Source organism: Helianthus annuus, chromosome 1 (genome assembly GCF_002127325.2).
Source record: "Helianthus annuus cultivar XRQ/B chromosome 1, HanXRQr2.0-SUNRISE, whole genome shotgun sequence".
Lineage (NCBI taxonomy): Eukaryota > Viridiplantae > Streptophyta > Magnoliopsida > Asterales > Asteraceae > Helianthus > Helianthus annuus.
In genome coordinates this window covers 49,770,712-49,842,800 of record NC_035433.2, presented here as the reverse complement: position 1 = coordinate 49,842,800, position 72,089 = coordinate 49,770,712, and the positions used below count along the sequence as shown (strand labels likewise).

The 72,089-nt window shown below is 39.2% G+C and overlaps 3 protein-coding genes and 2 non-coding genes across 12 annotated transcripts; 3 read left to right on the top strand and 2 right to left on the bottom strand.

Moving 5' to 3' along the window:
• Positions 1–23,488: 23,488 nt before the first annotated feature.
• On the bottom strand, positions 23,489–26,578 carry LOC110867566 (proteasome subunit alpha type-3). Its single transcript, XM_022116544.2, has 9 exons — positions 26,265–26,578; positions 26,109–26,192; positions 25,870–25,943; positions 25,009–25,095; positions 24,829–24,913; positions 24,638–24,684; positions 24,245–24,310; positions 23,916–24,006; positions 23,489–23,730 (listed from the first exon to the last, which is right to left on the bottom strand). Exons 1-9 carry the CDS (start codon positions 26,406–26,408, stop codon positions 23,659–23,661), a joined length of 750 nt encoding a protein of 249 aa, XP_021972236.1. The 5' UTR covers positions 26,409–26,578; the 3' UTR covers positions 23,489–23,658.
• Positions 26,579–31,631: 5,053 nt separating this feature from the next.
• Positions 31,632–31,738, bottom strand: LOC118482915. Its single transcript, XR_004869213.1, has one exon. It is a non-coding gene; the product is annotated as a small nucleolar RNA R71 (small nucleolar RNA).
• A 7,230-nt stretch (positions 31,739–38,968) lies between these two features.
• LOC110867576 (protein ROOT PRIMORDIUM DEFECTIVE 1) lies at positions 38,969–41,519 on the top strand. 2 transcript variants are annotated; one of them, XM_035977310.1, is made up of 2 exons: positions 38,969–39,315; positions 39,844–41,519. In XM_035977310.1, exons 1-2 carry the CDS (start codon positions 39,267–39,269, stop codon positions 41,295–41,297), a joined length of 1,503 nt encoding a protein of 500 aa, XP_035833203.1. In that variant the 5' UTR covers positions 38,969–39,266; the 3' UTR covers positions 41,298–41,519. The 2 variants fall into 2 exon arrangements, with proteins under 2 accessions (XP_035833203.1, XP_021972246.1); XM_022116554.2 differs by having other exon boundaries at positions 39,776–41,519.
• Positions 41,520–43,370: 1,851 nt separating this feature from the next.
• LOC118483137 lies at positions 43,371–43,582 on the top strand. Its single transcript, XR_004869660.1, has one exon. It is a non-coding gene; the product is annotated as a small nucleolar RNA U3 (small nucleolar RNA).
• A 17,205-nt stretch (positions 43,583–60,787) lies between these two features.
• LOC110936545 lies at positions 60,788–64,376 on the top strand. 7 transcript variants are annotated; one of them, XR_004866320.1, is made up of 8 exons: positions 60,788–61,067; positions 61,146–61,271; positions 61,369–61,411; positions 61,522–61,688; positions 62,338–62,416; positions 63,678–63,740; positions 63,826–63,899; positions 64,123–64,376. XR_004866320.1 is itself a non-coding variant. In XM_035977235.1 (7 exons), exons 2-6 carry the CDS (start codon positions 61,239–61,241, stop codon positions 63,689–63,691), a joined length of 336 nt encoding a protein of 111 aa, XP_035833128.1. In that variant the 5' UTR covers positions 60,788–61,067; positions 61,146–61,238; the 3' UTR covers positions 63,692–63,740; positions 63,826–64,376. The 7 variants fall into 7 exon arrangements, 2 of the variants coding, with proteins under 2 accessions (XP_035833128.1, XP_035833147.1); XR_004866373.1 differs by having other exon boundaries at positions 61,522–63,255; positions 63,320–63,740; XR_002590108.2 differs by having other exon boundaries at positions 61,522–63,418.
• Positions 64,377–72,089: the final 7,713 nt, after the last annotated feature.

Here is a 72,089-nt window from a genome sequence, read left to right as displayed (position 1 = left end):
AAGCTCTTTCAAGTCCATTGAAGAGTCCAAAACAACCCAGTGTTTGCAAATGCTGCACATGGATTTGTTTGGCCCAGTGCAAGTCATGAGTCTCAAAAAGAAGAGATATTGTTTGGTTATTGTTGATGGCTTCTCTAGGTTTACATGGACCTTCTTTTTACACTCAAAAGATGAGAGTGCAGGCTTTTTGCAAGACTTTGTGACAAAGGTTGAAAAGCAATTTGACCTTCCAGTAAAAGTCTTTAGGAGTGACAATGGCACAGAATTCAAAAATAAGGAGTTGGATGCCTTCTGTGTGAAGAAAGGGATTGTAAGGCAGTACAGCATCCCTAGAACACCAGAGCAAAATGGGGTTGTTGAAAGAAAGAACAGAACATTGATTGAGGCTGCCAGAACCATGCTTGCAGATTCAGGTTTGCCATTAACTTTTTGGGCAGAGGTAGTAAACACTGCCTGCTATGTCCAAAACAGAGTTTTGATCAACCCCAGGCACAAAAAGACTGCTTATGAAATTCTGTATAAAATAAATCCATTAATCTCATATTTCAAAGTTTTTGGTTGCCCATGATTCATTCTAAACTTAAAAGATTCTATCTCAAAGTTTGCAGCCAAAATTGATATGGGATGCCACATGGGATACTCAACCATTGCTAAGGCCTACAAAGTGTTTAATACACGGACCAAAGCAGTGGAAGAGACTTTGAATGTAAAGTTCAATGAACTTTCTTCAATGAAAATCCCTGCAAATCCTGCAGAATTGTTTGATCTTGAAAAATTCACTTTTGAAAATACTGCTGTCAAGACTAACAGTGCAAGTCCATCAGAAGATTCATCACCAGACTATGGATATGAGATCATCATTCCTCAAAAGTCTGCTTCAACAGGAAGAGCATCAGTTGTTCAAAACAGTTGTCAAAGCTCAACCACTGCTACCTCAACAGTTGTTGACCAAAGTAGCCCTTTAACCACTGCTTCCACCTCATCAAACTCTGCTGACAAAAGTCCTCAAATAGTGGATCAAAGTCAGCAGGTGTCCACACCTTTACCTCCTATGCCACCACCTTTTGAAGCCACTGCTGGGTCATCAAAGTCACCAGCAGTGGTTAGCTCAGATGATACACATCTGCAGCCCTCACCACTCAATGCCATTATTCCATACCAAGGAGAGCTAATCTTCTTGAAATCTCATCCACCAGATCAAATCATTGGCAACATCAATGAAGGGGTGCTCACAAGAAAGCAGTCCCAAAACATTTGTCTTTTTGCTGGCTTTCTATCACTCCATCAGCCAGTCAAGTACCAAGAGGCACTGAAAGACAACAGCTGGGTAGGAGCCATGCAAGAGGAGCTCCAACAGTTCAGAAGACAACAAGTATGGGAGCTTGTACCACTGCCAGAGAATTTAAGTCGTATTGGCACAAAGTGGGTCTTCAAAAACAAAACTGATGAAAGGGGTATTGTTGTCAAGAATAAAGCCAGGCTTGTGGTTCAAGGTTACAGACAAGAAGAGGGCATTGATTATGATGAAACATTTGCCCCTGTAGCAAGACTTGAAGCTATCAGACTCTTTCTGGCCTTTGCTGTCAACCACAACATCAAGGTGTATTAAATGGATATCAAATGTGCATTCCTCTATGGTAAGATTCAAGAGGAGGTTTATGTTTGTCAACCTCCAGGTTTTGAGGATCCATTTAATCCAGATCATGTCTACAAGCTAAACAAAGCTTTGTATGGCCTGAAACAAGCACCAAGAGCCTGGTATGAAACTCTGTCCACCTTTTTACTTTCCATTGGTTTCACCAGAGGCAGGATTGATAAAACACTGTTTTTAAAATGGAGAGGAAAGGATTTGATGATTGTCCAGATTTATGTAAATGACATCATTTTTGGAAGCACATGTAATAAAATGTGTGAAGAGTTCAGGCAACTCATGACAGCTGAGTTTGAAATGAGTGCAATGGGTGAACTCCAGTGCTTTCTTGGTCTCCAAGTAAGGCAGCTACAAAACGGTACCTTCATCCATCAAGGCAAATATGCCAAAGAACTTTTAAAGAAATTTGATATGGATGATTGTAAACCATGTAGTACACCCATTGCAACCAATAAATTGGTCATGTCTGAAGAAAAGGATGATTTGGTTGATCAGACCTTATATAGAAGCATGATTGGGTCTTTATTGTACCTAACTGCATCTAGACCAGATATCATGTTTGCAACATGTGTCTGTGCAAGATCCCAATCAGCCCCTAGAAAGTCAAACCTTATTGCTGTAAAAAGGATATTCAGATACATCAAAGGTGCTCCCACACTTGGTATCTGGTATCCAGCTGATGGTAAAATTGAGCTTTCAGGTTTTTCAGATAGTGACTTTGCTGGATGTGATAAAACAAGGAAGTCCACTTTAGGAGGGTGCCAATTCCTAGGCAACTGCTTAGTGTCTAGGCAAAGCAAAAAGCAAGCAGCTGTTTCCACATCCACTGCTGAGGCAGAATATATAGCTGCTGCAAGCTGTACAATCCAACTGCTATGGCTTCAAAATCAGTTACTAGATTTTGGTATCACTGCCATGAAGACACCACTTATGTTGGACAGCCAGGCAGCAGAAAATATCATCAAAAATCCAGTTTCCCATTCAACCACCAAACACATCGACATCAGACATCACTTTGTGAGGGATTGCTATGGAAAAAGGTTTGATTTCTCTGCATCATGTTCCAACTAAGGATCAGCTGGCAGATGTGCTAACCAAAGCATTAGACACATCCACCTTTGAAAGCTTGATCTCTAGGATTGGCATGCTGAACATGGAATAACAGGCAAAATCCTGTTTTTCTATGAATAAAAGCATTAAAATGTTTTCAGAAAATCAAAATTCCATCCTTAAAAATAGCTAAAAATGAATTTTTCATTAAAAATCCTAAAAGTCTGCCATAACCACTGATGGGTTCAAAAGTCTGTGCTACTTCAAAAGTCTGTCCACTGCTGGAAGTCATCCCCTGCTCTCATTTTCCTTTGATAACCACTGATGGTCAAAATCAATGTTGTATCCACTGCTGAGCTATCTACTGATAGTGAAAAGCATCCACTGTCCTCCATTACCATTACAACAACTGTCTTCACCAGTTGTTTTCACAAATTGTACTATTCAAAAGTATTGTCCTTCATTTCACCAGGGGATGGCATGCGGACAGTACATAGTGGTCAGACCTTTTGTAACCGCTGCCACGTCAGCATTCACTTTTCCTCTACAAAACCCCCTTTTCAAAACCCAAACAGGGTTTCACTGTCGAATTGAATTCTCAAAAGTTCTCTTCTCAAAGCAGTTTCCATCACATTCCATCAAATTTCTTCACAAACTCATCTTTGATTCTCATCTTCAAAATGACAAAATCAAAATCATCCGCAAAATCTTCCAAAGGGGCCTCTCAAAAGGCTACCTCCACAGAAATCCGATACAAACCGTCTCATAATCTACTGGGTCTTTTCACAAAACCCGGCCACATCGATACATTTGATTCCATTCTCGATATGATCAACGCATCAAAGTACAAAACTTTGTTAACCGTTGATGCACCCATTTACCTGCAAACTCAGAGAGAGTTTTGGAAAAATTGTACCCTTGAAAAACATGGTGAAAATGTCATAGCCATTAACTCTACTCTGCAGAAGAAAGCAGTCCGAATAACACCGCAATCCATATCTGAGGTCTTTCAGCTCGCTGATCAGGAAGGTACAGATTCTTTCCCTAAAAACGAGTTAAAAATTGACTTCATTGAGAGAGGGTATGCAGATACAATGATGAAGAGGGATACCTTAGAAAAAGGTTTCTTTCCTCCTGCAACAAGATTTTTATTCCATACCCTCCTCGTGTGTGTTTCAAATAAAACCACTACTTTTAATGAAATACCACTGAAGATTCAAAACTTGGGATATGCTATTTTACAAGGAGAAAATTTTAACTATTCCAAGGTAATCTTCAATGATTTGGTTAAAAATGTTGAAACGAAATCATTCTTACTGTTTCCAAGATTTTTAAGTTATTATTTTGAGAAAAAAATTCAGTAAGAATGATATTGCGGTAATAAATCAGGGTGATTCTTTTCAAATAAAAAGCTTAACTTCTGTAACATTTGCAAGAATGTCAACACCTTGCAAAACACAAGCAGAGGTGCCTGAGCAGACTTTAGCAGCAAACACTGCTCCTCAGGTATCTGCTGCTGAGCCCACTGCTCAAGGTGATCAAGGTAGCCAAACAACTGCCTTGAAACCCACACCTAAAATCACCAAAAAGCCACAGAAAAAGAAAAATCAAAAACCCCCCAAACCCATCAAAAAGGCAACTCTGGAGGATGAGATACCAGAGCAACTGCCTGTGACAGCACAAAAGTCACAACCAACCACTGCTGCTACTTCCTCACAGCAGTTGGTAAAAATATCTCAAACCTTAGCCGAAACTCCTCCTGTCTCTTCACAAAAAGAACAGGTTGTCCACATAGGGTCACCACATCATGATGCTCTGGAAGCACTCGTTTCCATCATCCACAGCCCAATACCCAGGGCAATTCCGTTTTCTAAACCTACCTTCACATCCCCAATTCCCCCAAACACCAAACTACTGTTGGATGCAATTGATTTGAACCTAGCACAAACCAGTCCTTCTCACTCACCTGTTCATGAGAAAATACCTCAACATGAGACTGGGCTTGATGTATCAATCTTTGCTAACCCACCAACACAACCTGAGGAGGTTACACCCCTTGAGTTACAAGTAACTCTTGGTGGTATTCCAAGTGAAGCAGCCACTACAAGTGTTGAATCTACAGGTTTACACTTGGACAGTGGTTACATCAATAAGACTTCCTTGGAAGCAATTCCTTCCATAACACCTCTGTTATCTGCTAGTGAGTTTGTATTAACCACTGGTTCCATCAAAAGATTATCAAGTGTTGAAGGAAGAAGACCTCAGTACCAAGAAAAAGGGGCATCAGTTGTTGATGTTAGGAGTACACTCCCTACCTCAACCTCTGATATAACCACTGCTAGTGGGAAATCAGATGATCCCATTAAATTGGGTGATGATTTAAAGTACCAGGAATTGACGGAACGAGTTGAAAAACTGGATACATCTGTTGTAGAAATCAAAGAAATGCTGCAATAATTGTTAACAGTTCAAATGGTACCATCCACTGCTGTTCCACCTCAAGCACCTGCTCCACCACCAGCAGATGTTACAAATGAGCTCTGGAATCTTTTTCAACCTTTTCTCCAACAACAACATCAACTGGCTGAGCAGCAACATGAAAAACATGTTCAAGATCTGAAAAATACAATGGAGACTAGGTTCAAAGATACAAAAGATGACATCAAGGCTATCAAGGCCCATCTGTTAGCAACCACTGGCACTACTCCTCCAACAGTTCTGTTTATTGATGAAATCCCCACAGATAATGCCAAAAAAGGGGGAGAAAATTAAGGAGGGGACAAGGAAAGGGATTGATAATGGGTTGTATATTGATCCAGAAAAGGATGCAATGCTCAGAAATATTCCCTTGCCAGATGGTAGCAAAAATGTTGATGTTACCCAGAATGCACTTGATGATGGAGTCATAAGTGTAAAAAGGGATAGAGCGGCAAAGGATTTATCAAGATGGAATGAGGAGAAGAGAGCTTTCATGGAGCTAAATGAGCAGGGTTGTTCTGGTGAAAAGGATGATCAAAATCTTGTTCCAAAAAGAAATCTTACTAGAAAAGTAAGGAAACCCAAATCCACACTATCCAGTTTTCCAAAGCATACTTCAAAACCACCATCCAAAAGCCACCAACATCAAACCTCCACCCAAACAGCTGTTGCAACCTCTGTTGTACCAACATCTGCTGGTACCTCAGTTGTTACAACAACTGCTCTCACTTCAACACACACCACTTCAACACACACCACTACCACTGCCTTATCACCACCAAAAACAACATCTCCACCATCACTTCCTGCCATAAAGCAGAAGACAGCAGGTGTTACAACATCTGCTGTAATGACAATAGTGGTTGAAACACCAGTTGTTTCAACAGTTGTTGGTCAGTCACAAACCACTGCCACTCAAACCACTTCCACTGTTCCACCCAAAACATCATCTGCCTCTCCTAAAATAAAAAGGAGAAGGGTTATCATATCAGATGATGATTCTCCATCACCACCACCAACAGCTTCAAAATCCCAAGCACTTGTTACAATTCCAAAACCCATTCCTCTCTCTTTAACTCAAATTCAAAAGCCATTACCTCCTGCAGGTGTTGTGTTTCCTTTAGAACTCATAGCAGTTAGAGATGAAATCAAATCTTTCTACTATGAGGATAACCCTGCCAAAAGGAGCCTGCCTTCAGTTAGAGGATATCCCAGGCCAAACAACATTGAAGAATATTTGGAAATCAAAGCCAAGCAAGCAGAGGATATTGCTAACAAAAACAAACAAGGGAAATCTGATAGGGAATTTCAGCAAAACTATCAGTTTCTTCTTACACATGTCAGATCAATGAAACAATTTGCCAAAAATGTTAGTCAACAAATTGCAGAAAGGGCAGATGAGTCCCTAAGAAAATACTACATTGAAAATATCATGACCTACAAGAAATACAAGGGGGAGAAACACATGCACAAAAACTGGACCATTCCTGAGCTTGAAAAAAATGATCAAAGATAATGTCCAGCAGACTCCCCCTGAAAAATTCAAACAGGTTGAAGCTGAGAAGGCACTAGAATTGAAGAGAATGAAAGAGGAGCTCATCATAGTTGATTATGGGCCAAGGAACTCTGTGTCAAAGTGGGGAGAAGCTAGGGTCAGGGCCACCTATAAAAGGTTGGAGGAGCTCAGAAAGAAAGATCCAACAGCTCCACAAAAACCTGATTATTCCAAAGTAGAGGTTTCAAAAAGACCACCAAAGCTGCAAGTCAAGAGAACCACTGCTCCTACTGGTGCTGCCATCTACAAAAGAAGGAGTCAAAACCAGTTGGGTGCTGAAACAGTTCAAGATCTAATTGCCGGAAATGACATTGTCAAAAAGGGCCTTATGTTAATGATGAAAGAAGAATCTGAACTGGAAAAATCTGCAAGTACTGCTCAGATAGTCATGAGTAGGCCAGCTTCACCAAACTCCTCAACAAATAAAAATCTCCCAAGAAACCCATCAGGCTCAAAAGTACAAAATTGGAAAACTGACAAACAGACCCACGTATTGACTATGATCAGGTCTGATGGCGAAGTGAAGAAATTAACAAGGGAACAAGCTCTTGGCCTGAGTCTTGAAGATTTGCAGGATCTCCTTAATCTCCCACTTAGCAAGGATGATGATGATACAGATGCCTTAACTTTTGAATTGCAATTCAAAGGGCAAATAAGGGAACTGTTGTTGAGGCAATAAAGATCTACAATAATGAAGAGTTTTGGCATTATCTGTTCCAGGGGGAGATTGTTGGGATTGAACCCTGCCAAAGGAACAGATAATGAAAGCCAAAACTGGATCAGAGCAATGGATCCAGAATAAGCAGATGTTTGGTTGCAAGTCTCTCCCCTTGAAAGTGGTTTCAACATCTGCTGGTCATGCAAACTGCTGACCTACAACTGCTGCTCAAGACAAAGACTGATTGAAGAACTAAAGCTCTGCTGCTCAATCTACTGCCTTGTTTCAAGCACTGCTAATCATGACAAGTACTTCTGGATTCACAGCAGTGGAAGGATGCAGCAGCAGTTTATATTTGTCTTATGTATTGAAATGTAATATCAGTAGTTAGCATAGCAGTGTTTGTATAGATCAGAGGTTAGAGTTTGTTAGGAGGTTAGATGTCACTTTCATGGTGACGTCAGCTTAGATGCTCAGTGGTTTGCAAGTGCCTATAAATAGAACAGTAGAGTACTGTTCTGTTTAGCTCTTTCACCATCTTCTTTCTGCACGAACAAACACTGAGCTCGGGCTGAGGGGGGTTTGCATATCATACACACATTGTAATCAGAGTTTGAAAATAAATTTAATCATTTGATTCAGTGTTGAAAATGTATGATTGAAAGCATTTCTTCTGTTTGATTGTGAAAAGTTTGCTTCCACTTAAATTCCGCTGCACTACTCTTTCATTTGTTCATCTAAATTCAAACACAAATCACAATCAATCCAAACTCAGATCCTAACATGTTCTTGAAGAACTTCATGTTTTGGCCTCAATCCACCAAGAATAACTTGAATCTAGCCGATTTCCACATAAACAAACAAAGATCTATTATAGATCAAAACATTACACGGTGAAAAGGATTGAAAGATGGTTTTTCCAACTTTCTTTCAACTCTTTTACACTCAATGCCTTCAAACCGATAGAAACAGAGCTTGTGCCGACTTGCTAATCATTCCGGTGGTTGCACGACTCAGGATCTGGATTCTATCCATGAGGTTCACCGATTTCGGGTTAAACATTAAACTCCGTTCTGAACAGTTCACCGGTCGGATTTGGGTGATTCCTGTCTGATCAGGAGGAACAAGTAAGAACGAGGGTCCTATGGTTCCACTCGTTGTCAAAACACCTCGATATAACAACAAAACAATCAGAACAGCCAAGTGTTAGACGAACAGGCCGACCAGGTTAGGATGCTGACTGATCGGACTGTTGTCCGAATGGACAGCCAGCCGATCGGACAGTCAGCCGATCGACCAGGCCAGACGATCGGCTAGCACATGGTCCCACAGTTGAACAATTCATTGAAGTCTAGTATTGAACGAACTGCTGTTCGATCGGACTACCGTCCGATTGGATTACTCTTCGGATCATGAGATACTATACTTCAACACTTAATCGATTTTCAACATGTTCAACGCGCTTGGAGTGCCACCCGATCGAACAGCCGCCCGATCAGGTGACACCCTGCTAAGGACTTGTCTGCTGAAGTACCTAACCGATCGGTTAGCCGGCCGATTGAACAGCCGTTCGATCGACCGACCTGAAAGGTAAAGATACTTCAATGTTTTCAAATGCTAAAACGAAAAGTTCAAAAGTCAAACCATCATACACAAACACATCCTTCTCAAAGGAAGAAATAATCCACTCAAACAGCCATCCGATTGGCCTACCGACCGACCGGACAGCTGTCCAAACGGACTGTCAGCCGAACGGTCAGCCGTCTGATCGGACTACCGTCCGATCGACCAGCTGTCCGACCCTCCAACACTTGTTTTTCTGTTTTACGCATTGCTTATCGTTATGCTATCGAACTATTCAGGCTAACTCTACTCTCACGTGTTCCCTTCAATCCATCAATCACTGTGAGTATACTCGAACCCCTTTTTGCTTTAGCACTTTTGGGTGTTACATACGTTACTTATTCTAAATCACAATCGAACACACTACTCAATTTCTTTAAACGCTAACCGTTACCGCATGTATTACGTGACTAAATGAATGCTTGTTGTTATGTTTACACGTGGAATGCTGTCTACCTGCCTTAACGACGATAGTACTATAGTTTAGACTCAGCACCCGTTCACACGGGGGTTGTTAAGGACACTTACTTGCATGGATTACGGTGGTAATCATGTATTGCGAACTACATCGGGCAGTCAACCCGCAGTCATTGGTATCGATAGATCCATGTCGATAATTAACATGCTTCGTTTTCCTCTGTGTACGTGCTGGTTATCCGTAAACTATTCGAACTCTATTATGCTATTATCAAACTTGTATGCTCACCTTTACATTCATGCATTGACTTTATTTTAACGTATGTGACAGGTGTTTAAGATGCTTATCTGCTAGGAAAGCGAGGCTAGAATAAAGCTCTAGAGCCCAACAAATAGTTGTCTGTAGTGGTCAAATTATGGGTCTCTAGAAGCAGATAAACAATTGTTGTATTTATATTTAAATCTGAGTTGTCGGAACAGAATATTTGACTAGATTTTATCTGTAATAATTTGCTTGCTATTTGAGGTACGGTATCGGACGTATTATATAAATTGAATAGTAATGATAGTTGTTATGGAAACTTCTGGACAATCTGTTTCGCTCAGTGCCATGCCCCGATGATTCTGCCATCGGTTGGGGTGTGACAGATTGGTATCAGAGCCATAACTATAGGGAATTAGTCTAGACTCGACCTAGTCCGGGTCGATGTCTTAGAGACCTAGACTATAGTTAGGAACCAACAGACCAAGCGAGAAATAGCAGAACTCGCCTACACTACACTATCACCGCACTTGAATTTTCAATAATGAGAAGGCAAATTAGTCAAGATAAGGTATGAAAACCGGAAACTCTCGACTAAATTGCTGGATCAAAGCTGTTTTATCAACTTATCAATGATTTCTTCATTCTTTTCAAATAACGAAAGCTTGTTCAACGGGAGATTATACCAAATCAGGAGTGAAATCCATATTTTGATGAATAATCTCCTCTATTTTACTAAAATCAAGGGAAAGTTGTCAAGCCAGGGGTGAAGCCCTAACCTTGCCAGCTTGCCCGTGATTTTACCAAAACTCTCACCAAAGCCTCTACGGACTCCAACGACCTGAACTCACGAGTATGACTTAGGGAATGCGTGCTGAATGCCTAAGAATCGAGGCAGAAACACGATCTCGAAAGTCGAAATGTGACGACAAGTCTATTGAGAATAGTCGAATCGCTTTGGGTACTCGATGTCTAATAGCCGCAGACAATCTATTTCTATCTCAATACGCTAACAAGTCGCTACAAATCTAGACGACATTATGCTATACGCTTATACTATACTAGACATGCCATACGATTATACTATACTACTCGATATACTATATGCGATCGATATATACAAACGACATGCGAGCTTTGAATGATAGGTTTCTGTATTCTGACTGCAACCGTAATTAAATGTGTATGTGCTTCTGTGTTTATGTGTCTCTGTGCTCTACGTGCTTACGTGCTTATGTGCTTCTGTGACTACGTGAATCTGTGTTTATATGATACGTGCTTCAACGTGTTCCTGAGCTTTAGTAAGTAGAAGACGTGTGAGGTGAGATTTGATTTTGATGTGTCTGAGACCCACGACGATGTCTGTTGCAGACAATGTCGTCATCTGGACACCGAACCCCACTTACTCGCTAAGAAAAGAGAGACCGACGTCTTGCTGCTATCATCGCCAAACAAGTAGCAAAAGCTGTGAGCGATGTCTATGAAAACGTCAGCAAATCATCCGAGGAATCGAGAACTAAAGCTCCCAAAGATGCTACCAAGACTGTTTTTAGCTTTAAACAGTTCAAGGCATGCGGACCAAAGGAATTCACCGGAGAAGATGGCCCAACAGCTATGTTTCAATGGTTTGATTCCATCGAAGTCACTCTGCGCCAAAGCGGCTGTCCAGAAAATCTCCGTACCCTAAACGCAACCGGCGTCTTCCAGTCCCGAGCTCTCGACTGGTGGACGGCCGAGCGAAACAAACGCGGGAATGATGCAGCTTATGAGCTGACATGGAAAGAGCTGAAAGCCATTATGATGGACGAATTCTGCCCTCCCCATGAACGCCAAAGCTGGAGGACGAGTTTTGGAACATTAAGCAGAAGGATGGAGATAACACTGCCTTAACTGCTCGCTTTAAACAGCTCAACATCATCTGTCCCGATCAAGTCAAGACGCCAGAGATAGCAATCAAGAAGTACATTCGAGCTCTACCCGATTGTGTTGCCGATTTTGTTCACGCCGCGAAGAACTCATCAATTGAAGAGACTTACTTGCTTGCCGCCGAGATCAACGACAAGCGAGTAAAAGCTGGTTTCTGGGATAAGCCCTCCAAGCCTCTGCATCAAGCCACCACTGCATCGACCGCCGAAACTGCCACTGCTCAACCATCCAAGTCATCATGACGCAAGAAGAAGCACAACAACAACAACAACAACTCCAGCAACAAGAACTGTATTGTCACTACCACTGCTGCCCCTCTGCAAGCCGTGCCGGCTCAGCAGCAGTCTCATCATCGACCAGCACCAGTTACTCAAGCGCCGCCAGCAAAGCGTGCTTACACAGGTCCCCACCCGCTCTACCCAACATGTTCATATCATCACCCGGTGGGTCTTGCCTGTCGCTTCTGCGCTCATTGCAACTTATACGGTCATTTCACTGCCAACTGTCACTATAGTCCCCGTAACACCGCAGCTCCTGCCAATGCTCATCAAGCTCTACTCCCAGCCCCGCAAGGCCAACAAGCGGCTCAGGCACCTGCGATCAATGCTCGAGTCTGTTTTGCATGTGGTGACCCTAACCACTTTGTAAACATGTGCCCGAACAGGGTTGTGAAGCAAGAGCCCCAGCAACAGCAACAGCAGCCTCAGCAGCAACAACAAGCAGCACGCGCCAGAACCTTGAACATCAATGCTCGTCAAGCCAAGGCTGACAACAACATGGTTAATGGTACCTTCCTTGTAAATGGTATTTATGCATCATGTTTGTTTAATACTGGAGCCGATAACTGCTTTGTGTCGTTTGAATTCGAGAAGCTCCTTAGTCGTAAACGCTCTTATCTCCCCTCGTCATTCGAAGTTGAAGTCGCTACTGGAAGAACTGTCGCCGTTAATTCTGTTCTTCGTGATTGTACCCTTGAGCTCAACAATCACATCTTTCCAATCGACCTCATTCCAATGCAACTCGGAAGTTTTGACGTCATAGTAGGCATGGATTTTCTTCGCGAAAACCATGCTGAAGTTGTGTGCTTCGACAAGATGATTCGATTCTCGCTCGCGAATGGTGATTTATTATGTGTGTACGGTGAAACTGCTTCGAAAGGTCTCAAGCTCATGTCGTGTGTCCAAGCTAACAAGTATCTCCACAAGGAATACAGAGCTTTCTTGGCCAACATTGTAGTAGCGGAGAAGGAAAAGAAAAGGAAGACAGAAGTCAAAGACGTTCCCGTGGTCCGTGAATTTCCTCAGGTGTTCCCTGATGATCTTCCCGGATTACCACCAAGTCGTGATATCGACTTCTGTATCGACCTCATTCCTGGAGCTAACCCCGTAGCCAAAGCCCCTTATCGACTCGCGCCATCCGAAATGCGGGAACTCTCGAACCAACTCCAGGAATTACTTGAAAAAGGTTTTGTTCGCCCGAGCACCTCTCCTTGGGGCGCACCAGTCCTCTTCGTTAAAAAGAAGGATGGGTCGTTCAGGATGTGTATCGATTATCGGGAACTGAAAAAGTTAACCATCAAGAACCGTTATCCCCTACCCCGCATCGATGATTTATTTGACCAACTGCATGGTGCTACGTGTTTCTCGAAGATCGATCTACGCTCAGGCTATCACCAGCTACGCATTCAGGAAGAAGATATACCTAAAACCGCTTTTCGCACTCGTTACGGCCACTATGAGTTCGTTGTTATGCCTTTTGGTTTAACCAATGCACCCGCGGTTTTCATGGATCTGATGAATCGTGTGTGTAAGCCCTATCTGGACCGTTTCGTCATCGTGTTCATCGACGATGTCTTGATCTATTCCGCCGAACACGCGCAACATCTACGTTTGGTTATCGAGTTACTCCAGGGGAACCGACTCTATGCCAAGTTCTCCAAGTGCGAATTCTGGTTAGAAGAAGTTCAGTTTCTGGGTAACATCGTGAATAGTCAAGGTATCCATGTCGACCTGCGAAGATTGAAGCAGTTAAGAGTTGGATTACGCCAAAGAACCCGTCTGAAGTCCGTTCTTTTCTCGGATTAGCGGGCTATTATCAACGATTTATCGAAGGATTCTCCAAGATTGCTGTGCCGCTTACCACTCTTACTCATAAAGACAGATCTTTTGTTTGGGGAACTGAACAAGAGTCTGCTTTCCAAACCCTCAAGCACAAGCTTTGCAATGCTCCTGTTCTCACGTTGCCCGATGGGAACGACGGTTTCATTGTCTATTGTGATGTTTCTAACCTCGGTCTTGGTTGTGGTCTCATGCAACGGGACAAGGTTATAGCTTACGCTTCTCGACAGCTCAAAATCCACGAGAAGAACTATACAACCCATGATCTCGAGCTAGGCGCGGTTGTTTTTGCATTAAAGATTTAGCGAGACTACCTGTATGGTACCAAGTGTACGATCTTCACCAATCACAGGAGTTTACAACACATCTTTAATCAGAGAGAACTTAACATGCGTCAACGCCGATGGGTAGAACTTCTTAACGATTACGACTGTGAGATTCGTTATCACCCGCCGATGCGCTCAGCAGACGGAGTTATTTGCTCAGCATTCGTAATACCCAAGCCCGACACGATCTCGAAACCCTCATGCGCGAAGCCCAACATGCTTGCTTTAATGAACGCACCTTGAAGAAGGAGAGAATCTATCATGCTGAAGCTCAGCTTGTAAGCAAATCGAATGGGATCTTCTATTTTCTAGACCGAATTTGGATCCCTAAACGGACCGAATTGCGAAAGATTTTAATGGACGAAGCCCACAAATCCCGGTATTCTATTCATCCCGGTGCCGACAAAATGTACCAGGATCTTTGCTACAAGTACTGGTGGCCGAGCATGAAAAGGGATATCGCTCTCTATATCGGAAGATGCGTGCTTGACGATTATTTTATCACTGTTTATGGCTTCGTATAATCCTTGGTGACGGTCTTTATCACATAATAGGGTTGTGCTAGGGTTCTTGATTTAGGTGACGGTCTTTATCACGTAATAGATCATTAATCCTTTAGTGTGAAAATCGAGTAAGTAACCTTAGAAGTAATATTCGGTAATTTAATAAAATCAAGTGTTCTGCTAAACTTGTCGTTGTGAGGCTCGAGGTTATTAATAGGTCTCGGTTTGGTATAAGTCCTTAACATTCCATTGTCTATTAAACCAAGATTAAAACCCGTAGTTGCTTTAGACGTTCGCGCTGTGAGGTAGAGCGTCTTATATAGGCACTTTCAAGAAACTAGAGGACTGTGAGGAAATCTAGAAAACCGGTAAGCGTAACAGCCTAGGTAGTGCCACAAGAATCGCCTTGAGAGTGTTTGAGGGGCTTAGTGGTGTCTTAATAGGTTTAGTATCTAAAGATCCCGGTTCCACACCACAAAATCATCAAATAGAAATCCATTCTGAGTTTAGCTTGCGTCTAGCCTAGGTAGTCTTCATCATCTCTGGTCAAAGTCTTCGTTCGAGTTCATGTTAGTTATTTAGCTAATCTAGTTATTCGTTATTTGCATTCTTAGGATTTTTTAGAAACCCCCCCCCCCCCAATCAATAAACAAATAGTTTGAGTCGTGTCAGTCTAAGTCTAGATATAGTCGTTAGCGTAATTAGTAGAGTCTCTTGGGTTCGATACTCGGACTTCCTTAGGCTATACTGCATCGATCGGTACACTTGCCGGTCGTGTGGTTTAGGGTTTAGAGAGTCTTAGTTTTATAAATTTAAAGCTTAGAGAGTATAGTTTAGGGTTTAATTTAGTTAATTTAATTGAACCACTTTTAGCACATCACTCCTCAGATGACTTGATGGCGTTTTCAAAGACACCGCTCACAGCTTTTGCCACACTCTTGGCGATGATAGTAGTGAGACGCCTGTCTCTCTTCTCTTGGCGAGTAAGTGGGGTTCGGTGTCCAGATGACGACATGGTATGCAACAGACATCGTCGTATGTCTCAGACACAACAATTCGAATCTCTCCTCACACGTCTACTACTTACTAAAGCTTAGAAATACGTCGAATCATGCATCACATAAACACGTAGGCACATAACCACAAATTCACGGAATCACAGAAGCACATAGGCACGTAGAGCACAGAGACACATAAGCACAGAAGCACATACACATTTAATTACAGAAGCAGTTAATGTCACGTAATTCCCCTATAAGCACATAGAGCATTCTGACTGCCTCAAGATCCTATCATTCAAAGCTCGCGTGTCATTTGTATAGCATAACGAGTAGCATAGTATAATCGTATCGTAGCATAATATTGTCTAGAATTGCAGCGACTTGCCAGCGATGTGTAGTGTGTTGTGTGATTTGCGGAAACAGAATGCGTTAGATCAAAACCCAAGGTACCTCAAAACGCTAACAATTTAAACACACAAACAGGTAATTACACATAAAGCACATAAAATCGACGAATTATCAGAGTTCAGCAGTTGCGGGCTCGGAATCGAAACACATAAAAATCGAGAAATAGATTGTCTGCGGCTACTAGACATTGACTACCCAAAGCGATTCGACTATTCGCAGTAGACTTGTCGTCACCTTTCGACTTTCGGGATCGCGTTTCTGCCTCGATTCTTGGGCATTTAACACGTATTCCCTAGGTCATACTTGTGAGTTCAGGTCGTTGGAGTCCGTCGAGGCTTTGGTGAGATGAGTAAAAGTTGGAATAAGTTACCAAGGTTTGGGTTTCACCCCGGGCTTGGCAATTTCTTCCTTGTTTTAATAAAACTTGAGGAGATTGAGCAGATAATTCTGTCGAGAGTTTGCGGTTTTCACACCTATTCTCGATGAATAATCTCCTCCCACTTGTGAACAAATTGCAGACCGAACAAATAATTTAGTCGAGAGTTTGAGGCTTTCACACCTAATCTCGACCAAATTACTTGTTTGGTGTCAGATGATTAGGCAATAGCAGTGTAGTGCAAAGCAAGAATAATGAGGCATATAAGCTTGGTCTGTTGGTTCCTAACTATAGTCTAGGTCTCTAAGACAGCGACCCGGACTAGGTCGTGTCTAGCCTAGTTCCCTATAGCTATGGCTCTGATACCAATCTGTCACACCCCAACCGATGGCGGAATCATTGGGGCATGGCACTGAGCGAAACAGATTGTCCAGAAGTTTTCATAACAATTAACATCACTACTCAGTTTAAATGACACGTCCCATACCGTGTCCCAAATAATATAATACATTATTACAGATAACATCCAGTCAAATATTTTGTTCCGACAACTCAGATTTAATTAAAGCAAATAAATATTGTTCAAATGCTCCTAAAGACCCAGCCTGACAAGATCTACAGACAACTATGCTCTAGTTGCTCCTTCTTGACAGACAACTATTTGTTGGGGGCCTATAGAGCTTTATTCTAGCCTCACTTTCCTAGCAAGCAAACATCTTAAACACCTGTCACATACGTTAAAATAAAGTCAATACATATAATGTAAAGGTGAGCATACAAGTTTGATAATAGCATATAGAGTTCGAATAGTTTACGCATAACCAGCACGTACACAGAGGAAAACGAAGCATGTTAATTATCGACATGGACCTATCGATACCAATAACTACGGGTTGACCGTCCGAGACAGTTCGCAATACATGATTACCACCGTAATCCATGCAAGTAATTGTCCTTAACAACCCCCGTGTGAACGGGTGCTGAGTCCAAACTATAGTACTACGTCGTTAAGGCAGGTAGACAGCATTCCACGTGTAAACACAATCAACAAGCATTCATTTAGTCACGTAATACATGCATATTGGTTAGCGTTCAAATATTTTGAGTAGTGTGATCGATTGTGTTTTGATATAAGTAACGTATGTAACACCCAAAAGTACTAAAAGCAAAAAGGGATCGAGTATACTCACAGCGATTGATTGATGGATTGAAGGGAGCGCTTGAGAGTATGGTTAGCCTGAATAGTTCAATAGCATAACGATGAATACACGTAGAATGGAAACAAGTGTAAGTGAGTCGAATAGCCTGGTCGATCGAATAGTAGGTTTGATCGAATGGGTTATTCGTTCGGCTAGACAATCCATTCGGACAGTCCGTTCGATCGGCCGGTAGGCTCGATCGGCTGGACTGTTCGAGTGGATTGTTTCTTCCTTTGAGTCAGATGTGTTTGTGTATGATGGTTTGACCTTTTGAAGTTTTCGTTGTAGCATTTGAGAACACTGAAGTGTTCTTACCTTTCAGGTCGATCGATCGAACGGTCTGTTCGATCGGCCGGCTTAACCGATCGGTTAGAAACTTCAGTTGTAGTCCTCAACACAGGATGTCACTCAATCGAACAGCATACTCGATCGAACAGCATGCTCGATCGGGTGACATTCCTATACGTCCAACGAAGTGAAAATCGATTAAGGGTTGAAGCATACTATCTCATGATCCGAGGAGTAATGTTGACAAACAGCTGTTCGATCGAACACCATCTCGTTCAATACTATACTTCATGAAATTGTCAAAGTGTGGGGCCACATGCTAACCGATCGGCTGGCCTGGTCGATCGGCTGGTATGTCCGATCGGTTGGGCTGTTCGTTCGAACAACCTAACCATTCGGCTAGCATCCTGACCTGGTCGGCCTGTTCGTCTATCACTTGGCTGTTCTGATTATTTGATGCTATATTGAGGTAGTTTGACAACGGGCTGAATCATGGAACCCTCGTTCTTATTTGTTTCCCCTGCTCGGACAGGAATCACCCAAGTCCGGCCGGTGAACGGTTCGGAACGGTAGTTTGAAGTTAATCCCGAAATCGGTGAACCTCGTAGATAGAATCCGAATCTTGAACCACACAACCATCAGAATAATTGGTGAGTTGGCTCAAGCTTCGTTTCTACCGGCTTGGAGACATTGAGTGTAAAAGAGTTGAAAGAAAGTTGGAATCTTCCTTTCAATCCTTTACATCACGAGGATATTTAGATCTTTGCTAGATCTTAGCTTGTTTATGTGGAAATCGGTTAGATCCGAGCTATTCATGGTGGATTAAGGCCAAAACATGGTGTTCTTGAAGAACACCATGATGACATCATCCTAGAATGCTTAGATCTTGATGATTTCACGGTTAGAAATCAAGATTTGAAAGATAGAAAGGTGTAGGAGCATGTTTTGATCAATAAAGTACAAGATTTAGGATGAAAACTTACCGAAATTGGAAGAAATCTGAGAAAAGGTGGAGAGCACGAGCTGGCCGGTCAGAGAGTTTCCAAAAGTGGAAAGAATGACAATGACAACCCTATTTATAGGCTCCAAAAGAGGAAAGGGCTGGCCGATCGGCCAGGCATCCCGATCGGACAGCCTGCTCGATCGGACAGTCCGTCCGATCGGCTGGGCTGTTCGATCGGCTGACAGCCTGATCGATCAACAGCCTGTTTCGAGTGTTCGGTGCAACGATTTTCGATATTTCGGTTTCGATTGAAGACGATACGAGTACGATAGAGTTTCCTATTCAAATTACTTTCAGTCCCAACTACTATATCTAACATACAATCACCTATATTTCACCCTATCCTTACATTACCATTCGTCGTAATTCGATTTCGATTGCATTGTCTTGAGTTTCGAGTTTCGATTGATTCGATTGATTACCACACCAAACATAAAGTAAACATGCACAGGTAACACATAAGGCACACGCACACGTATAATAACAACCAAAGTTCGCGTAATTCGAGATTCGAGTTCGATGATGGTTAGATCGGTTTGATTACTGATTAGTTAACTTTATCGCATTGTTACTTCCTACCATTCACAGTCGTAAGTCGGTTCGCGTCGATAAAACATTTGATTACTTCGATATATACATATATTGATTAACAACACTTACTCCACATAATACAAATAAAACATGAAATAGACTAATTATAGTCAAAGAAATCAAAGTTGACTTGGACTTTAACTTTCACTTTGACATTCGAAAACACGGGGTGTTACAGCCTCCCCTTGTTTAGGGAATTTCGTCCCGAAATTAGGCTGAAAGCTGCACAGCACCGTGAATTACCAATTTGACGCTTCAGATCTTTATTTGAAAAACTGCGGGTACTTGGCCTTCATGTCGCTTTCGAGTTCCCAAGTGAACTCCGCGCCTCGTTTGCCTTCCCATCGGACTTTCACGATAGGGATGCGCGAGTGCCTGAGCTGCTTGGTTTGGCGATCCATGATTTCGACAGGCTTTTCCACGAAGTGTAGCATTTCGTTGACCTGAAGATCGTCGAGGGGTACAATCAGATCATGATCAGCTAGGCATTTTCGGAGGTTCGACACATGGAAAGTTGGGTGGACGTTACTGAGTTCCTCCGGTAGTTCGAGTTTGTAGGCGACTTTTTCGATCCTTTCCAGAATCTTAAAAGGTCCAACATATCGAGGCGCTAGTTTCCCTTTCTTGCCGAATCTGACTACACCCTTCCAAGGTGATCCTTTAGGAGTACGTAGTCGCCAACGTCAAATTCAAGGGGCTTGCGTCTTCTATTGGCGTAACTTTTCCGTCTATCCCTGGCCTTTGCCAAGTTGTCACGAAACTGGAGGATTTTGTCAGTCGTTTCTTGTAGTAACTCAGGACCGGTTAGTTGCGAATGACCGATCTCGTGCCATACAATAGGCGAACGACATCTTCTTCCATACAAAGCCTCGAATGGTGCCATTTGTATGCTGGCATGATAGCTGTTGTTGTACGAGAATTCGACTAGTGGTAGGTATTTGTTCCAACTACCACCGAAGTCTATGACACACGCGCGGAGCATGCCTTCAAGAGTAAGGATCGTTCTTTCAGTCTGTCCGTCAGTTTGGGGATGGAATGCAGTACTTAGGTTAAGCGGCGTACCAAGGGCCGCTTGAAACGTTTCCCACAATCGTGAAGTAAACCGAGCGTCACGGTCTGAAATGATGTTACGAGGCGTACCATGATTACAAATGATCTCGTCGGTGTAGATTTGAGCTAGTCGTTCTACCTTGTAGTCTTCCCGTATTGGCAAAAAGTTGGCTGATTTGGTCAGACGATCTACTATAACCCAAATGCTGTCGTGACCTGATGGCGTGGGCGGAAGTTTGGTTATAAAATCCATAGCTATACTCTCCCACTTCCATATGGGGATTGGAGGTTGTTCGAGTAAGCCAGAAAGTCGTTGATGTTCAGCCTTAACTCTCGCACAAGTCAGGCAACTTCCAACATAAAGAGCGATATCCCGCTTCATACCCGGCCACCAGTACTTGTAACAAAGATCCTGGTACATTTTATCGGCACCGGGATGAATAGAGTATCGGGATTTGTGGGCTTCGTTCATTATAATCTTTCGTAAATCGGTCCGCTTAGGGATCCAAATTCGGTCCAGATAATAGAAAATCTCATCTGCTTTGCTTACAAGATGAGCTCCATCGTGATAGATTCTCTCCTTCTTCAAAGTGCGTTCATTAAAACAAGCATGCTGGGCTTCGCGGATGAGAGCTTCGAGATTGTGTTGGGCTTGGGTATTGCGAATACTGAGCAAATAACTCCGTCTGCTGAGTGCGTCGGCTACAACATTTGCCTTGCCCGGGTGATAACGAATCTCACAGTCGTAATCGTTAAGAAGTTCTACCCATCGGCGTTGACGCATATTAAGTTCTTTCTGGTTAAAGATGTGTTGTAAACTCCTGTGATCGGTGAAGATCGTACACTTGGTACCATACAGGTAGTGTCGCCAAATCTTTAATGCAAAAACAACTGCGCCTAGCTCGAGATCGTGGGTTGTATAGTTCTTCTCGTGGATTTTGAGCTGACGAGATGCGTAAGCTATAACCTTGTCTCGTTGCATAAGAACACATCCAAGACCAAGGTTGGAAGCATCACAGTAGACAATGAAATCGTCGTTTCCGTCCGGCAATGTGATTTTCTTTCGGTTATTTTTTAGTGTTTTTTTATATATTTTCTTTTTATTTTTGTCAGCGATTACGTGTGCAATGCGCTCGTAGTGATTTCAAACACATATAAACACAGACTATATAACAAAAAAGTTCGCCGCAACGCGGCGACGGTTGTTATAACTAGTAATAGTAATTAGATTGCATGTTTGATATACAAGGTTGATTCTAACTAGTGTTTTAAAAACCGGTAAATACCGGCCGGTTATACCGGTATTACCGTTTCCATATGTAAATCCGGTACGAAACACCCCGGTAAATAAGTGAAACGGCATAAGGTTTGTCTCGGTGGTAAAATCCGGTATACTAGTTTGAAACGTAATACCGGTACCGGCCTAGGGTTATTTTAGTTTGGATTGTTACTTATTTTTATTATATATGTTACTTATCTTACGTAATTTTTATATATTATGATTATTCGTAACTAAAAGTTCTTATTTAATATTGTATGAAACGAAAATAGTTTATGTATTCAACACTCAAATGACTTAAACATGTCGTACAATTTTATTTAAAAGAGCTTGTTGGAAAATTGAATGATTTTCGATTATCTTTTGGATTATTTTTTATTATGGATTTACTTTTGGATCATCTTTTAATATGTAATCATGTATTTTTGAATTAACTTTTGAGTTGATGTTTTAATTTATGAAATTATAGAGTTAGCTAGTCAACCCGGTTGAACCGCTCGGTACAACCTGGTTCAACCGATTAAACCATTTTTTTGCCTAGTCCGATTTGATTTAAAAACCGGTTTTTAAAACATTAATTCTAACCATAAACTGAACCTTAAAAGCGTAACACCATAAAACCCGTATATGTTTCAAACAGGCGGACATGGTTCTTTTTTAATCGTCATGAACTCATGATTTAACAATTTTTGAGTGCCATAAATAGAATAAGAGAAGTTGGGATAAAATGAAAACAGGTCATGTTACTAAAAAAATATTACCGTACAACCGTCTTTGAGGTCATATTGAACATATTATTCATTTATATTAGAAAAAAAAAAAAAAAAAAAAAAAAAAACATTTACTACATCAACGATTATACGCGGTTATACGACACCATAAAACTCTTTGTGGGCTGCAATCTAAGCCCATTAGTTCTATTTGTGGGAAACAGGTGCGATATTACCAAACTCGGGCTTACAGCAAAGGCAAAAGAAGAAGACCGAGCTGAGAACCGGAACCAGTTTTTAATCCATACCGAAACCGTTATAAAAACTGGTTTGAGAGAACGTGGTTTAGACCCAAATCAAACAGTAGGGTTGTAATCGGTTTGAGAACTCCTCTATTGAAGCCGGTTATAAACCCAAATCAAATCAGTTTTAACCTGGTTTTAAACCCAAACCGATTCAGAACTGCACTGATCCTTTCCCCTTATAAACCGGTTTCAACCCAAGTCGGTTTAGGCCAAATGCCAATATTGACTGCGTTTGACCAAACTCGAATCGGTTATGCACAGAACCAAATTTGCAGTTGTCGAAAAGCTAAGTTTCTGTTTCTAAACTTTTTTTCCTGTGACTATGGTTTTCATTTTGTCATTTCAGCATCTTACACCGTCTCCATTACATGATAAAAAAAAAAAAAAAAAAAAAAGTAACTTAAAACCCACCCCATCTCCCAGTTAGGTTATATATAATAGGTCGATAGAACACAATCGGAAGTTAAGCTCACCTTTGAACTCATAAGGGGTTTGTGCTGGTTAGTTTGATTCTTTGAGCGACTATCCAATATTTGGAGGCGGGTAACATAAGGAGACTGAAACCACTCAAGGCTATAAGCCGAAAAATAGTTTAGGGACTGAAACCAAGCTTTTCAAAGAACCAAATGGCTAAAACTGAAATCTTTCTCTTGATTAATACTTTAATAGAAAGAAACTCCATTTGTGATTTTGGTGGTTTATCATAACAAAACACACATGAACTTGGAACATTTTGATACCTAACGCTTACAGGTTTGATGCAACATACATTAAATTTTACGGAAAACGTTACAATCTTCGATGATTAACATGTTTAGTTCTGCGAACAAATTCGAAAACGAAAATTCAGACAAACACAAAGGGAGAAAAGATCTATTATCATTAATCAGCATCCATTTCTTCCAACGCTGCTTGAGCTGCAGCTTTCGCTTCCTCCAAAAGTGCTTCTGGAACCTAAATATAATGAAGAAAAACTATAATCAGTTACACATTATGTGATACCGAGTATTATTGAGAGGTAAAATAACCTTTTACCCAACAACCCCTCCTAGTTATCAATGTCTTCTGCTTTTGTCAATTTACGTGTTACAAACAAAACTGTAAAAATGATGGTAGTAAACTAGTAAATATTGGTTTACCTTCTGGTGCTGGCGGTTTGATTCATCACAAACCCAGCTCATCTCCAACTCAAAGGTTTTGTCCTTCGCCTCGTCATGTACTCCATAGATTCTGTTTTTACCAACACCGGATAGTAAAAGAAAATTAAAACTTTTAAATGATATATATATATGTTGAAACTTGAAAGCAGAAAAAAGATGTCTATGCATCTATAAGGATAGGTAGAGACCACTACAATGCTCGACTTCCTTTATTATTATTAATATGTAAAAAGTTAATAATATATGTTTTTATTAATATATATGTGTAAAAGTATTTTCAACATTTCAAAGCAAGGAAACAGACTCACATTTTCGCCACCTCAATAACACCTTCCCGGCAAGTCAACTCAGAAAGTTTCAACTTTTCAATCTCACTGCAGTTAAACGATTATACCCCATATCAGTAAAAAAAATCACCTTTTAGACACATAAATTAAGATAATCATGTACACGCTAATTATGGCCATAATGTAACATAAGTGGAGTCTATTTTTATAATTCAACAAGATAATAAAAATAACTTCTTGTCATCACAAAAAATAATATAGTAATCCATTAACGATCAAACTTGAGAGGAAACAACATTGGTCAACAAATCTAAAAGCAAGTACTCAAATAACATTTCACTTGAGTTTTATCTTGTTACAGAACATAGGAAATTCAACGTTTTTACTTGGAATAATAAAACTATATTTTCTTACGTTTTGGCAGCCTGCCTGCCCTTCCCAATTGCAGCACCAAAATATCTCTACAAGAAAATGAAACAAGCATTAAAATGAACACATTATCTGCTATTTAATTAAAGACATATTATTCTCAAAATAAAAACATATAATTAATCAAAATTGCATAAAAGATGGTATAGTTTTTGTCTTAAGGGACACTAACTCACATAGGAAACACCAGAAGGTTCAACCATATATAATTGTGGGCCATCACGATCATAACCTCCAAGAATCACACCGGAACCAAAAGGTCTGCAACATGCATACTAATCTTAGCATATGATAACTATGATAAAGATGTAAATGGTGTTTGAAATTTGAAATTGATGAACAATGTTTTTAAGAACCTGAGCCACCAATAAAGTGTGCACAAATGCACATAACTAGCAACACGATCAGCAAGTTCTTTAATCGGAATAGGTTCACCATAAGTGCTGCAGGATTAGTAATGCTATTTGTTAGCATAAAGTTTTCATAAAAACAAACATAAAGATGAAACTTATTGATGTATCAATATAAGTCACAGGTATTTCAAGGTATAACTTCTACATGTTACCATCATACTAAAATAGTAAAAGTGTATACAGATGCTATACTTAGGTATCCTTGTAAATTGTAATTTACAAAGCTTTTTATCTAAATAAAAGTGTGTTTACTTCTAGAGTTTAGCTACCACAAGAATAGATTCAAATCTTAATGTACCCAAATGAAAAATGGAGTATGAGTGTTACAGAGTGTATGACATGTGTTTTATTCATATAAAATTATAAACTATCTTTAATGATTGCTTCGTTTGGTTTTACAAAATATAGTGACCATAATTTAGGATAGTGAACTCCTAAATAATATGATTATACATGATTTCTTGCAGATGTTCCATCACATATTCCCTTTTGTTTTCTGCAATAGACAATTATAGAACCAAAAGACCTTTTTGCACTCATGCTTCACAACCTTGGCTTTACAAAAACAAACTAGATAGGAAACAACGTGTAACAGTCTCCTTCAAATAAACAAACCTACTGATTGCTCAAAGTGACTATAAGCACCAATCATGTTGTAAGCTCAAACCATTGTTAAGAACATACTTAATAGTTAATACTATACTGTCACATATGCTCATACCATCATTCAAAACCTAAAACTATCATCAAAAGGTAGTAACAAAAAGGATGCCTGAAAGTAACATAAAACGAAAACGAGAATACCTTTCATAATTGTGAGCTTCAGATTTGGCTCTTGCTACAATCTGCCTCCCATCAGCAGCTAATCCTGCTACACCCTGCATCATGCAACACCAACTTAAAACCATTCTATAACATCAACTAGTAACTTTTAAGTTTTAATCCTTTTACTTGCTAATTGAATAGATTTCTAGATCAGCATACTGACCAATTAACGCCTTAAAACAGTACGGACAAGCAACAAATAAATGAATTATAATTACCATTCCAGAATGACGATGTACGGAGTGGATTCTACGGTTAGATCCAGGCAACATCATCTTGGACGCAATCAGCTTCTCTACTCCCTATAAATCATTCGAAATCATATAACAGAAGATATAAATTTAGAAGTAAAGGTTAATAGAGAGAGAAAATACGATAACAATGCCGTCTTTGCATTTGATGCCGACGACAGTGCCGCTGTTGTCGACGGCTTTAGCAGCGTACTCGATCTGGAAAACCCTACCGTCCGGCGAGAAGGTCGTGACGGAAAGATCGTAACCGGTTCCTATGCTACTCATCTTGTTGTTGTTGTTGTTTTAGGGCTGCTGATTTTGGTTTATTGATTTTGGAAGTGAAGAAGAAGAAAGGGGGGAAAGTTATAAGCGGACTGGTTGTCTTTCCTCTCAAGAAAACAAATGAGCTAAGAGGCGAGAAACTAGACCCTTAACAAATCCTTATTTTCATTTGCACCCCTCGTATTACATTCAACTCAAATCAGGAAAATACATACTTTGACCAAATTTGTTCACCAGCTGGATCTTTGCTCGTTGACAAACCGATCCTAGTCGATCAGCACGTTTACAATTGAGCGGGCACTCAAGTGAGCGCCGAGCGATTCTGACGGCCCAACCTTTGACCATTTTTTTCTCTTGATAAAATAGAAATTGACTTTCAACCGAGTAAAAGATAAACATACATAAAACAATCAATTAGAATGGTCACATAAGCTAAGGCTCCTAAAAAAAAATTAGGCGGCAAAAAATTGTCAAAAGTAAAATAATGTCCACGAATACAATCATTAAAAATAATAGATGTGTAAATCGATAGATATACCTTAGTCGGAAGCTAAAACCAAGAGCTAAATCATAGCCGTTAAATAAAAGTGGAGGCTAAATTCTAGTTGGTAGCTAAAATTTAGTCATTTTTACATGTTTATTAATTTGGTTGGTCGTTCCATGGATTCATAGTATTTTTAAGATTTTTGTGTTGGCTAAGTTTTAGTTTTCTTAGCCGGTGTTGTTTGTTTTTTTAGAGGTAAAATATCTGCAGTTTGCGGACCATATTTGTAGGAGAAGAGGTGGACCAAACATATGCACTCTGCAAGAAAAAGACTGTTTGTTTTTTAACTTCTACAAGCTACTGCTGAAATAAACTGCAATTTAGGCACACATCAATTAAGCATATTCAAACCATTTTAGGCAAGAACATAATAGGCACAAATCAATTCAGCATATTCCAATAATCAAAAATTCTAATAAGCATTTTTGAAAACAAACACCAAAGTATTTTGTGGAGGTCGACTCGCCTGTGGAGGTCGACTCGCCTGTGGAGGTCGACTGGTCGCTTGTCAAAGTATTTTGTAAGTTGTGGAGGCCGGCTGTGAAGGGAGGATGGCAGTGAAGAGGGTGGCGGCTAGGAGGGAGGATGTGGTGAAGATGGTGGAAAGTAAGGAGGGAGGCGGCGGTGAAGAGGGTCGCTGGTGGGGAGGGTGGTGGAGAGGTGTTAGGGTTTCATGTATGTGTTTTGATATTAGGGCAAGAAGAAGAGGTTAAAAGAGGAAATCCCACGTCTGCACCAAAAAGAGGACGCACATAGCTTTTTTAATGAAATGTCTTTGAGAAAATAAACAATCTACAGACCCAAACGTCTGCGCAGCACAGACATAACATAAGAAGACAAAAAGAGCTTTTCAAGAAAAAAAAAACCAAAAAAACAAACACCTTATTGTTTTTGGATATGTGTGTATTTAAGGAGTAAAGTTCAATGCATGTTTTAACAAAAAAAAAAAGGTTGGGTTCAAATATATATTTTCGTGATTTTCTCTTAAACAAAAAAAGTATTGTATATATCTTTTTGGGGCTTCATAATTTTGGGGTTTATTAGGTGCTATTTGTTTTTTTAAGAGGTAAAATGTCTACAGATTGTAGAACACGTTTGCAGACATCATAGAAGAAGAAATGGACCAAATCTTTATAGTCTACAAAAATAAGTTTGTTTTTTAATGTTTCTTAACCAGGATCCAGACTCAAAATTAGAGACTTTTTTTTAGGATATTTGTAGGTTTTGATGCATTGAAAAAGGGGTTCTTGTCAGGTTGTAGGAAGTTGTTATGCCTGGACGGTTGTTTCCTTAAAACTTTTATAGGGGGTATGTTGTTGGCTGCTATAGGAAGAGATGCAAATGACCAAATGTATCCTCTAGCCTGGGCTGTGGTTGAGGGTGAAAACAACGATAACTGGGAATGGTTTATGGAGGAACTGAGGAAATGTCTAGATGTGCATGATTGTCGAAAGGGTTGGACCTTTGTTTCTGACCAACAAAAGGTATGTCTAGCAGTTATACTTTACTATAATTATTAGAATCCATTATAACTATAATTGCATAATTGGTTGGTCTTGTTTGTCATAACAGGGAATACTGAATGCAGTTGCTTTGGTGTGGGGTAATGCTGAGCACAGAAACTGTGCAAGACATATTTATGCTAACTGGCACAAGAAATTCAAAGGTGATGAGTTGAAGGAGATTTTTTGGCAAGCATGTAGATCTTATAATAAGGCTGACTTTCTTGAAGATATAAAGGAAATGAACAACCTGGATCCTGAAGCAGTTGCTGCATTTATGAAGCAAAATCCTAAAGGCTTTGTGAGGTGCTATCTTCAAAATGATACCAACTGTTGTGTGATAGTCAACAACATGGCTGAGACCTTTAATGGTACCATAGTTCAGTCTAGGGCAAAGCACATTATCCCTATGTTAGAGGATATAAGGGTTTCAATGATGACAAGGATAACTACAAAGCATTCTGATATGGCTGCCTTTGATGGGGTTGTCTGTCCTAGGATATAAGAGAAACTTGATAAAGAGAAGTATTGGGCTTACAAAAGTGAAGTGTACCCATCATCTTTGCATGTGTTCCAAGTGAGGGATATAGATTGATGTGTGTAAAATGCAACATATAAATCATATCAATTAAGGCATAAAACTAACCCTTTTTAAGTACTAATGTTGGAAAAAGAGTGTTTTTGTCTTCCTTTTGTATTTTCAGGATGAAATGAGCTCAAATTCACAAAAGAAGCAAAAAGACAACTAATTCTAGCATAAATACAAGAAAAGGAATAAAAGTAGACTGCCCGGACCCTCAACAGCATCCCCCAAAGCAAAGAAGACAAAGCAGAAGTCTGGACACGCCCCGTGCTCAGCCAGCACGGGGCCGTGCCCAAGAAGCAGCATAAAAGACAAACTTATAGAAGCTTCCATTGCCCACCACGGGGCCGTGTCCAGCGGGCACGGGGGGCGTGGTGAAAGTACAACAGGCGTATTAATTGTAATTGCGAATTACAATTAATGAGGAGAGAGAGTGTCAGACGGGCACGGGGGCGTGTCCAGTGGACACGGGGCCGTGCCCAGCCTTCTGTTCAGCCTATAAATAGGAGTGCTTGGTTTCATTTCAACTCATCCCTTGGCACACCACCTCTCTCACACTTCATCCACCACCCACCACCACCATAACACCATCATCCACCACCATCATCCATTGTCCATCGTAGAGTGTGTGAGTCGTCTCGGGATCCAAGATTGATCGTAAGAGTTCTTGACAATCAAGGCCATGTTTGCCTAAGTCTCTTACATCACTTGGTGAAGACAAGTGTTTAGTATAATACTTTTTATTTTCAATCTTTTGCACTTTTTATTTGGTTTTGTATTAATGACTTTAATAACTAGTTACTTATGTTGAAGGTGATCTTTCCTTATCGTTTGTCCGTGGTGTCTTGGCATTATTTTACTGTCTATATAAAATAAAAGATTTTCACCATTCATATCTCCACGGTCTATATGGAGGTATGTTGGCTACCTGGTCGGGGGTTAAGGGAACGGTTTGGTAAGGGTCTTGCCCTTGTTCAGCGTTTAGAGGTCCTGCTTGGGACCTGGGTCAAATTTAGTAGGATCTCCTTCAATGCCCATAGGTATTGGATGGCGGGGATCCAAACTCTTTGACCCCCTCATAAGTTAACTACTATTAATACTATAACCCGGCTATTTAGGACTGTATCCCTGCTGACTCAGACTACTTAGCCGAGGGTAACGTCACCGTCGAAAGCGGGGCCTACCACAATTTGCATTAATAACTTAATTCATTATCTTTCAATAATCCGACCCTTTAGGATTGTATCCTTGCTGACTCAAACTACTGGGTTGAGGGTAACGTCGCCTTCAAAAGAGGGGCCTACTACAATAACTAAGATAATCTCTTAAACAAGTGCAAAAGTGCGAAAATAATCAAAGGTTATACTAATACACGTGTCGGATCCAAGTGATTCATCTTGTCTATCTGTTTTTATTTTATTTTATTTTTCAGCATTTAGTTAATTTTTATTTTCTTAGTTTAAAAAACATTTTTCTCACTTTTTGATTTGATTAGACGTTGAGGATAAGCCGGTATTAAAAGCTCTTGTGTCCTTGGACGACCTCGGTATCTTACCAACACTATACTACGTCCACGATGGGTGCACTTGCCCATAAGTGTGTTTAGTGTTAGTGAATATCGTGTTTTCATAAATTTAAAACTTGGCTAAAAGTGTAAAAAGGGTTTAAATATACATCAAAAATATATTACACTACACACGCATCAAGTTTTTGGCGCCGTTGCCGGGAACACAAGGATTTTAAGAAAGTTAGGAATCAACGGCCTAATCATATTTTTATTTTTTCTTTTTAATTTTTAGGATTTTTCTTAGTTTTTCAGCTTCTGCAGGGCTCAGCACGGGCCGTGCCTGGTCGGACACGGGCCGTGCCCAACATCGTTACTGGCAGTTTTTGTTTTCCAAGTTACAGAAGGCTGACCACGGGGCCGTGCCGGTGCAACACGGGGCCGTGTCCAACTTCCAATAACTGGGATTTGGAAAACAATCACTGAAACTCCGACCACGGGCCGTGTTCGCTAAACACGGGGCCGTGGTGAACCTTCCGACCAACATTCTTTTCTGTTTTTATTGCAGGACTTGGAATCCGACGCCAACCTCACGTAGTGCATGAGCTCCAGTTCCAATAAAGACATAAAAGAACCACTAGAAGAACCCGAACGCTTTCTCAGAAAAAGGTTAAAAGCCAAAAACCAAGAGAAGGTTTCGGGTGATCCACCACCAATGGCGGACCAACGTACCCTTATGGATTATCTACGACCCACCGTAGGTAATCTAGGCGCCGCTATCAATGCTCCGAATGTCGAAGCTAATAACTTCGAACTCCGGCCGCATTTGATACAAATGCTCCAAAACTCCGCAACCTTCCATGGGCTTGCGGACGAGGATCCCCATCTACATATAACTAATTTCTTGGAAATATGTGATACCTTTCGGATCAATGGAGCATCAAACGACGCCATCCGCCTCCGTATGTTTCCCTTCTCACTAAAAGACCGAGCGAAAGCTTGGCTCAACGCCCTCCCAGCTGGATCGGTAAACACCTGGGATGAACTAGCCCAAAAATTTCTATATAAGTATTTCCCTCCCGCTAAAACTGCTAAGTTAATGACTGAAATTAATACATATTCACAAGAGGACGGGGAATCCTTATATGAAACTTGGGAAAGGTTCAAGGAGCTATTACGCAAGTGTCCCCATCACGGCCTTGCAATATGGCAACAAGTATCCACTTTCTATAATGGATTGTTGCCACACACTAGGCAGACACTTGATTCTAGCTCCGGGGGACTATTAGGTAATCGACGCCCACACGAAATATATAATCAAATTGAGGAAATTGCTCAAACCAATTTTCAATGGCACACCCCCCGAGGAAATAAGTCTATCACCCCGGGCGCCCATAAGGTCGATGAAAGCACTTCTTTACAAGCCCAAATCGAGGCCCTTTCTTCAAAGATAAAAAAATTGGAAATGACAAAAACAGTCTCGGTTATGGCTTGTGAAGGGTGTGGTGGGTCACATGAAAATTGGAGTTGCATGAAAGAAACAGACGATCAACAAGAAATGGTAAACTACATTGATAATAGACCTAGGCCGTCGGGTCCCCCAACGGGAACTTACAACCAAGGATGGCGAAACCACCCAAACCTTGGTTGGAGGGAACCCGGCAATAGTAGTAACCAACAAACCCAACGAACAAACTTTCAACAACCAAGAAATGAGTCACAAAATTTCACTCAACAACAAAGTGGACGAGAAAGGCTCAAAGATACTGTATCTCGCCTCGTCTCGTCTCCGACACTGATAAGAAAAACTCGGAAAGATTTCTACAATTAGAATCAAATTTTAGAAATCAACAAGCTAGTATTCAAAACATAGAAAAACAATTAAATCAAATAGCTCAAAATTTTGCTGAGAGACCGCAAGGCGCATTACCTAGCAATACCGAAACGAACCCAAAAGCGCAAGTTCACCTCATCACACTATGGAACCGCACCGTAGGGCCTGCAGAAGTGCCACCACCAACGGAAGAAACAGTACCCACACCTCTGCAGGAAAAGAACTCCCCTCCGTCACCAGAGCCTACCAAGGCTCCTCGAGTTCCATACCCCGGTAGGTTAATTCGTCAAAAGACCAATGAGCAATTCGCAAAGTTCGAAAGTCTGTTAAAACAATTGCATGTCAATATTCCTTTTATCGAAGTCTTAACCCAAATGCCCAAGTACTCTAAATTCATGAGGGACTTCCTTACACATAAAAAGAAAATTGAAAGTTTGCAATTAGTCAATTTAGGCGAAGAATGCTCTGCCCTCGTACTCAATAAACTTCCCCAAAAGAAAATCGATCCCGGAAGCTTCACGATTCCCTGCTCAATAGGGGAATCGCCCGTTCGTAATGCCTTAGCCGACCTTGGGGCTAGCATTAACCTCATGCCCTCATCAATGTTCAAAAGACTCGGCTTAGGAACCACGAGCCCTACAAAAATGAGCATACAACCCGCTGATCGATCCGTCAAATTCCCACAAGGTGTCATCGAGAATGTCTTGGTAAAGGTAAGCAGATTCGTTTATCCAGCTGACTTTGTCATACTCGATATGGAGGAAGACACCGAGGTCCCCCTCATACTAGGGAGACCCTTCCTTGCCACCGCCCAAGCAGTGGTAGATATGAATGACGGGACACTCACCTTGAGGTATGGGGATGATGAAGTGAAGTTCGGAGTTGGGAAGAGAATAGAGGACGACGACCCGGTCAATTACATGAAGGTTATTGATTCGAGCTTGGATGCTGCTCTCCGACGGTGTAACATGGGACGCCAGGCATCCCACTCAGAAAACATATAACCTCGCATTGGGTCTAGCCAAGGACCCTTATAAACGTGGCGCACCACGGAGGCATACCGCGGAACTATCCTTAGTTTAGTTTAATCTTTTAGTTTTAATTTGCAGAAATAAAACACACTCATGGTGGTAATGGATGAAAAAGGGAACGAGAAAAATGGCCCCATGCACAAAGAACATAGCAACCCGACACAAATCTCCATCACAGAAGGCTCAACACGGGCCTTGCCCAACCAACACGGCCCCGTGCTGAGCCACCTGCAGAAAAACGCCCAGTTCAGGTAACTGGACAGGGGCCGTGTTCAGGGGACACGCCCCCGTGTCCAGGCTTCTGTCTTATTTCTTTAATTTCTGTTACTGGCACCTGACCACGGGGCCGTGCCCGGTCACCACGGGGCCGTGTCCAGGATGCCAGTAACATAAATCTTTGCTTTTTAACCCACTTTCACACATTCTAATCAACCGAAAATCTTATTTTTGGGACACATTGAGGACAATGTGTAATTTAAGTGTGGGGGGGATGCTAAAACCTTGAATTTTGCAAATCCTAATTACAAGCCTTACACAAAACTCTATTGAAACCGCTAAACACCCCAAATTTTTTTTCAAAAACTTTTCGTTTTTTTTTTCTTGTCTTGGTTTAATTTGGGAATAACAAGTTCTAAAAAGGTTATATTTTTACAAATTTACAACCGATAGCGTCGTGATAACAAAGAACCAACATAAGAAAATTACGAAACGGCATAACAAGTCTAGTTAAAAATTCGATTATATATATACTTGATCGCATTAAAAACCCATTCCCACAAAAGTGAGTTTTGAGCCTTTATTGAGCATACAAATATACATCTTTAGACTAAATGCTCATTTTTCGTTTCTTGTGTGAATAGCCGCTTGGTTCTTACAACTCTAGAACTTGCCACGACGATACATTCCCGGTCCTTACCAACTTAAACCCAAGTAAGTAAGTGATGGAGGCATTAGGACTAACCATATTTTTCTTTCTACATCATTATTTTTCATTTTTTTTACCACCTACCCAAAATCCCCCTAGTTAGCCCCTTTGAGCCTAAACCTTTCATTTCATTACCCTAAAACCCTTTTTACCCACCAAAAACCTTTTTTTTTCACCCTTTATTTTAGTAACAAGCTCGGTTTTTCGTAAGCTCGCTATTTTATGTGACTTATCCAAAAAAAAAAAAATATGATGAAGTCAAAAACAAACAAAAGCTATATAAAAGCTTGTTTGGAGAAATACTTCAAAATAAAGAGTCACTAAAAACAAGGTGTGTCACGAAAACCGACGCTTTTTACGATTTTCGCCCTTTTACTAACCACCTTTAACCCAAGCCTAACCCTTCACCCAAAAAGTCCTCTTGATATTTACAAAGGTAAAAAGTTAAAAAGGAGGAGGATTGATTGCTTGGCAAGCCTATGGAAGGCGTAAGCTCCATGCCGCTCTCGAGTGATTCACTAAAAAAATACACCTTCGGCCGAGTGTTAAGTGATCTCCCGTGAGGTATGTGAACTTGTATATAAATGGAATTTTAATAAGGCATGCTATGCCCGAATAAGTAATTTATCCTGTGAAACGTTCTAAATAAATCATAACGAATAGGATTGTAAATAAATAAAAATAAAACTTACAAAGATCTTGGATTCCCGACACTCTATGACAAGCCAAAAACTTTCTCTTCTACCTATTCCATTTGGGAGTGTAAGCCACATTTAAAGAGTTTTGCTTGAGGACAAGCAAAAGTTCAAGTGTGGGGGTATTTGATGTGTGTAAAATGCAACATATAAATCACATCAATTAAGGCATAAAACTAACCCTTTTTAAGTACTAATGTTGGAAAAAGAGTGTTTTTGTCTTCCTTTTGTATTTTCAGGATGAAATGAGCTCAAATTCACAAAAGAAGCAAAAAGACAACTAATTCTAGCATAAATACAAGAAAAGGAATAAAAGTAGACTGCCCGGACCCTCAACAGCATCCCCCAAAGCAAAGAAGAGAAAGCAGAAGTCTGAACACGCCCCGTGCTCAGCCAGCACGGGGCCGTGCCCAAGAAGCAGCATAAAAGACAAACTTATAGAAGCTTCCATTGCCCACCACGGGGCCGTGTCCAGCGGGCACGGGGGCGTGGTGAAAGTACAGCAGGCGCATTAATTGTAATTGCGAATTACAATTAATGAGGAGAGAGAGTGTCAGACGGGCACGGGGGCGTGTCCAGTGGACACGGGGCCGTGCCCAGCCTTCTGTTCAGCCTATAAATAGGAGTGCTTGGTTTCATTTCAACTCATCCCTTGGCACACCACCTCTCTCACACTTCATCCACCACCCACCACCACCATAACACCATCATCCACCACCATCATCCATTGTCCATCGTAGAGTGTGTGAGTCGTCTCGGGATCCAAGATTGATCGTAAGAGTTCTTGACAATCAAGGCCATGTTTGCCTAAGTCTCTTACATCACTTGGTGAAGACAAGTGTTTAGTATAATACTTTTTATTTTCAATCTTTTGCACTTTTTATTTGGTTTGTATTAATGACTTTAATAACTAGTTACTTTTGTTGAAGGTGATCTTTCCTTATCATTTGTCCGTGGTGTCTTGGCATTATTTTACTGTCTATATAAAATAAAAGATTTTCACCATTCATATCTCCACGGTCTATATGGAGGTATGTTGGCTACCTGGACGGGGGTTAAGGGAACGGTTTGGTAAAGGTCTTGCCCTTGTTCAGCGTTTAGAGGTCCTGCTTGGGACCTGGGTCAAATTTAGTAGGATCTCCTTCAATGCCCATAGGTATTGGATGGCGGGGATCCAAACTCTTTGACCCCCTCATAAGTTAACTACTATTAATACTATAACCCGGCTATTTAGGACTGTATCCCTGCTGACTCAGACTACTTAGCCGAGGGTAACGTCACTGCCGAAAGCGGGGCCTACCACAATTTGCATTAATAACTTAATTCATTATCTTTCAATAATCCGACCCTTTAGGATTGTATCCTTGCTGACTCAAACTACTGGGTTGAGGGTAACGTCGCCTTCAAAAGAGGGGCCTACTACAATAACTAAGATAATCTCTTAAACAAGTGCAAAAGTGCGAAAATAATCAAAGGTTATACTAATACACGTGTCGGATCCAAGTGATTCATCTTGTCTATCTGTTTTTATTTTATTTTATTTTTCAGCATTTAGTTAGTTTTTATTTTCTTAGTTTAAAAAACATTTTTCTCACTTTTTGATTTGATTAGACGTTGAGGATAAACCGGTTTCAAAAGCTCTTGTGTCCTTGGACGACCTCGGTATCTTACCAACACTATACTACGTCCACGATGGGTGCACTTGCCCATATGTGTGTTTAGTGTTAGTGAATATCGTGTTTTTATAAATTTAAAACTTGGCTAAAAGTGTAAAAAGGGTTTAAATATACATCAAAAATATATTACACTACACACGCATCAAGATGATGTATCAGTTAATTTATCACAGAAAACCTGTACTTGTAGAAAGTGGGACCTAACAGGTATACCCTGTAAGCATGTGTGTGCTGTGGCAGGTTTTCTAGGAAAGAATGCTAAGGACTTTATGCATGAATGGTATCATAAAGACCAGTACCTAAAGTCTTATGAACACACTATCCCACCACTACCTAGTGAAAAATACTGGCCTAAGGTTGATTATCCTCTGGACCCACCACCAATTAGAATTGCTCCTGGAAGACCCAAGAAAAACAGGAAGAGAGATCCACATGAAGACCCTAAGAAACCTGGCAAATTGACAAAGCATGGGATACAAATGACATGTAGCCACTGCAACGAAAAAGGCCACAATGTAAGGAAGTGCAGTTCGAAGGGTAAGGCTAAGGTTGGTGCAGCTGATGGAGATGAAGGTGGGCCTAAACAATCAAGGGGTAGGCCAAAGGGGAAAGTTGTTAATGTGAAAGTTGCTGTTGGTTCTAAAAGGAAAAGGGCTAAGTCAAAGTCAAAGGTTAGATCAAGTCAAGCATCACAGAATCCCACACAATCAAGCCAACCGTCTCAGCAATCAAGTGGTTCAAAAAGGGTATGCAGGGGAAGGATGCTTAGTTGCTGAAGATGTCATGCTATTTTGCACAGTTTGATCAGTGAATCTTATATGTTCATGATATTCACGCTTTTGTATGTATTAACTTTGTAACTATCTTGATGTGTCCCGTTTGAACAACTTCTACTAGATGCATCATGTATCTTGTGAACATCTAACTTATGGGATCATTCTGTGGTTTTAATGTTAATAGTTGTTATGTTACAGCATTACTATCTACCTTTGGTCCAGTTTTGGTCATTTTTTTGTGTGTCAACATGTATGGTCAGTGATGAGTTTGGTCAAATTTTGTTAGTTTTGGTCATTTGCAGGTGTTGCTTGTAGTGTGTATATGCAGTGGGATGTTTTGGTCATTCTTTAGTGTTGGTTTAATATGGTCAACATGTAGTGTGTATGCACCTTTGGTCCAGTTTTGGTCATTTTTTTGTGTGTCAATATGTATGGTCAGTGAATGTGTTCCGAACAACCACAAAATACATAGGCGACTAACACTTTGCATACAATGGCAACAACCAAAATAAGTAGCATTACAAAATCATTAGGCAACAGCCACATAATACAAACACTGCATACATTTCCAGGGATTCCCATTTCCTATCACAAAATACTAACAATTGCCAACTGTTTATCTAAGAATTATCCAACTTCCTATCACAACAATGGCCAAACAGAGCAGATTCTTCCAAGTTGATTTTTTATTTGCAAGTTGTTGTTTCAACGTCTTGTTCTCTTCCTGCAATTTGAGATTCTCAATCTCCAATTCTTGTTCATTTCTTCCATGTTCAATACAGAATGCCTTGATATCAGATTTCCACATGAAAAAATTGCAGTCTTGTTTCTATCAGAAGATAAATAACCAAGTTATAGGTGAAATTAGAACCAAAAACCCTAATTTAACATGCTAACTTACCGGCCATAAAGCGCAACCATAAAATGCTTCCCCACTTCGAGCACTTCTTTGTCCAGCAACCCTAGATATGGCTAGGATATCGTGATTGCAGTACACATTTCCTTCTATATCGACTTTGAACTTTTTAGGGTTTTTCTCGGTACCAGAGGTTGAAGACGACGAGCAGCTGAGTTCCATCTTATGTTTGTTTTAGGTTTTAGGGTTTAATTGGATTATATATGATGGTAGGAAAGATATAAAATAAATAAATGTTATTATAAATGCCACATATTCAAGTTCAGGCCCACATTCAGCCATGTAATCATCCCAATTAAAAAATTATGCCACGTCATCAACGTTTTTAACGGTGTTAGCAAAGGTCCAATGTTTTACAAAATGTCAAAAGATGGGACTGCCAGTGGTTATTTTTAATGTTGGATCCAGTGCCGGCCAACTAGTGAAAGTTGGGATTATTAATTTCCATTATTCCTTTATTTTAACACACGTAAAAACATGTTTCTTATATAAAACAATGAGTTAATTTCATAAAAAAGTCATACTAGTTACAAATTTGATGTCTAAATTTAAAAAGTTAATATACCCAAATGTCCCCATTTGCCCTGTGATGAACCATAAACCTATCTGAACTGGACCAGTAAGCCTCAAAATTGTTGGACCTAGACCAATGATCGGTCAGAAAACCAACAACTTCCAAGTTTGCTGCTACAATCCCAGTATATACGCCCCCACTTCTGCAATTGAAAGCATAATACAACTGTTTCAACTTTCTTCGATTTTGAACATGTACGATTAAGGTGAATTCTTTTGGATTTTCAACTCACAATGTTCTTCGTTTAAACTTGTGATCATCATGGGGCTGAATTCAATAAATTATGACTTGTGTTTAATATATGCATGCCACCTGCTCGATGAAATGCCTTTTGATCATGTCCGAACAAGGTAAATTCTGTTGTATTTTTAAACTCAAAATGTTTTATGTTTAAACTTGTGATCATGGGGCTGACTTGAACAAAATATGATATTTCTACATTGTGCTTAATTAATATATGCATGCCACCTGTTCGATGAAATGCCTGATCAACTGTTATTTTGTACTTTCAATAGATTCTGAGACCAAAACGAAATTACAAGTTACCATGAACTTGTAGGTCAGTCAAAGTAACTAACTGTGTCTTAAATTATGATTTTTCATTGATTAATAACTCAAGGTCATGTTGCTTAGTTTTGGTACTTGTTACATTGTTGGCAGTAGGATGCTTGATTGAGCAAGAAGTTCCTATTTGTCATTTGTATTGATTTTGAATAAGTTGTACTATCAACTTTGGTGTGCATAAATTAGTTGAATATTTCAGAGTGATCAAACAGTTCTCAGTGTTCCTTTTAACTAACTTGGATTCAGGTATTAATACAACTTTGTCATCTTTGTTCCTTCATCTGTGGAATATTCGCTTCATCTGTGATCTTCAGCTGTCTCCCGCTTGACGTACTCTTTAAGAACACCGATATCAGAAGGATCTCCCAAAATTGCACTTCAGAGTTCCAAATTTTGGTGCACACAAAACCCTAAACCCATTAAAGACATGACAAGAATTTTACAGCGACTCATATACGAAACCCAGTTAACAAATCATCTAGTTCGCCTCCAATTTGGACCTTTTAACTCCACCACGCAACGACGATGGAAGAAACCAACTGTTACTGCACAAACCCGTTTGGAGGATCGAACCAGGGACCTGAAGCTCGATAACCTCATGACCAAGCTACACAAGCTCAAGTTAATCCTAAGCCTCCATGACCTCATGTCCACTCGACGCAGAGGACCCTTTGTTTCTGTACAAATCATGTCTCGTTGGAGCAACATTGTTGGTCTCAATGTACCAATTGGTGGGTTCCTTAGAAAATACCGCCATGTGTTCAACGTATTTCCTCACCCAGTTCAACGAAACATTTGTTGTAAATTAACTTCCAAGATGACCCTCTTGCTTCAAGAAGAAAGTAACGTGATAAAAGATATGGAATTAGATAATGTGAAAAGGATAAAGAAGCTTCTAATGATCTCCGTTACTGGTTTTCTGCATATCCATGCTTTGAGGTTAATCAAACGGGAATTGGGTTTACCGGATGATTTTCGCGAATCGATTCTCGCAAAGTATGATGATTTTGAACTGGTTGATCTAGAGATAGTAAGATTGGTTGATAAAGATGATATCGATGGAGATTTGAAGGTAGCTGAAGTAGAAAAATGGAGGCAAAAAGAGTATACGGAAAAATGGTTGAGTGAATTCGAGACAAAATACGCGTTTCCCATCAATTTCCCTACGGGATTTAGAATTAAAGCTGGGTTTAAAGGTAAATTAAAAGACTGGCAGAGACTTCCGTACAGTAAACCTTATGAAAAAGAAGACGGTTTCCGGTCGTCGTCTCGTGGCGGGATTGAACGGTTCGAAAAACGAGCGGTTGGGATTCTTCATGAGCTTTTAAGCTTAACAGTTGAAAAGATGGTTGAAATTGAAAGATTAGTGCATTTTAAGAAAGATTTCGGTCTTCCGGTTAATTTTCGTGAGCTCATTTTAAAGCATCCTGGAATCTTTTACATATCTACAAAAGGTTGTACACAAATGGTGTTTCTTAGAGAAGCGTATTGTAAAGATTTTCTTGTTTCTCCGGATCCCGTTTATGTTGTTAGGAGAAAAATGTTGGATCTTATATTGTTGGGATCCAGGAATACTAGAGAATTGAGAAGTCAAAGGGAAGTCAAAGAGAGTGTTGGTGGTGACAATCATAATCATAATCGAGGTGGGGTCATAGAGGATGATTTTGTAATCCCCATTTTAGAAAATTTCGATTATAATGATAACACGAACAGTGAGAATGGAGAGGATGACGATGATCATGATGATAATGATGGTTGCAAAACATGATCTTGTTGTTATATCTTGCGTTCACAAATCTTGACGATGTTGGCTGCAAAGCATGATATCGACTAAAAGAACGAGCTAGTCTTTTTTTAACTGGTAGCATGTTTTAAATTGTGTGTTTTTTTTTTTTTTTTTTTTTTTTTTTTTTTTTTTTTGCTGTTTTTTTTTTCTTGTAGCTTTGTAATAACTCATTTAATTTAATTTCCATTCATGGGTTTTTTGTTATCATCCGCCAAGTTCTCATTTTGATCTATAAAATTTATACAAGTTCTTCGGGGTGTTTGGATGTCTGATTTGAAAGTGATTATGTGATATTGAATAACTAACTTTTCCTATGGGCCAAATCATCACAAATTCTCTACAGGTAGTAGAAGTTATATCTCCCCAACCACCCCCTAACCTAGTAACCTTCAAGTCATACAGTCGACTTTTCAGGTCAAACGGACCAATGTTCAACTGCAAATCTAATATGATTCTTTGAGTTTCTTAGAAGAAGTTAAAAAATTTAAAGTAAAGCTCTATGAAATTTCTGGCAGCTTGATGCAAATGGAATCTAACTTCACAAAACGGACCTACACCGCCAATACCACACTTGCGGTTTTCAGAAGAAACTATAAATGAGGTTGCAACTACAATTCATGACCGAACAAACACGATGCAATCTGTATCCCATGATATTGCATTGGTGAACAGTCCCAAAAATGTCTGAGATGAATACAAACTAGATTCACAAGCTACTTGTATTGATTTTTGTGAATGAACCAACTTGATTACGAGGTGAATGAACCAACGAATTCGATTTCTTCTTTTGCTCAAATACTAAACAATACTTATTTAAACAAATAATAATAAAACTAATACTACTAGATAATTCAAATAATAATTAAATAACTTTAATTATTATTTTACTTGTTTAGTCCTTCGACTTAAGATCTCTTCCAGACCGCCCCTTGAGACCAACCGTACCTCCCTAGTTGATGTTGTAATTTCATCACTAAAGTAGTTGCCTAAATAGTTCTCGTTTCACTTATTGGAAGCCTAACTGATTTTGTACATTATGCTACACAAATAAGTTGTTCTCATCGACATCTTGTATGTCTAGAGAGGTCAGGTGGGTTGGGTAACATGTCAAAAGTGAAGAAAATAAGTGCAGATCGAAACAGGTTGCGTTTGTCTAACCCGTCAATCTATATTGGCCAATTTGTAAACAGTTGATGCTATAAAAATATGATTACGAAAATCCTCTAATAATATAATTTCTTGTATATAAAGTGATTTGGGACATTGTATCTTGTAAGCATTTGAATACATCATAGGTGGCTTTTTACCAGTTTAACATGTCTCAGTTTTGGCTAATCATTATATTCAACCCAAGATAACAAAACGAAATATAGACCATAGTGTATAAGCGGGGGGAAATTGCTACCTATAACAAGTCAAGTAGATAAAACAAATTAAGCTGATAAGGAAACGGGCCCATTTTCCACATCTGCTTGTACGCATAGATCCGACTTTTTAGTTAAAATTTGTAATGTTGTTTTTTAACAGGCATTATCATGAGTTTTATAGTTCCAGTGAGTGGCATATGATATGAGAGATATGAAGCATCAAGTTGAATGAAGGGACATGTGATGTTGAATATTAGATTTGATGAGGAAGTTGTAAACAAGCTAAGTGGATTTTGGAGAAGAATAAACTCACTTCACCAATTCTTTTGCTTCTTTATTCTTGTTATGGAGCAAATGGAATTTTTAATTTGAAACAAAAAACTGTTTGATTATATATAAAAAAAAAATACAATAAACAACAACTTTCACTAAGTTTCTGATTTGGACACTGGATCTTGAGTGTTAAAAAACTGTTTGATGAGGTTGAATGACCGTTATAACAGTTGCTGAAAGTTTGAATTTACTTGAAAGTATAAAAGTATGCCATGTTGATTACTGCAGTTAATTTAGATAGCAAATAGCAGGTTACAATAAGCAATAAGTGTAGTCAAATAGTTTGTGTTGTCCCGCATCGGTGGAAAGTATAAAATAGCAGCTGTACATATAGAACACAAACAGGAGATAAGGCACGACCTTACTTGAACAGGATCTGTTCTATAGGCTCGTACCTCTGTATTCTTGATTCCTAAGAAGACAGAAACCCATGTTTGGTTGATGACTCATGACCATGGAACTAGAGCGTGATTAACAGAGCCCCATGGTCTTGACCATGGCTCAGTAGAGGATCTTGCCAGCCCATTTGATGGGTTGCGGCATGGTTCCATGGTTGTCTGACAAACAAAATCAGTTTTTTTATTGGTTTCTTCTTCCTTTCAAGTTTGAGATGCAGACAACATGCTGATGATGTTTCTCTACCTGTTGAATCCTAATCTCGGAGGTGCCTATGAAGCTTCCGGATTTTATTTTATGCAACATGCACCCTACTTATCTTTGCATATCAGATTAAAGAGATTGTATATGTTCTACGGTCAGGTTTATGAACAATCTTAGCTTGACCATTTACTCGACGAGGAAGCTTGACGTTTAAACATGTTTGTACGAAGAACTTATGTCTTAAATCTATGGCCTCCAGTCATGAGGAGTAACTTTAGTTGTTGCTCCGCAGGTAATGGATATTGTATACTTTTGACTTTTCAGTTCAAACTGACAAGCTTTCAATTGTCAAACTGAATAGATTCTATCATATTCTATAAAGAAAATAAAGAACTCACTTAAATCTTCATAACAAAAAGATAAAAAAAAAGGGATTATATTAAAACCTGTGGCGGATCCGATGGTGTTTTGGGGGTTTTAGTTTGACAAAAAAATGGAAAAAAAAAATAGTGGAAACCTTGTATGATTTGGAAAAAAATAGTGAGAATCTACCAAAAGGAACCCGGTGAAAAAATTTCTGGATCCGCTACTGATTAAAACGCGTTACTAGTGAAAGATTCTTTAAACAAACATAGTACGAAAGGGCTTGATTATCATTTCAATACTCTTATTATGAATCAACAACAACATGCCAAGTTACCAAAATGCCACAGCTCAATTCACTATAAAAAAAACCCCTTCTGCATGAAGTTAGCATCATATCATCAATGACATGCAAAGAATATCACAACTAATTTCACATGTTAAATAAACACAAACCCTTGCTGTTAACCATTTTAAGTAAAGACCATCATCCAATCCAGTTCAGTAATACCACATAAAAAGTAACCTAGACATGAAGACAACAAGCAAAGACCATTCAGTTCAGTTCAGTTTGAGTTGAGTTGGGTGTGACTTAGAGTAATTGTGAAACTGCCCGAAACAAGGTTCACACTGACCGAGTCCTTTGGCTAATTCACGACATATCATAACCTGTAAGTTGGTCTAGAGACTGGCGTAGAGCTTCCTTCTCAGAAGGTTGAAAACCTTTATACCTAACCTAATAATAAGAATAAGATAGCGCGCAGCATATATTATTAGTTATAGACTTATAGTTATTTTGAAAATAAATAAATTATTAACATGAAAACATAATAAATCAAAGTAGAAATTAACCTCAGGCAACACTAACTCCTCTTTTATGGATGGTATCCAGTACAGTATTGAGAGGTTTCTTTGCTTGCAAAAAAGGAATTAGAGTTTTTATCTCAGCAGCTTCTAAACCTTCGAATATGAGAGTTGACACAATCTTGGCTTGTTTAGGACTAAATCTCTTGGTCTCGTCGTCATGATCGGAGAATGCCATATTTGTACAAGACCTGGTGGTTGGGTGAAACATCTGAAAAAAAAAAAAAAAACAAGGATCAAAATCTATTTGTAACCAAAAAAACATCTGCACAGAACTATTAATCACTTACAGCAGAAGCCGGTGCCAACAGCCTTTGTCCTCACTTTATTCTATACGGGCCGTATAACCTTATACGACCCGTATCAACCATGTTAGAATAAGATGATACTGTGATCGTATATATATTATACGACTACTTTATACGGGTCGTATATATCTATACGGCTCGTATACAATGAATTTCCTTTATTTTATTGTTTTATTACTATTTGACGCGACGTATTATTCCTCGATTCACGTGCGAGTAGACGTAAGATTCTCTGATTCGATGTTATATTCCTCGATTCTCGTGCGAGTTATGTGATTAGACGTTAAATTCCTCGATATTCGTGCGAGTTATTTGATTCGACGTTAGATTCCTCGATTCGCGTGTTAATCATTTGAAACGATGTAATATTCCGTAAAATTCTTTACATAAACGACACTAATTTCATTCATTTTCATTCAACTTCTATTCGTTTCTTCTATTTTTCTCTGTATTCAAATTATTTACGCTATAATGTCGGGTTGGGGTAACTTTTTTAATGTGTTTGATAACGAGGCGAATCAGGGGAGTTATGATAACAACGAAGATAACAAAGCGGGCATGTTTGATCTGAATGCTCCGTTCGATCCCATTCTTGTGTCTGATGCAGGTCAGGATACTTGGGGTTTGGATGCAATTCAGCCTAATTATGCTGGTTATTATCCATCGCAACACCCGGTTAATTTTGAAGCCTCTCATGTTAGTTTTGGACCACCGACTGATAGTTCTCAGTCTCCTCCCATAAGTGATGGACCGCCGGAGGGTCCAAATGCTGACCAGGAACGTAGTGAGTTTCAAAACAAGCAGGTATAATATTTAATTATACGTTTATTTGTTGTACGTTAACTATTTTAGTGTTTTTACGTTTGATGTTGTTTTTATTAAAACCTTAGATTAGGGTTGCTCAACGGGTCGTGTTCGCGGGTTGGTGGGTTCAACCCGACCTGAACCTGAAAATTTTACACAAACCCGAACTCGACCCGAACTTTCATGGGTTGACCCCAACACGACCCATTAAACCCTAATTTTTTTATTTTTTTTCTGAAATTAATATATTAAAGTTAAAATTTACTTAAAAAACACAAATATATATATATATATATATATATATATATAATATCATATTTAAATTATGAAATCTATGTTAATTTGTCTTTTTAACTTATAATCATGGCATAAAATACGCACTCCATTTAATTTATGACGTAAAATATATTGTTAAAAAATAATATATAGTATAAATGTGTAACGGGTTAACCCGCCAACCCGACCATGTTGACCCGAACCCGACCCGTTAACCCAAACGGGTTTGCAAGTTCAACCTGAAACTAACCCGAATCCGTTTATACTAAAGCTAAACCGATTGGTTAATCATTATTGACACATATAAGTGTTTTCGTTAGAAATTCGCTAGCATGGATGAATTGGTAGAGTGGTGTAGAGACGTTGGACGCGTAAATAGCTACGCCCTCGTCACCAAACACACCATCTACGATAAACAGGGTAGCGGTCAGCCGTTAAAAATCTGGCTTACGTGCGATTGTGCCGGCGAGTACAAATCAACAGCCACGGTCAGACGCACTGGGACCAGGAAAACCGGTTGCAAGTTCCAACTGATCGGGGCATACAAAAAGTGGTTAGGTTATTGGGATCTAAGGGTTGAGGAAGCTAAACATAACCACGAACCATTTTTGTATCCAGAGGGTCATCCGTCCCTAATGAGGTTGACTCCATCAGAAGAGAGGACGGTGGAGCAAATGACGCATCAGAACATAAAACCACGAGACATTATTGCTGCCATTAAAGAACAGAACCCCTATAATGTCTCAACAAGAAACACCATATACAACGCTCGGGCCAAATTGGGTCGAATGGAACAAGTCGGCGAGACTCAAATGCAGATACTTTTCAACCGGTTGGAGAAGGTTGGGTTTGTTTTTTACCATAGAACATCTCATAACGGCGAACGGGTCGAGGATGTTTTCTTCATCCACCCGGAGTCGAACATGTTGTGGCGCGCCTTCCCGCATGTGTTGCTTATAGACGCCACCTACAAGACGAATCGGTACAAAATGCCGCTAGTCCAGATTATCGGTGTTACATCCACGTTGATGTCGTTTTGCATTGCTCATGCGTTCGTAAGCAATGAGAAACAGGAAAACTTCACATGGGTTCTACAGAGGTTGAAACACTCATTAGACAGTGTTATGGAACCCCGTGTAATAGTGACCGATAGAGATCGCGCCCTAATGAACGCATGTGCAACCGTGTTTCCCAGGGCTAGACATTCATTGTGTAGGTGGCACATACAACAAAACATCTTCAAGCATTGCAGGCAAAGCTTTAAAACAGAGGATAAATGGGGGAGGTTTCTTTACAAGTGGGGCGAGCTAATTAACTCAAGGACCGACCTTGACTACAACTACTGGTACGAGCGAATACGATCAAACTTGCCACGCAAAAAAACCGACGGTAAGTTTTATATAATTTTTGTTTAATAATCGTATTTATTTGACTTGTCTTAACTGCACTTGACTTTGATTACAGAGATTATGAACTATTTGGATTCAATCTGGTTACAACCATATAGAGACCGGTTTGTTTCATTTTGGAGCGACCAACATCTGAACTTCGGTCAAAATACAACGAACAGGGCAGAGGGTCAACATGCCCTTTTGAAGCAGTACCTAGGCGACTCTAATTACACCCTGGAGAAAGTGGTACCACTTATCGATAAGCTCATAAGAAACCAGGTGACAGAAATCAAAGGCAGCATTGAAACAAGCAGGAGCCGAACATTAGGTCATCATAACAAACCAATATTTAATCTCCTACTAAAGAAGGTTTCACATGCCTGCCTAGAGTTGATATCAGATGAAGTAAATGAAATAGAAAAATTAAAGTTATATAACCGTACATGCGCGTGCCGTTTGTATACAAGCTGTGGGTTGCCGTGCGCGTGTCGGTTGGAGCCGTATATAACGAATGGTAATACATTATTCGACCAACCACAATTTATAATCATAGCCTTTCATCACGCAAAATCTTATTGACGTTTTATGTTGTTTGTTGATATGTTTCTTAGGTCAAATGATCCCGTTGGAGTTGATAGACCCTTTTTGGAGGAAGTTAAATTTGGACTCCATAGTCGAACCGAGCAAGGTGGACTCTTTCGACTTAGACGGCAAATTTGTGCTTCTCAAACAACATTTAAGTGCTCAGCCGATAGAACTAAAGAAAAACTTGATTCAAAAGATGAAGGAGTTGGTACAACTCAATAAGACGAAGCTTAAACAACCAGTTGTGCAAAAAAACACACGGGGTCACCCAACTTTAAAAGCTCAGCAACAAAGGAAGGATGATTCGTTTACGGAGCCTTCAAGACACATCTTTTTTACAACGCAGGACCAGTATAGTGATTCACAAGATGGGTTTGGCACACAAGAGTCAACGATTGAACCTACCAGGCACAGCTCGTTTGTCGAGTCACAAAGTTATTGTACTGAAACACCTATGTTCTTCAGCGTGATTGCGAAAGGCGCTAAGAATTCGAAAACGAAAAACAAGGTCGCAAAATCAAAGGAAGAGCCACCAGACTTACCTTTGCTGCCTGTCGGACAAGTTAATATGTTCATGCACTTCAAAAAGTACATTCCACCGTGCTTCTATCCACACCTCAGTCACATACAAAATGTGCAGGGTGATGGTAATTGTGGGTTTCGATCTATAGCGGTCGGCTTATCGCTTAAAGAGTGGCAGTGGCCGTTCATACGGGAGTATCTTCATGATGAGTGCAATCGGTTCCACGAATTTTGGAAAAAGATACATGAAGTTCAGTATCAACAAGTTCTGCAATCATTAGTGTGGTCCAACCATATAGACGGAGCACCTCCACATAAGTGGCTACAAATGCCATTCACGGGGCTTCTGATAGCAAACCGGTGGAATGTCAATTGTCTCTTATTAAGTGACCTTGGTTGTGCTTCATTTTTTTCCCATGTTCATAACAGCCGAAGAAAGTATCCCGCATCGAACAGTCGCGCTTGTACATGTACACAGGAACCATTTTATTCACGTAAGATTAGAAGGGGAATATCCAATGCCAACCCCATCAGGATACTGGCGACAACCGACATGGAATACGCCAGCAGAAAGTTGGTATCACTATTACAAGGAACGTATTGACCAATATAATATGATCATTGATGAATATAGGACCAGGGATTACATAGATATAGGTGCCCTATGAATATAAAATGTTATTTACATGTTTTGACAATTTGTAATGATCAACATACACGTTATATAAATGTTTTGGCAACTTTTTGAAATTGAACTTGAAAAAACGTTTAAACGAATCAATTTGCATGTTTTGACAATTTGTAATGATAAACATACATGTTATATAAATGTTTTGGCAACTTGTTGAAATTGAATTTTAAAAAACGTTTAAACGAATCAACGTTAACGCATACCGACCGTATTTTCGTCAGTTCCGCATATAGTAATTGAATATAAATGAAAAATACTGAATTGTATACGGGCCGTATAAAAATATACGCCTCGTATACCGTGATCGTATATTAAGTATACGACAGAATTAAAATAAATTAAATTACTGTATACGGGTCGTATAATTTTATACGGCCCGTATACAAAGGAAAAAAGATCGTATAAGTTTTATACGACCTCATTTCCACCATACGGCTTCAACATTCCACCAAAAATTCTCTCGTTTTTCTCTCGTATCGTTCTTGGACAACATTCTTTGGCGTTTTTGGCGTTTTCTTCTCGTTCTTCCTATACGGTACGTTTTCGTATAGTAAACTTTCAAATTCCGTAACATGTTAGATTATGGTCTTGTATAGTAAAGCGTAGATAGGCGTAACGATTACGATTGTATAATTCAATTTGAAAAAAAAATTGAAACAAAAAATTGTAACTGATTATTCAAGTGTATACGGTCGTACAAATTGTATACGATCGTATAATGTTTGAATATTCAAACATTATACGATCGTATACAATTTATACGACCGTAATAGTCTTTCTGGTGGGTATCCTTAATTCTCTCATCTCTTGAACCTATTGTCCTAGATCCAAATATACACTTGAATAATCAAAGGTTTTACGATCGTATACGTTATATACGCTCGTATAACGTTTGAATATTTAAACATTATACGATCGTATATTTATATACGGTCGTATACTTGTTTGAATATTCAAACATTATACGAACGTATATTTTATATACGGTCGTATACTTGTTGAATGTTCAAACATTGTACGAGCGTATATGATATGTACAATACATTCGTATACAAGAACAGTATTCGCATAATACGTTAACGATAATCGTATAGTGATTGCTAAGTTGTAATTGTTATCTGTTACAGACGATATGGCTGAGTCATCAGCAGCTGGTGCGGCCCGTAGAGGTCGAGGTTAGGGTCAGGGTCAGGGTCGGGGCCGTGGACGTGGACGCGGACGGGGACGTGGACGTGGACAGGAGGAGGAGGTTGTGCCCGATTTTACTGAGACGGGGCGGTTTCTTAGAGATATCCCCCGATGTACGGTTGCCTATAGGGTTTTGGGCAAATTACGGGAGATGGTGCTGGATGCGCCTTGGACCATAGATTTTCAGTTTTTGATCGATATTGGAGCGACCGGTCGGGTCTGGGAGCTCATGCCAGCTAACTCCCCGTGGGACCGCTTATTTGATGCCGCCGCAAAGCGGGCCCACAGGGAGATTACTTTAGAGTTTTTATCTACCTTTTCATTTACGGACACCCGGGGTGGGGGTTTTCAGCATTTTTTGACGACAGAGGCCGTAGCTTTTACTATTTGCGGCAAGACTCAGAGGATGACACTTCCTCAGTTTGCTGTTGCCTTGGGTCTGTACTCACAGGAGGACTCAAGGTCCCGCGCATTTTCTGATGCGCCAGTCATCACGTCCACTGACGTGTTGTGGCCGTATTGGCGCACTATTGGGTTCGGGGAGTTCGCGAAACCGAAGCAGCGATCCCCGAAGGCACGGGCGACTGATCTTTACGACCCGTTACACTGATACCTACATCGGTGTATCGCCGTGACGATCGCCGGTCGTCATGATAGCAGGGAATGGGTCACCCAAAATGACCTATTCTTCTTGCACGACTTACTTACCGGCGGGAGGGCCAACTTGGCGTACAAGTTGGCCGCATATCTCGCCGACTACGCTTTTAAGCGACCCTCTTCCCACATCAGCTGTGGGGCTTTCGTCACCCGTCTGGCGAAGGGTTTCTTTCGCCTCCTGTCCCCGCAGGTGGCAAGTGATATGTCCCTGACACGCCAGCTTGACAGGGTTGGGGGGGATACAGCCCTATCGATGGGTTTGGCTCGCGAGGTCGAGGGAGGGCAGCTGGTTTGGGCTTATGGTGTGGGTGAGGGACCCCGTGGAGAGGGTGGTGATGAGGAGGGAGACGAGGGAGAGGGAGGCGTGGGCGAGGGAGACGAGGGCAAGGGAGAGGGAGGCGACGCAGAGGGGATCGCTCATACTGTCGATCGATCACAGGTAGCTGCGGAGGAGTGATGTGTGTAAAATGCAACATATAAATTACATCAAATGAGGCATAAAACTGACCCTTTTTAAGTACTAATGTTGGAAAAAGTGTGCTTTTGTCTTCCTTTTGTATTTTCAGGGTTAAAAGAGCTTCAATGAACAAAAGAAGCAAAAATGCAGCCAAATCCAACATAAATACAAAGAAAAGGAAGAAACGTGGCATGCCCGACTCCTCGACAGCATCTCCCAAAGCAAAAACAAGAAGAAAGCTGAGCATGGGGTTGTGCCCAGCTGAGCATGGGGCTGTGCCCAGCTGAACACGGGGCTGTGTCCAGCGGACACGGGGCGTGTCCAGCTCAACACGGGGCCGTGCTCAGCGAGCACGGGGCAGTGTCCAGAATGGTCAGCCCTGGCACAAAAGACAAAGTGTTAGAAGCTTCTATTGCCCACCACGGGGCCGTACCCAGCGGATACGGGGGCGTGGTCAGAGTGCTGCAGGTGCATTTATTGTAATTGCGAATTACAATTAATGAAGAGAGAGAGTGTCAGACGAGCACGGGGCCGTGTCCAGCGGACACGGGGCCGTGCCCAGGCTTCTGTTCAGCCTATAAATAGGAGTGCTTGGAGCCATTTCAACTCATCCCTTGGCACACCACCTCTCTCACACTTCATCCATCACCCACCACCACCATAACACCATCATCCATTGTCCATCATAGAGTGTGTGAGTCGTCTCGGGATCCAAGATTGATCGTAAGAGTTCTTGACAATCAAGGCCATGTTTGCCTAAGTCTCTTACATCACTTGGTGAAGACAAGTGTTTAGTATAATACTTTTTATTTTTAATCTTTTGCACTTTTTATTTGGTTTTGTATTAATGACTTTAATAACTAGTTACTTATGTTGAAGGTGATCTTTCCTTATCGTTTGTCCGTGGTGTCTTGGCATTATTTTACTGTCTATATAAAATAAAAGATTTTCACCATTCATATCTCCACGGTCTATATGGAGGTATGTTGGCTACCTGGTCGGGGGTTAAGGGAACGGTTTGGTAAGGGTCTTGCCCTTGTTCAGCGTTTAGAGGTCCTGCTTGGTACGTGGGTCAATTTTAGTAGGATCTCCTTCAATACCCATAGGTATTGGATGGCGGGGATCCAAACTCTTTAACCCCCTCATAAGTTAACTACTATTAATACTATAACCCGGCTATTTAGGACTGTATCCCTGCTGACTCAGACTACTTAGCCGAGGGTAACGTCACCGCCGAAAGCGGGGCCTACCACAATTTGCATTAATAACTTAATTCATTATCTTTCAATAATCCGACCCTTTAGGATTGTATCCTTGCTGACTCAAACTACTGGGTTGAGGGTAACGTCGCCTTCAAAAGAGGGGCCTACTACAATAACTAAGATAATCTCTTAAACAAGTGCAAAAGTGCGAAAATAATCAAAGGTTATACTAACACACGTGTCGGATCCAAGTGATTCATCTTGTCTATCTGTTTTTATTTTATTTTATTTTTCAGCATTTAGTTAGTTTTTATTTTTCTTAGTTTAAAACATTTTTCTCACTTTTTGATTTGATTAGACGTTGAGGATAAACCGGTATTAAAAGCTCTTGTGTCCTTGGACGACCTCGGTATCTTACCAACACTATACTACGTCCACGATGGGTGCACTTGCCCATATGTGTGTTTAGTGTTAGTGAATATCGTGTTTTATAAATTTAAAACTTGGCTAAAAGTGTAAAAAGGGCTTAAATATACATCTAAAATATAACACACTTCACGCACATCAAGTTTTTGGCGCCGCTGCCGGGGACACAAGGATTTTAAGAAAGCTTAAAATCGACGGCCTAATCAGTTTTTCAAAACCTTTTCAAAACGCGCGCACATTTTTCTGCATTTTAGTTTAGTTTGCATTTACAGTAGCCTGAACACGGGGCCGTGCTCGCTGAACACGCCCCCGTGCTGCATATTTTTAGTTAGATACCCAGATACAGAGTCTGAACACGGGGTCGTGCTCACTCAACACGCCCCCGTGCTCAACGTGACCAGTAACTTTAATTAAAACGCCCAGATACAGACCCTGACCACGGGGCCGTGTCCAGCTTTTGTTTCCGTCTTTATTTTTGTTTTCTGGTCCCGAGACTCAGTTGTGGTCTGTTGAGTGATTCTTATGGATCAATACTCAAGAGGCTACAACTACACCTATGATGAGGATGATTATAGGGGTAATTATTGCACTAATTGTCGTAACACACGCTCGGTTCAATATAATAACTCATATCAACCATCCAATTCATACAACTACTATGAGGAGCCCAGGTACGAGCCATCAACTTCATACACATCCTATGAAGACCCAAGGTATGAACCTCCTCCCTCATACTCATATTTTGATGAACCAAGGTATGAGCCTTCATACTCATACTTTGAAGACTCAAGATATGAGCCACCACCTTCATATTCTTATTATGAGGAACCATGGCGTGAACAACCCACCTCATATGAGTACTATGAAGAACAAAATTTCGACCCTTATCCATCATATGCTTACAATGAAGAACAATGGTGTGAGCCATCTACTTCATATGAGAATTATGAGGAGCCAAGGATCGAACAACCGGATTCAAGCTTTGAGGATCCAAATTCTTTTTCTCTCACCGAAGTGACCAATAGGATATTAGAACACATTAAAACTATCGAACGTTACATGAAAGAATCTCGCGCAAGGGAAGAGGAATCCCGCGCAAGAGAAGAATTAAACTGTAATAATAACGTAGAGATAGTTGAAAATGTAAAAATGGAAGAACAAGAAAGTGAAAAACTGACACATGAGTTAAACAACGAAAAAGGTGAGTCCGATAACGTTAAATTACAAGAAGAGTCTAATTTTGAAGAAATTAATCTCTTGTCACCTACTTTCGAGAATCATTGTTTAGTAACCCCTCATGCCAAGTTTTTAAAAGAGTTAAACACTAGTGCTAAAATCAAAGAAATAGTGAGTGTTAAGTTAACTAATGATCAAACTTTGCTAATAAAAGAAGATCCTTTTGAAATTAACATTACACCGGTTCCATGTTTCTTTCAAAATTCATTTATTAGTAATATCACCATTGATAAAGATCTTTGTGTTAACATAATGCCTAACTACATTTTTGAAAAATTAAGTATTAGTGATTTTGCTCCACTTCAAATACCCATTTTTCTATCCGATCGGAAAGTGCTAAAATCAATCAGTGTAGTTGAAGATGTTTTGGTTCAAACAAATCAAATGGTAATCCCAACCGACTTTGTCATCCTCGATGACGCTCCTTTAGTCTTGGGAAAACCTTTTGTACAAACTCATAAAGCTTTGAAAAACCGGAAATTCAACAATCTACCTCTTCAGTTAGGGGCATTCAAAAGGAGCATAGATCTTGAGCGTTCAATGAAATATCATTTTGGCAATAATGACCCCCTAATTGAAGATGAGCCAGAACCACCCGATAAGGAGGGTCTAGCCAAGGACCCTTATAAACATGGCGCACCACGGAGGCATTCCGCGGAACTATCCGTAGTTTAGTTTAGATTAACTTTTATGTTTTCTAGTTTAGTTTTTAATTTTCAGGAATAAAACACACTCGAGATGGTGAAGGATGCTAAGGGAAGCTTGAACCAACACCCCATACATAAAAACAGAGCCTTCCGACGATTTTTCTTCATTACAGCAAGTTCAGCACGGGGCCGTGCTCACCCAACACGTCCCGGTGCCCAAAACTCTGCAGAAATGCCCAGTTCAGGTATCTGGACACGGGGCCGTGCTCACTGAACACGCCCCTGTGCCCAGCCTTCTGTTCACTTTTGGTACTGGCAGTCTGGACATGGGGCCGTGCACAGCCAACACCACCCCGTGTTCAGCTACCCAGTATCATAAAATCTTGTTTTTAACCCACTTATACACATTCTAATCAACCGAAAATCTTATTTTTGGGACACATTGAGGACAATGTGTAATTTAAGTATGGGGGGATGCTAAAACCTTGAATTTTGCAAGTCCTAATTACAAGCCTTACTCAAAACTCTATTGGAACCGCTAAACACCCCAAATTTTTTCAAAAACTTTTCATTTTTTTTTACTTGTCTTGGTTTAATTTGGGAATTTCAAAATTCTAAAAAGGTTATATTTTTACAAATTTACAACTTATAACGTCGTGATAAAAAGAACCAACATAAGAAAATAATGAAACGGCATGACAAGCTTAGTTAAAATTTAATTATATATACTTGATCACATAAAAACCCATTCCCACAAAAGTGAGTTTTGAGCCTTTATTGAGCATACAAATATACATCTTTAAACTAAATGCTCATTTTTCGTTTCTTGTGTGAATAGCCGCTTGGTTTCTTACGACTCTAGAACTTGCCACGACGATACATTCCCGGTCCTTACCAACTTAAACCCGAGTAAGTAAATGATGGAGGCATTAAGACTAACCTTTTTTATTTCTACACCAATATTTTTCTTTTTTTTTACCACCTACCCAAAATCCCCCTAGTTAACCCCTTTGAGCCTAAGCCTTTTCATTTCTTAACCCAAAACAAACACCCTTTTTCCCACCAAAACCCCTTTTTCATTTTAAACCCTTTATTTTAGTAACAAAGCGCGGTTTTTCTTTTGACTTCCTTATAAAAAAAAAAAAAGAGAAAAATGATTATAATAATGAAGCCAAAAGAAATAAACAAACAAGGTTATCAAAAAGAACTTTGTTTGAAAAAAAAATTGCTTCATTAAATAAAAAGTAAAAAAAAAGGGGTCTTACGAAAACCGACGCTTTTTACGCTTTTCGCCCTTTTACTAACCACTAACCCAACCACCCACCTTTAGCCCAAGCCTAACCCTTCACCCAAAAAGTTCTCTTGATATTTACAAAGGTATAAAGTTAAAAAGAAGGAGGATTGATTGCTTGGCAAGCTTATGGTAGGAATAAGTTCCATGCCGCTCTCGAGTGATTCACTAAAAATACACCTTCGGCCGAGTGTTGAGTGATCCCCCGTGAGGTATGTGAACTTGTATATAATTGGAATTTTAAAAAGGCATGCTATGCCCAAATAAGTAATTTATCTTATGAAACGTTCTAAATAAATCATAACGAATAGGATTGTAAATAGTATAAAAATAAAACCCAATAAAGATCTTGGATTCCCGACACTCAAAGACAAGCCCAAAACCTTCTCTTCTACCCATTCCATTTGGGAGTGTAAGCCACATATTAAAGAGTTTTGCTTGAGGACAAGCAAAGATTCAAGTGTGGGGGTATTTGATGTGTGTAAAATGCAACATATAAATTACATCAAATGAGGCATAAAACTGACCCTTTTTAAGTACTAATGTTGGAAAAAGTGTGCTTTTGTCTTCCTTTTGTATTTTCAGGGTTAAAAGAGCTTAAATGAACAAAAGAAGCAAAAATTCAGCCAAATCCAACATAAATACAAAGAAAAGGAAGAAACGTGGCATGCCCGACTCCTCGACAGCATCTCCCAAAGCAAAAACAAGAAGAAAGCTGAGCATGGGGCTGTGCCCAGCTGAGCATGGGGCTGTGCCCAGCTGAACACGGGGCTGTGTCCAGCGGACACGGGGCGTGTCCAGCTCAACACGGGGCCGTGCTCAGCGAGCACGGGGCAGTGTCCAGAATGGTCAGCCCTGGCACAAAAGACAAAGTGTTAGAAGCTTCTATTGCCCACCACGGGGCCGTGCCCAGCGGACACGGGGGCGTGGTCAGAGTGCTGCAGGTGCATTTATTGTAATTGCGAATTACAATTAATGAAGAGAGAGAGTGTCAGACGGGCACGGGGCCGTGTCCAGCGGACACGGGGCCGTGCCCACGCTTCTGTTCAGCCTATAAATAGGAGTGCTTGGAGCCATTTCAACTCATCCCTTGGCACACCACCTCTCTCACACTTCATCCACCACCCACCACCACCATAACACCATCATCCACCACCATCATCCATTGTCCATCATAGAGTGTGTGAGTCGTCTCGGGATCCAAGATTGATCGTAAGAGTTCTTGACAATCAAGGCCATGTTTGCCTAAGTCTCTTACATCACTTGGTGAAGACAAGTGTTTAGTATAATACTTTTTATTTTCAATCTTTTGCACTTTTTATTTGGTTTTGTATTAATGACTTTAATAACTAGTTACTTATGTTGAAGGTGATCTTTCCTTATCGTTTGTCCGTGGTGTCTTGGCATTATTTTACTGTCTATATAAAATAAAAGATTTTCACCATTCATATCTCCACGGTCTATATGGAGGTATGTTGGCTACCTGGTCGGGGGTTAAGGGAACGGTTTGGTAAGGGTCTTGCCCTTGTTCAGCGTTTAGAGGTCCTGCTTGGGACCTGGGTCAAATTTAGTAGGATCTCCTTCAATACCCATAGGTATTGGATGGCGGGGATCCAAACTCTTTAACCCCCTCATAAGTTAACTACTATTAATACTATAACCCGGCTATTTAGGACTGTATCCCTGCTGACTCAGACTACTTAGCCGAGGGTAACGTCACCGCCGAAAGCGGGGCCTACCACAATTTGCATTAATAACTTAATTCATTATCTTTCAATAATCCGACCCTTTAGGATTGTATCCTTGCTGACTCAAACTACTGGGTTGAGGGTAACGTCGCCTTCAAAAGAGGGGCCTACTACAATAACTAAGATAATCTCTTAAACAAGTGCAAAAGTGCGAAAATAATCAAAGGTTATACTAACACACGTGTCGGATCCAAATGATTCATCTTGTCTATCTGTTTTTATTTTATTTTATTTTTCAGCATTTAGTTAGTTTTTATTTTTCTTAGTTTAAAACATTTTTCTCACTTTTTGATTTGATTAGACGTTGAGGATAAACCGGTATTAAAAGCTCTTATGTCCTTGGACGACCTCGGTATCTTACCAACACTATACTACGTCCATGATGGGTGCACTTGCCCATATGTGTGTTTAGTGTTAGTGAATATCGTGTTTATAAATTTAAAACTTGGCTAAAAGTGTAAAAAGGGCTTAAATATACATCTAAAATATAACACACTTCACGCATATCAGGAGTTACGGGGTGATCGCCCGTACGTTCGACGCAGCGTGAGACAGCGTGTGATGCCTCCACCGGGGGTGTAGGAGAGACTCGTTCAGGTCGAGTCGGATGTAGCTACAGTCAGAGGGGATTTAGCTGCAGTGAGAGAGGATGTACAGTGGATGGTCGAGGCGATTGTGGCTATGCATTCTGCCGCACCCCTACCTCCACGAGGTGGTGCTGCACCACCACCGCCGTAGTTGCTTATTGTATTATTTTTTTTTGTTATTTTACGTTTGAAACTTTGTAAAAGTTTATCTTTTTTTTGTTTTAGATGTAAAACATTATAAATATTAATCTTATGTTTAGATGTTAACTTGTTTGTTTAATAATTGTTGTCGTAGTTTATCATAATCATATCACATATTTATCGTTTTACATAGTGGAAACTTACTAAACATTATAAATAGGTTTAACTAGAAACTCGTAACATAATCCAATATATACAATACTATTTTAAAATTTACAAAACTTATTAAACGGTTTCCCGATTGCAACAAAAAAATAACTATTCTATACATATTTATCGTTTTACAAAGTGGAAACCTATGAAACATAATAAATACGTTTAACTACAAACTCGTAACATAATGCGATATATAGAACACTATTTTAAAATTTTCAACATTTATTAAACGGTTTCCCGATTGCAACAAAAAATTAACTTTTCTATACATATTTATCGTTTTACAAAGAGGAAACTTATTAAACATAATAAATACGTTTAACTACAAACTCGTAACATAATCCGATATATACAACACTATTTTAAAATTTACAAAACTTATTAAACGGTTTCCCGATTTCAACAAAAAATTAACCTTTCTATACGGGCTATACGGGCCGTATAACATTATACGTCCCGTATACAGATTTCAAAACTAAAAACCCTTGTCCAACCTTCGAAACAATATGCAAGTATGTATACGACCCGTATATAATATACGTCCCGTATACATATAAAAACAAGAAAAACATTCCACTCATTGCATAAACATTCTATACGGCCCGTATACAAATAGGGATGTGAAAATAAGATTATAGAGGTGTGGAAATAGAAGAAGCCTTTATATTCATAAAAATATTTTCAACACGGTTACGATGACGACGACTATTATTATTATTATTATTATTATTATTATTATTATTATTATTATCCAAATTTTAATAAAAGACTCCACTTAATGCCACATGGCATATTCTCCTTCAATGTTATAATTTTTAATTGTATTTTATTATATTTTTTAATAATTAATACATAAATATCATTTATATTTATCTTTATCTTTATTCTAATTCTAATAAATAATTTCAAATAATGCTTTGATAAGGTTTAATTTAAAAAATCATTATCACTGTCATTGTAAATTAAAATTTAAAAATCTACAAATTAACCCAAATTAAAAATTAGTACATTATATAGTTTGATCAGATACAAATTTCCTAAACTGATATTTTATCCCTATACAAAATTATTTAATAAAAGAGTCCAAAAATATTTCATGTCGATACCTAATTAATTTAATATATTTGGTTAATATTGATTTTTTAATTAACTTTTATGTTAAATCAGATATATAATATAAAAAGATAGGATCTTTTGTGTTTAAAGGATTATTATCTTGAATAAGAAGAAAACGAGATTAATTATATTTTCACATAATATTAATATTAAAAATATATATATAAAATCTTAAAGTTTGGTCAATTCTTTTCATTACTATTCCTATCCTTTTACCTTTTAAATTATCACAAATAAAATTTAAATCGAACCCAAATAAAATAAAAATTCAATATGCTTTTATCCATCAAATCAACATTATATATTATGATTTTGCAAGATGTTTGGGCAATAGATGATAGTACTTCTAGCTTTAAAAAGTTTTTGTGCATCAAGAAGTTGTACTTTTTTGATTATTTGTTGTACCTTTTTTACTTTAAAACAATTGTCCTGTTACGTGCAATTTCATCTTTCCCCTGCCCTTTTTATCTCACGAATCTCTCTCTCTCAGCAGGAGGCTTTCAGGAGAAGTTCGAAACCCTAATTTGATGACGGAAGTTATGGAGATAGCGAAGCTATAGCGATGGTGTTCATGGTTCTGATGGTGGCTTGGAGAGTTGTTAGGGTTTTCAATCAGAGGGCATCGACGAGGACGATTGGAGGTCCGATGATGGTTTCCAATGGCAGCAACAACGGTTTCACCTTTTCCTCACTCAATCTCTCTACCTGAAACATAAACTTCATCAAAAAAGACAAGGTAATTTTCTAATTCTTATGATCCCATTGCTTAATTACGTGTCGATTGTTGGTCTTGATGTTCTGGTTTCACCTTAAGTTACGGAAGAATAAGATCATCGATATAGGTGGTCACTCGATCTAGGGTTTTTGTTGCTGCCTCCTCTCAACAACCCTGATTTGATTCTTCAACATGCCTAAATCAGGCAAGAAGTCCGCCTACAAGGTAACAACCTTATTTTCATTTTTCAATTAGTTAAAGTTAATTCATATATATAGGTTTATGTATCCAACTTAGATGATGTGTTTCGATTTCGTTTTAGGTTGTTTCAACTCCTGCAGCTGCAACACAACCGATCAAAAATGGTACCTTATTTTGTTTTCCTTTTATTGTATTACCTTTGCAGGTTCAATTCAATTCTATGAATATGTATGTATGTATATGAATTTTTACACTTATTATGTATCATTTATAGGCAAAAGAGATGCAGAGGAGATTGTTCAGAAGAAAGTAGTCAACGGAAAAAAAAAACAGAAGATAGTCAACGGTGGTGTGCCACGTGATGTTGAGAAAAATACCAAGCCCCAGAAGAAAAACAAGAAACAAGAAAGCAATTCTGAATCTAAGGAAGAAGAAGAGAAGGTATAAAGTTTTCACATGTATATATACTAATATTAATTATTAAATGTGAATAGAACCTAAGTTGTTACCTGATTAGTTCCCACTAAGATTTAAGGTCTGAATGATATTTGATATCTAAATTGATGATCAAGTTTTATAATGTAGCAATGAGAGGTCTTCACAAAAGAGTGGACAATTTCAAGTACGAACTGTATTTGTAAGGGGATTTGGTACCGATGACGGCTTTGACGATGTATGTTTTACATTTTATAATTCAACCGTGATGATGGCGTGTTGGCAATGGGAGTGAAGTAGAAAGACCATAGCCCACTGGTTGAGAGTATATCGTTATAGGATAATTGGAGTTGAGAGTATATGGGTTCCATAGGATAAAACCTCCTTTCATGGAGTTGAGAGTATATGGGTTCCATAGGATAAAACCTCCTTTCATACGAAACAATCTTCCTTTGATTGATAAATTTTAACTCTTTAGCAAGTTCAGGTGGGTATTACGGGTTAGTTTTTGGCCCGTTTAGGCACTTTTTGCCTCTTGCTTTGCTTGAGGCACCTAGGTTGCACACCTGTGCCTCGCCTCACCTCGCTTTGCTAGAGCGCCTTTGGTACAAACATAACTATCCATGCTTTCTTGTTGTTTTTTGTATGCCTGTAGGTTCAAGTTTCAGAGGGCACATCTATTTATACCCAATGCAGCTCATGGTTAAAGAATAGGTTTTGCTTTAGCACAACAGGTGTATTATTGTTCTATATTTATTTATCTTTACTGCATATCATGGTAACACGAATGTATCCTTGACTGTGACAAAAAAAGATATTGCTTATTCTAACTAACCTTTCTACTCACAAAAGCGTAACTTCCCCGGTGGATTTCATTTTTTTAATATTTTAGAAATATGTCCCTATAACTTCACAGCATAGATACACACCTATAACTTTCTCTTACATAAGTTCATAGAACTAATCGATGTATCTATGCTCATTTTGGAAATCATCCTCTTTTTAAAGCAGAGCCATTCGTAATTTTATCGGCTGCTTTCACATATCAGCCTCCTACAAAGGGACTGTGGTGTTTTCCAGTTCGCCTCGCGCCTCGGTCACATTATTTAAAACCAAATTGTGTTTCAACAACTAAGTGTACCCATGTAGACAGGTGGCATTATATATTATATATAGCTATAATTTGTAACATTTATGTGCAGTTATGTTTGTACATTATGCTATTGTGGTTTTCTATGTATATTTGTATGATACCTTTTGGTTAGTGGGTTGTACCCTTTCTTTGCATACCATGTGTACCCATGACTTGGATAAGCAGATAATGGGTTTTAGGGGGAAAAGATTAGACATCAAACCCTTCCTCCTTTGATCAGATAAAGATGAGAGAGAGCGCGATAGAAAGATTGCGGAGAGAGAGGGAATTGATTCCATGGTGGTTTGATGGCGGTGGGTTGAGCCGGAGCTGCAAAGACGGTGTTTCATGGCGGTGGTTCTACCACCGGTGACGACGGTGGTTTGCTGAAGAAGACGCCATCGCATCCGGAGGTCCGCCCAGGCGTCGCACATCGGAAAGGTTTCGGAGTTAATTTTTTTGTTTCAGTTTAACATGTTGATCCAATGTGTTGTTGTACATGTAGCTTCATTGGTGTTTTCTGCCTTTTGCTCATGTATAAGCAAAAGGTGCTAAATTGAGGTATCGGTATCCCCATGGAGTCTTATTTAGATGTGATACAAAGGTTTGCATTTCTTATCTGATGAGTTACTTTTTTCTTCACGTTCCCTTTAAATGGATCAATTTGGGCAGTGGTATCTCACTCAGAACCAAAAAAAAAGAAGCTAAAACCCTGCTAAATCGTTTTATATAAATAACTTTGGGTCGATTTGACCCGTCTCAATCCCATCCATTAATTATGTCACATCCAAACCACCTTTATCAATATATGACTAATATTCTAATATATATAACTGGATGATTAAATCCTCAATCTGTTGCAGGTTGGAGACTATGATAATCGAGCTTGAACGACAAAGGCTCCTGTTGTAGTAGTATCTCACGAGGTTAACCTTCATACTTCATCCCAACTCTTATTTTTAGAAATCAATAACCTTAAGTTAGTAACATCCGATTTTTGCTTTTGTACAGGCTATTTTGAGAGCATTCTATGTATATTTTGTTGATAGCCTGATAGACCATTGAAAGAAATTCTGCACATAGAGGTAACAACACCGACGTTTGCACATATTCTCAAAGTGGCAATTTCAACCTGTTTATGCCAAACGGATCAAATGGAACTAATTTACCTTAAAGGGAAATGGGTCAAGAGAAGTGATATTAATGTAAAATTGGACATATTATTATTATTCTTGGGTCAACCTAACGTGACCGGGCTCGCACATCATGTCACCTCAAGGCATACTGAATCTAATGTTGCGGTTTCAGATGCCATTGCATACAATAGAGATACAAATAGGAGCCACAGGAGTAGAAGAGAAAGATACAAGCTCATGGATTGAGATATACTTACGCACCAAGTTGACATTATTTGCTTGTAACTTATTAACACTACGAGCTATATACGTTTATTCAACTTCTACTTCCCCCAAAAATGAAATCAAATAGTACACGAACATTGGTTACTAAACATTAATATTGTAATCGACTAATCTTCATTAATAAAAAATATATTGAATACATAGATGGTCTATGTGGTATTGTTGGTGCTACAAGTTTGATTTATGTTTCCTTAGAGATGTTACATATATAGTTTACATGTTCAATTCATTAAAAAAAATGTTTGAATATTTTCATTCAATGAAGTTAAGAATATGCTGATTAGTTTAATTCTTTAATAAATTAAATAAAGTCAAATACAATCATGGTGACATGATTTTTTCAGTATTTTATACATTTATTTATTTATGAATGTCTTACTTCAAAACAAAAGCTAATAGCCGAAGAGATGTGAATGTAAAACGTGTATACCCAAAAATTTCTATACGAAAGCTACATAATAACACTACTGAGCGAAAAGTTCGGGTGGTCGGGCGCCACTTCCCGCCCCTTCTATACTTCGCCCATGGCCCTGCCTGTCGCAATATGTCTTTATTTCCCTGTTTGACAGGTTCATCGCAACGAACGGGGTCCTAGATCGACCTAGTTATTATTTTCTATGTTTTACGTTTTAGTCTAATTTTTTCGCATAAACATGATGCAACGGGCATGCATGGTTCAACGATTTTACGTTTGTTTTTCGTTCGGTGTTATTTTTACCCATTTTTCAATGTTGTTGGTCGCTGGCAGTGATATAGCATATATTGGTGCTACTTAGCACGGTTTACGCCCCCGCAGCAAAGCGGGGGGCCATAATACTAGTTATATATTATAAATTAGCAAGTTTTTTGTGCATAACAAGTTTTGCTTTGCACATTTTTCAAAAAAAAATTTGACTTTTTTACTTTTAACCCAAAGGTTTTTACCTTTTGAAATTTTAACCCTATATAATTTGTTTTTTTAACTTTAACCCAAAACTTTTCATTATTTGCAATTTAACTTCACAAGTTTTGTCACTTATACTTTTCATCTTTCGCAAATTTTCGTTTTACGTATGGTTCTAAATTTTTCGAGTTAATACGACGCAACGTGCATGTGTGGTTCAACGTTTTGCCTCTATTTTTTCATGTTTGACAGGTTCGTCGCAACACGCATATCCTAGGTCGAGACAGTGACGGTGGTCGATGACGGTTGTGTGACATTAGTACTATTTGACACTGTTTTACGCCCCGCTGCAACGCGAGGTGTGCTTTGGGGGTTTTTTCAAAGAAAAAATGGTTATGCATATGGTTGTCGTAACGTTGGCTTTGAGGGTTTTCCAAAAAAAAAGTTTTTTTTTTTTTACTTTTCACCCAAAAGTATTTCATAAATTACTTATAACCCAAAACTATTTGTTTTTTACTTTTAACCCAAAACTTTTTATCTTTTGCAATCTATCCTCGTAACTTTTTTACTTTCAACTTTGGTCCTTTATAGTTTTCATTTTCCGCAAATTTTCCGCTTTATGCTTGGTTCTAAATTTTGTGACATAATACATCGCAACGTGTGTCTTTGGCTTAACGTTTTTACGTTTCGTTCTAAATTTTGCGAGTTAACACGATGCAACATGCGTGTGAGGGTGAACGTTTTACATCGTCTATTTTTCCCCGTTTGACAAGTTTAACATAACGTGCAGGTCCTAGATCGACTTCGTTATAACTAAAGAATCCCCTCCGCATTGCGGCGGGTCGCAATCCTAATTTTTATAAATTTGTTCCTTTTAGAATAGTATTTCGTTAATCTTAATTTACCTCTTTAGCTCTTTCACTTAACAATTCATTTTTAAAAAATGATATATAAAATTATCACAAATATATTCACTTTTTATTTCCACGTCATTTACACAAATATGTGAAATAACCATTTTATCGTTTGTTCAGTTAAATATAAATAAAAGGTGTTCAGTTAAATCTAAATAAAAAGTTTTATAAAGAGTACGAGTTTGCGAATTTAATTTCTTTTATAAACAATTAAGAAATTTACCAAAATAGTAATATATAGTTTAACCCATTTTTATAAATTTGTTTTTCTAAAATAGTATTTCGTTAATTTCAACTTACCTCTTTAAGCTCTTTTACTTATCATTTCATTTTTTTTAAACGAGACGTATAAAAATATTATAATTATATTCATTTTCTATTTCCACATCATTTACGTATAACTAATAAGATTCAACATATTAGTGCTGATATAATTGAAATCTAAAACACTGGTCAGGGGTGTAAGAGGTGCCTGCGACATGGCCCAAACCAATATAGGGCCCAAAAATTTTTAAATTTTTAAAAATGTATGCGTATATATATATATATATATAAAACTGAAGATTACATATAAAAATCTCAATCCGATTAATCCCAATTAATCAATCGAGTAGTCCATACTCCATCGACCGACTAGTGCCTAGCGATTGTTACAACACTAGTTGTAATAAATGGGTTAAACGGGTCGCGCAACCAGGTTAGTGGGTTGAGCTTATAATTTTCTTCTAATTTTAAACAGGTTGATGGGTCAACCATCAACCCGTTTTATTTATAAAGTCGTTAGAAATGACAACTTAAAACATGATTATGTTTGTGTCTTGTCAGGAATTGACACCCCTAGGACTTAAAATCTCAATAAGCAAAACTTGTAACATTTTGAGTATTAGGGGCTGTTTGGTAGCCTCTTAATAACCATTCAGATGCTACCTCTTAATGGTTTAAAACCTCTGAATGAATAAGAGGTAACTCAAGTCTGAATGGTTAAGAGGTAACCTCTGAATGGTAAATCATCACATGTCACGTTCTTCTACCTTCTCATTGGTAAAATTCTTAATGGTTCCATTAAGAGGTAGCCTCTAAATGACCATTCAGGGGCTACCAAACAGCCCTTTAATCTTGTTTTTCCAGAAGGGCTAAACAAAATCAAGGGTCTGAGTGTGGAAATAGCTTTTGTGGAGACAAATATTGTAAGCAGTCCAATTGTACATAGATAATCGTAGCTTCATGATGACATCTTAACAATGTTGTGTCTTGGTCAGGTCTACTTTGAAATACTAAACGGGTCACATATTACCGCGCTGAAGTTGGGCAAAATCATGGCATACTTTTGATGCATGATAGCTCATCCAGGTGTGAATCAATCTGCTAATCGCAAACTATCGATAACTTTGGTTAGTTGTTACAGTTGATAAGTGTACTGTAAAATATGGCGCAGGGTTAGAATTGTGATTCACTACTGTCACACCCTGGCTTTGCGGAAGCGTGGTTAATTTGGTGTGACTTCTTAATACCATAGCTTAATCATAACAAAGCTATATGAAAGTAAAACCATGCAAGATCATCCACTGATTTAAGTTTTAAAACAAAAGTAACATAACATTGTCTTAAGGCGTTGACTCATGCAACGGAAACTACAACCTGATAACATAAAACATTGTTTGGAAGACACAAACATCAATACGAAATAAACGCAGTTTAAGAACTGTGACTCGTCCAGGAAAAAGTCACATCCCTTAAACTTGGATGACCTCATAACCCTTATGCAGCGGGAAAACGTAACATACCGCGCCAGATCTTTAGTTCACTGAAATACATGTAAGTTGGAAAAATCAACAATAATGTTGAGCGAGTTCATGTGTAAGTGAGTAAGTAAAACCTTTGTAAAATGTCTGTATGTATGAAAATTCCTGGTATGTAGCAATAAGGAAAAATAGATCAATTAATGTGTAGCTAATACATTAATAAGTGAAATGGCCTAGGAAGCACTCAAACCTCTAACGCGTATTTCATACCGGTCCTTCCGGCGGAACGACATAGTCACCACATGCAGCCACACGCTGGCTCATGTGTGGGGCTCGCAACACCCGATAGATCTATCACTCATGCCTCTCGGTCCTTATACAAGGATTAATGGTCTTACGATAATAGCCTACCCATTCACATGATCTAGGTAATAACCCTCCTTACGCTATTCATACCATGTAAAAAGTACTTGTAATCATAGTAACATGTATTTCACCCCCGCAGTTTAGAAAACTGTAAACAGTAAAGAGAAAAGGGGGACATGAACTCACCGAAGTGCGTCTCTAAAAAGTATCTCCCAGTCAACCTGCTGTGCGACGACCTACACGTACTAACTTCTATTAGACGGACAGCCGTGCCTTAGCTTAAGGGTTAATGTATTTGGGAAATAGTTAGGCAACTATTTTGTAATTACACTTCGGAATTATTTGGTAAATATATTCCTTCCCAAGGATGGGGGTATCTCGTACTTGTGTATTCGTATTTCTTGTATTGGTATATCTTGCCATGTACCGGCGTTGTATTCCGGTGTGTTATAAAAATACTTCAATATATTCCCCAATATATATATTTCCAAGTAATATTATTTTTCCCCAAAAATAATATCTCTAGTTTACAAAATAGTCACGTAAGCACACAAGCGTTTTATTATGGAATATATATTCTTAATATATATTTAACAAGTTTCATTTACGAAAATCTACCTCCGACACTTGGTTATTTTGTAATAAAAATCATGGCGAAATTTATATTTTGGAAAGCAAGTTAAAAATATATTTATAACACTTGTCACGAAAACCATTTCTAAGTGTTATATTTTCTGGAAAAATTTCGACAGAGTTTCCTCTGTAGCCGGAGGCGTCCACGCTTACTAGCGTATCATTTTCTTTTGTAAAATCATTCAATCAGTTCTCAATTAACCAACCCGACATTTAGACATGCAAAACACTACTTATATCGTTTCAGTTTTAATATACAAAACTGGACCGTTTTCGAGTATTTTAATAAAATAGTTATCTTATTCCAAAAATTTCCAAATTTTTATAGAATTCCTTATATGAACCAAAAATTATTATGTAAAAATATCGGGGTCCAAATCATTACCAATATTTTGTAGAAAATCATTCTCCGGGCTGAAACCAGATTTATCATTTTCTGACCACAGTCCGCGGAATAGTTTATTTAAAATTCATCCATAGTCCGATTTACGAAATTCCAGTGGGAGAGTTACGAATACATCGGTGTTCATCTACAGTATAAATTTTATGATCCGACTCTACACAAAAATCAAGTTATGACTAAAAATATAACACCCATTTTCTGCTGTAATAATTCAGCTTCAGTTGCTGTTAGAAAACGACACTTTAAAAATAGTAAACGAAGTCCAAAAATTATGATTCCGGTGCCATTCGTACCGTATTTCATAGTACATATATCTAGACTTCAGAAAATACATTTTTCGTTTAGTTAAGGACCTGTTACAGCCAGTTACAGTCGGCTGAAAGTGCAGATCAGCTTGCTGATTGAAGGTTAAATGTTACTAAAACGCACCCATACGTTCGCCAACCTTTCTAATATGATTAAAATGAGATCATGAGTCTGTTACAGCAGATTATGGTTTGTTTATTTCAGATTTATCATGATTTACACCACTAGTTTCTTTTTAACCAACTAGTTCATCATACTTTTAAGTCTTTTAGTTTTGATCTTTAGTGTTCTCGATTTTTATCCGTTAAACCTCTTATTAACCACTTTAAATAAGAACAAGAGAGTGTTTAGAAGCACTTACAACTAGCACAAGGCTAGGGAAGAAACTAGTCGAAAAACGTGTGGATAAAAGCAATGTAGCAAGGTCCTTCGCAATCCGAGTGCACCGAGGTTCCTTATACGCGATCCTTAACCCTTGTAGATGCTTGGAATGGATTGATCAAGATCGAAAAATGATGGATGGTGGGGCTTGGATCTCGGCCGAATGGAAGAGAGAAGGGAGGAAAGTTGTGAATTTTGTTAAGTGGTGAAGTGAATGAAATGGTTACTCCCTAGACATACTTATAATCCATGCATCCTCATTAACCTTTGGTTAAGATGTCTTCTAGATATAAGACATGAATGAATAAAATAATCTTGTAAGGACAAGGGGGGTGTCCCCTAGGGGACGATTTCGTTTGGGGGGGGGGGGGTCTTATGGTTCATTTTCAACTAAATAGTTAGGATCTAGGTTACTTAGTTAGGTGGTTAACCAATTCTAGTGTGTTGTAAATCATAATGGGTGTTAGGGTATTCGGGGACCCTAACTGGCTCAGAAAAAGAAAACAGTGTTGATGGCAATATTTTTATGTTCCGGGTATAGTCCGGTTGTTCGGTTGGATAGTGATCCGTTAAAGTGCTTAACAAAGCTTTAGAGTGTCGTTATTATTATTTTTAGTGACACAATTTATTCCCGACACTTTGGAAAGTGTCTAGTAATATTTTCCTCATGTTTTGGCACTTTATTAGTTAGCTTAATGCTGAATTTTTATTTAAAGTGCTGAATTTTATACTTAAAGTACGTTTTAGGCACATCCGGTCACTGTAATAATCACCTAGTGACGTAGTTTTACAACCCTCTTATCCCTACACTCTCTACTAGTGTAGTAAACTATCTCTGGCTCATACAGGCCTTAGAGGCAGTGTCTGCCTGATGCTGGCTATATCAGCATGTTAGATGGGTTATCCGTTCATTGTGCTACTGTGCTTTTGTGCATCAAGGTTGTCACTAGAGTTCTGTATGTAAATAATGGAGTGACAGCAAATAAAGTATGATGCAAGTATGTACATGTAAAAATTATCCATAATTTCAAACAAGCACAGTAATTAAGCAGTAATTAAATATTAATTAAGTCGTACGGATACCTGAAATTTTTAGGGTTGTCACATTCTCCCCCCGTTAAAGAAATTTCGTCCCCGAAATTTGTACTACCTTAACTCCTTATGGTTACGTCACACATGTATGTTTATAAATAACATCGAGGTAGATAATCATCAAACCGAGTCAAACCTTACTCACACTTGGTGGGTCCACGAATATTTAACAACCCGTACCCTAGGGTTAAGAAGGTGTGTGCTCATAGCGGTTGGTGTCAGAGGTACAAGACGTACTTGACGTATAGCCTAGCGTAAACCTGCTAGCAGGGGGGGTCCACAAGAGAGGAGTTTCAACTAATAAGATCCTCAAACGATCGATTGCAATGTGCAAACGAGTTTTCACGAAACATAGCACCCGCTATGTAAATTCAAAAATCAACAATTCAACTGAAATAGTAAAATGATCTGTCAACTCCTGAGTAGACGAATGGTAAGATTCAGTATTTTGAATTGTGAGAATACGCCGAGTGAACACAAGCGAATCTGGGGTATCCTTGCTTTGATTTGTAGTTGCATCAGGAATGTTTAAATGGCAGGTCAAACGAGAAGATATGCAGTTTGGTGTAAAACGGTTGACCATGATTAGCACAAGCTGCAAGTTTGTAATGACACCACAAGGTATCGCAACGACATGATTCCATAATAGCGGTGACTGAACAATTTCACCGAGTTTGAGACCAGATGAAGGTGTACCGAAACAAGCCGGAAGATGAAACTAAGTACTGCAAGGCATTTAATTGATAACGAGAGAATCGTTAGGAGGTACACCATGATATGAAATGAATTTATGTACCTTTGACTCAGCACGCAAGTGTGTTGAGAGTGCTTTAATTGTGGTGAACAAAACGGATTTAGGGCAAGTTGGCAAATAATCAATTAAATCCGTGTACGAAGTGAGTAGTCAGATAAGCGCAAGCTTCAATTCTATGAAAGTATCACTGTAAGGTATCGAAATCTATCAACGATTTAGTGGAGTCATATACCAAACAAGTCTACTACTACTCGAAACAAAAGAATTTGTGCCAAGGTATTAGAATATGATGCTCTCAATACATCATATGGCGTCTCAAATCAAACATGTGAACTGGATAAGTTCAAACAGTTGAACCTGGTTTCAACGTAACCAAACAA

Coding starts and splice junctions, on each gene's coding strand:
- LOC110936545 (XM_035977235.1), top strand. CDS start 61,239: ATGCCTAAATCAGGCAAGAAGTCCGCCTACAAG. Junction 61,272..61,368: donor GCAAGAAGTCCGCCTACAAG/GTAACAACCTTA, acceptor ATTTCGTTTTAG/GTTGTTTCAACTCCTGCAGC. Junction 61,689..62,337: donor CTAAGGAAGAAGAAGAGAAG/GTATAAAGTTTT, acceptor GTATGCCTGTAG/GTTCAAGTTTCAGAGGGCAC.
- LOC110867566 (XM_022116544.2), bottom strand. CDS start 26,408: ATGAGTAGCATAGGAACCGGTTACGATCTTTCCGTCACGACCTTCTCG. Junction 24,685..24,828: donor AACCTTCTGGTGTTTCCTAT/GTGAGTTAGTGT, acceptor ATTTTCTTGTAG/AGATATTTTGGTGCTGCAAT. Junction 24,311..24,637: donor GGCAGGCAGGCTGCCAAAAC/GTAAGAAAATAT, acceptor GTTTAACTGCAG/TGAGATTGAAAAGTTGAAAC.
- LOC110867576 (XM_035977310.1), top strand. CDS start 39,267: ATGCATGCCACCTGCTCGATGAAATGCCTTTTGATCATGTCCGAACAA. Junction 39,316..39,843: donor TTTGATCATGTCCGAACAAG/GTAAATTCTGTT, acceptor TGTGATCTTCAG/CTGTCTCCCGCTTGACGTAC.